Raw genomic sequence first — 58,976 nt, 5'->3', positions numbered from 1 at the left:
GCTCCGGCACACCTTTTAGATCGATCGAATTTCATGTAATCAGAATTCGTGTCCCTTTCTTTTTCATAAGATTTGCATAAATCGATCCCACTCTTTCGGACTCAAAATTGGATTGAACTAAATTAGACTAAGAAATTACTTAAGTAATTACTAGTAATTACTTAATTACTTATTCTTAGAAATTACTAAGAAGAGTGCAAAAGAGTAGGATAGTCATATACAAAACTTTTAAGAAAGAAAGGGATGTGAATTTTGATTTTATGAAATTTTCCTGATCCAAAAGGTTTGTCGGAGCAATAAGAAATATTATTTAAAATTTACGCCATGAAAAATGCATACATTTAGGGGCATTTCAAAAATTATTTTATAAATAGTAGGCAATTCATATCAAATTCTTTTAATCCGTTTTCACATAAGCCACTGAGAAAAAAGAGGGTGCGATTAACTTTTTTTCCTAATAAATTTAACACTTTTTAGGTGTAAAAATATATCAACATTTTTTAATGTTAATTTTACACCCTTTTAAAGGTAAAACTAACATGAGAAAGGGTAACTTTAACCCCTAATGCACCTAAAAAGGGTGATATTTACACCGATTTCGGATCAATACTACAGGGTAAAATTAACATTTCCAGAATGTTGTTTTAACTTTTTCGGATTTCTCTCAGTGGCCGAATGCCAAAACTCCCTGTATTTTTAATTTGAGAACTTTGAGAACAGTTTTGGAAACTCACCCACAATTTTGCTGTTTTGAATTGTACTGCCGTTAATTCGCCATGTTTCCCATGGAAGAAAATTGACGCATTTAGAAAACAATGTTTTCCAACGAGTTAAAATGTTGCATTTATATTGAAAATCTTTAATCTCGGTATGTATACAATAATACATGTATGTATAATTTAGAGATTAATTACAATAGTTTTGTTTTTTTTTGATACAAGAGTTTTTGCTGCATTATGCTCTATATGTTTTAATCTTTGACCCGAAATAAAATTATAAATTTCACAAAATATTTTCTGTACATTTTTTTTAGTTCATTTCGGAGTTGTATTTTTTCTCCTGTTAAATGCATTTTACTCCAATTTTTCGGTCTAAAATAAAAAAAAATCGGAAGAAGGGTCTCTTTGAGAAAAGGGAGAAATTTATAAATTTAAATTATTGGTATTATTCTCACAGTATTTACACATTATTTCAAAATTAATCCACTATAAGTAGGTTGTAATCTCTATAAAGATTCCAATGCATTCTCAGTGATCCTGAATGCATGTTGCGCCTTTGACTCTCTTTGAAAGCCTCCTTCCCAGGGAAGTGGCTTGTCTTTGAGCACTCTCTGAATGCCTTAGGGGCTGCCCTGCATACTGTCATCGCTCTCCAGATACGTAACGTACGAATCTGTGCTGTCCGGATGATGGCTTCCATCCATTGGAGGTCCATTCATCTGTGGCGGTGGACCTTGAGCCGTAGGCATTCCGCCAATATCATAGCCGTGCATCTGAAAGACCCAATGAAGCCATTAAGTCGAACTCTGCTTTAGCTAAATTATCAGAGAACTCACCTGATTCACGAGATGCTGGAAAGCGGGCGTGTGGGGATTCACGGCACCGTTGTTGTCGAGATCCGCGTGTAAGGCAAAGTCCGAAAGGGCCTTCCACGGAGGCTGGTACGCCGTCACTTCCAATCCGTGCAAATTGAGCGGGGAATCATGACGAACCGGAGAACTCGCCACCATCGGAATTCCTTGCATAGCTCCGTAGCCCATTTTACGGCCATCCTATGGAAAAATACTTCTCCAATTAAAATTTTGCCAGGTAGGTCTATTTTGCAATATCTCTAACGGCGTTATCACATTTGCACATTAAAATTTTAATGTGATTCACATTAATTGTCGCTTGTGAGCGTCCAAATATGTTATTTGTGTCTTTGAGTCACTTAATATTTGGGGTTTTTCTATTTATTGATAAAGAAGTAGACTTGGCCTGCAAAAATAAGTTTAAATTTATCTAAAGCATAAATATTTTTCACATTAAAAAATTAAAGAGAAAATCGCATTAATGCTATAAATCAATTTATATCAAATTTTGCGGGCCAAGTCTACCTTCTTATCAACAAATAGATCAAATTTTGAATATAAAATGATTAAAACACATTAATTACACATTTGGACTCTCACCAGCGACAATTAATGTGAATCATATTAAAATTTTAATGTGCAAGTGTGATAACACAGTAAAGCTTATCAAAATATATCTTTTATCTTATATTTTCTTTCTTCTTTTGTAAACTTGATACAGTTTTTAAATTTTCTAATATATGATGTCTTGTTTGAAAAAATTAAATGGCATAACAATTATTTCATAAAACAGTTTTTTACGTTTTTGTAGTGAGTTCTAAAAAAATTATAGGGTAATTTCGGGTAAAATACAACCAGATGAAAATTTAAAAATTCATTATCTTCTTTATATGCAAAAGACTGATTTAAATTTCATTTTAACCAGATAGCTTTCATGAATTTCTTTAAACTTATAAAATTTCAATATATTTGAAATACTGGAAAATAAAAGCAAATATTGAAACTGGAGGTATTTTTTTAAAATTATTTTCTATACGCGGGAGATATCAATTTTGCCAAATATATTTTCCAAAATTTATTCTTTACTGAATCTCAAGTAATCACTCAGGGTAAAAAGTAAAAGTTACGGAAGGTAAAAGATAAAATAGGGCAAGAAATTATTACTGAATTTGGCTTCGTTCCTGTTCGACTTTCTTGGCTTATTTGCTTTTCTTTAAACCCATGTAGAGACTTTTATTGCCAAAATCAAGATTTTAAAAATTACTTAAAAATAGCATGTTCTATTAAAATAAAGAAAAATGGTCTGCGACAAAATTGAACAGGTGAATTTCATATTAGAATGTGCTATTTAGAAACTTTTCAGGCACATAAAGGGTTTATAAAAAATTCCATTTTGACAAAATTGCTATACGTTCTTCTGTTTAATTTTTTTTTCATCAACAATGCTTTCGAAGTACAGTTTCGTTTAACTGAGATCCCGTGTAGTTTTCAGCGTCCACCGCCGTCTTAGCGTTGGTGACCAACCTCCAGAGCAATACGTTTTTTTGTTTTAGTGCCTGTCTGTTTCAATAAGATTTTTGAATCTAACAGATATGGGACTTTCATTGAGGATATTCAAAATATCAGAAAATGGCCACGAGAAATAAATGAGGTTTAATATCAGCTGGACAATCTTAAAGAATCAAAGAAAAACAATTTTTAAAAATTGCAGAAACTATTTTTGAGATAAAGAGGAGAGTGGAACAATTTCATTTTGGAATTAAATTTTGATCTTCTAAAAGATTTTTCAATTTTATATCATAAAACCCGTTTTTTAAAATAACAATTTATTACAAGGTTTCATGACAGAATTCTTAAATCTAGAATTCTTAAAAAAACCAAATGAAAGTGTACGTTTTCAGAATAAAATCATTATTATAAAAATAAATTATTATCGTCTCATTTACACAGGATGGTAACCACATTCATTTTTCCATACATTTTTACAGAAATAAAATGAACCTAATGACAAGTATTTCCCAAAGATAATTTTGACTTATCATTTTGATATATTTCAAAATTTTGCATTACAAGTTATTCTAAAATACATAATTTATAATCCCCAAGAAGAATTACGAGCAAATTGTTTGATTTTTGGTGCAAAATATACAAAATATTAACAAGGTTAAGTAAAAAAATAGCTTCACTTTTTATTAAATTAGCTACTCCCCTGCATTTACAATAAAAAAAAAAATTTTTTTGACGTCAAGCTGTTAGTACTTCAGTCCGTCCGTTCGACCGTTTCCATGCCTAAAGCCCAAATGGTTAGAGATATAGATTTGGGACCTTCGAGTGACCCCCGGCCCACATAAGTCGATCCTAGAATGATTAGCATGCCCTTCATTCGCCCCCGCTACTCCCTTCTAATCCAAATCTATGTCGCGCGATTTTTTTCCCTCTTTGGATATCTTTTATGGCCTTTACACAGTAAAGAAAGTTATGTCCATATTGAAGCAAATTGCCTACGCTTTGGTAGGGAAAACTGTCAAATATGGACGTAAATTTCTGTAGTGCGTAAAGGTCATTAGAGATTATCTAGGCATTTATTTTGCGCATAGGGTAAAGTGGTACAAGTTGGACAGTGGTACAAGTTGGACAATTTGGACAGGGTTTTTTGTCTTGATAAATTTATTACTTCATTTTTATTTGTATTTTTAATGTTTTAGTTTTATAATTTGGTTCCTTGTGCTTAAAAACAATTTTTGTACTGTATTTATCAAGAAAAAAGCCATGTCCAACTTGTACCGGCGAATTGTCCAACTTGTAACACTAATTCCAAATTATATCACTCTACCCTATACGAAAACTCCGTTGAATCGTTCCTTTATAAAGATTTTTCAAGGTCAAAGCTTTAATAGGCCCTAGAGAGCATATTTCTCAACCGAATGCTGTCACGATTGGGCTCTTTGAAAAGGCCTTGGAATTCCTGTACAACCCTAAACCTATAACTATTTTTTATCCGAAATTTAATTATATTATATTACTCCTCAGGTATTTAGGGGCAACGATTTGAGTGATTTATAAATCGATTGAAATCAGTTGTCAACCGTAAACCGGTAATGTACCGGTTATGAAGCCAAAATCAGTTCTATTACTCCTAAAACTATTTTAGGCTAGGGGATCTTTTGAGTGATTTATGAATCGGTTCAAATCAGTTTAGAATCGATAAATGGTAAAAGATGCGAAAGTGCTTTTGAGGTAAAGTCAAGAGTACGAGTACTTCGCAAAGCCTGGGACGCTCTGCCACCCCTTTTTATTATAATAACCGTCTTAGGATTTACCCAATGCTAAATGGACTTTATTAACATGAAACTATTTAAAACTATTGCAATTATGTTATGTCACCCCAAATGCGAAACGTTGTGAAGCTAATACTTTTTTTTTTTAAAGTAAAATAGGATTTAGTTATTACCTATTGCTTAGTAATAAGGGTTATAGCTTAGGCCGTTTCTTTCAAATGGATAGGAAGAAGGTTAAAAAATTAATTTCTTGAAACTGTCTTAACTTTTCCTAATACAAAATATGTTTTGAGATAGGAAATGGTAAGAGTTATACAGTAGACTCTCTTAAATTCGGGCATTTGGGATCGAAATATCACCTGAATTAGAGAGAAATTCGGGCTTCAAACTATTTGAAATACAACGATTTTTTGTTCTGCATATTCATATTAAGTTTACATACTCATATTTATGGTAAATTTCATGAAAACCTCTTAACAATACAAAATCAAATCATTCCTGAGACAAACCATGGTAAATGTGATCATATATTTGCTTCATTCGAAAACTTAAAAAAATGTCGATAAACTTTTTTAAAATTCAACTGCTGCTAGAATAAAAAAGTGGTCCGATCGTAAAAGAGCCGAATTAACGAGAGTCTACTGTAGTAAAAAAGTGTCCTTAGGGTATGTATAGACATTACGAGTAGTCATCGAAGACTGCAAGTGGATATCTCTAACCGTTAGGTTGAAATAGAAAAACCGGGAAGCAAATGTAATTTTCCTGAAATAATTGGACTTTCAAAGTTTCATCAAAATATATGATTGTTGACCAAACTCGGAAAATTTATTGAATATAATTCCTCTTTTTGAGATTGAGAAAACAAAGTATTAAAATTAAGTATTATTATTACCTATCACGATTTTTTTTAAATAAATCATAGAAGGGAATTGAGAAATTGTTTTGAAAAAAGTTATTCAATTTTTGTTCATGAAAGCTTTTTCAACATTCTGGGAATGTGAATTTGGTTTATCGGGTATATCGTTTATCGCTTTTAAATTGATAACAAGATAGTGAAAATGAATATTGACACCGTATTAACCTTTATAGGTAATTCCCTAAAGTGCATTTACGATAGTTTTCAACTGATGTAACAGATTTATAAATGCTGCTGTTAATTCATCACTTTTGGCTATTTTAGTAATGTTTTGGTCATTCAGTCAGAGAGGACAGAGATAAATCTACATTAGAAGAATGTATTGTGTTTTTTTTTATTTTAATGTTTTTCAGTTAATTTAAGTTCTATAGAATAAAAATACCATCCCATAAGATATATGCCATGCAAGAGTGATAAATTCTAAAGTAAATTACCTTCTCTTGCTGCATTTGTAGTTTCATCTGCATCGTTTTCTTCTTATCTTTGCAGCGTTTATTTTGAAACCACACACGAATAACACGAGGTGAGAGTCCTGTCATCTCCACCAGTTGCTCCTTCATCAGGGCATCAGGTCGTGGATTGGCATTGTAGCATGTTCTATTGACGACAAAGAAGGTGAAAGAAGAGGTAAGTGTGCGTCAATTTGGGGTATGAAAGTACGCGCCATGGCGCCTGGAGTCAAATGACGCCAAGTCGCGAATTAGAGGCCAGGAAGGAGACACAATAGCACAATTTACACTTGGCTTCTTTTCTTTGACGCACTGAAGAGATTCTCTTGTAATTTGTGAGGAAGAAGATGATAAACAAATCTCTTGGGCATTTTTTTTCCTCAATTCCATAGATCACAATTTGAAGAGAAAATTAACGTAATGAATGCCTTAATTTGGGTACCAGGTTATTTCATGCGTCTGCTCCTTTCTTTGCGTATATTTGGATAGAAAAAAAAAACTTCAATTTGGAACGTTTCACCAAAGAAAGAAAATCTCAGTGTAATAGATGACAATTATGTTTGAGGAAAAAAGTGGTAATTTTCACCGGTATTGAAGTTAAGAAAGGCGAATAAGATTGGTAAAAAGAGGAGTCTTTGGCCTGAGAAATTGTGAAAGTACCCAGGGAAAAAGATAAGTTAATATTACCTGAGTGTATGGAGTTGCTTTTCATTGAGAACGGTTCGAACTCTTGTAGGCTTTCCATCACCCGATGGACCACTTGGTCTCTTTTCTCGGATACTCTTATGGGAGCCAGATTCACTTCCAGAGTCTGTAAATATCATAAAATATTTTATTATTAGAAGAAGGCACATTTAAATTAATTTATTAAGATTTTACACTACAAATAGCTTCTTTAGTTATAGTCTCATAATTCAACGCAATAATCTCATAAAGTCATCAAAGAATTTATCCCGAAATTAGAAGAACTTTTAAAGAACAGTCTTACGGTGGGAATATTTCACATGACCTCTTTGTGGAGAAAAAGTGAAAATTGTTAATTAAATTAGCAAATTTGTAAGAATACTAAAATTAATTTCAAGTTATCATGTATGAGGTGTGAACAATATATCTTATGTAAAAGGGCAAAATGGTTATGTGTGTTTTAACGGGATTTTTCAATATTAATTACAGAAGGCAATCTTGCAAAGTTACAGTGAAGATAAATATTTTCTAATTATTCTTTATGCTTATTAGCATTAATTTATTTCGAAATTATTGCCAAAATTATAACAATTCAAAGAGTAATTCACCTTGATTGAATGATTTGGCGCATTTTCAGGAGATAGGAAAGTTGAATAATAAAAGATTTAATTTTTCAAACACTCACTTTTTCAAATACTGGTTTTTCTTAATCTTGAATGCGAGTATTTTCACATTTTTTTTCTAATTTATTAGATTTATACAAGGATTTACACGATGACCATAAAGATATGACTTATATGACAGAATTCAATTGCTCTATTAAAAACCTGAAAAAACTGTAGAAATACCATGAAAAAATAGTATAAATAAAAAATTGCTAATAATAAAATTAAAAAGTAAAAACTTCAGTCTGATTTTGGATGCAAAATCTATCTCTAATTGAAATTTTATGATTTTGTTGCTCGATGTCTACTCTAGGGAGCGAGCATTGTAAGTATAATCGATGATTTTTTTTTTAAATTTCGAATTTACTCTCGTCCTTAGATATTCGTCTCTTCGTTTGTCCATTACTAGAAGAGGTCAAACGATTAGAAATAGTAACATGATGCTTTTAGGAGAATGAGTATTTCGGATTTCGATTGATTGAAACGACCCGCTATAAAGTTCCCTAAAGAACATTCTTAAATAATTGCAAAATTGAAAACTATTTATTACAATTTTTTTATTATTTATAATTAATATAAATAATTTAACTATTTATTATTTACAAACTCAGTTAATTTAATTGTTTAATATATTATATTTTCATTTGAAATTCTATCAAGTTTTTGGAAATTGTAGTGGAAAACTTAATCAAAAATATGTCTTCAAAAAGAAATAAACGTTGGTGAAAATTAAATAAGAGTTCTCCATGTAAAATCAATGAAATTAGTTTTCACATTATAATTATATCTTGATTTTGTATCAAAAATTATTCTAATTGCATTTTGACAATTTTTAAAGAAAGCTGACCAATATTTTATAGCAACTTGTGAAAAATTTGCTTGTGATCAAAGGGACACGGCAGTTTGAATTTAATTAAAACATATTTTCGATGAATGTGCAATGCAAGGTTGTTTAGGACGACATTTCGTCTATATGCGAAAATACCGTTGAATCATTCCTAATAACGATTTTTCAAGGACAAAGGTTAAAAAGGCTCTAGAGCGCGCATTTATCAAAACGAATGGTATCACATTTAGGCTAGTTGGAAAGGTCTTGGAATTTCTGACAAGTCTGAGCCGCTTCCAATCGGTTCAAATCGGATTTGAACCGATAATTATACACTGGTAAAAATAAATGGATCATCAAGGATCATTTGAAAAGAATCACTTTTTTTTAACTAAATAATAAATGAGTACAGTAGACTCTCGCTAATTCGGCTCTTTTAAAATAGGGCTACTTTTTAATTCGGACAGCAGTTAAATTTGAAAAAAGTTTGTTGACATTTTTTCAAGTTTGATTATGGATTATCAAATAAAGAAAATATGCTCAAATTTGCCATGATTTGATGTAGTTTTGATGTGATTTTGCATTATTAAGGAATTTTCATGATATTTACAATATATTTGAGTACGTAAATTTAATACATATGTGTATGCAGATGAAGAAAAAATCGTTGCATTTCAAAAAGTTTGTCGCCCGAATTTCTATCTAATTCGGGTGACAATTCGGTCCTAAATGCCTGAATTTGAGAGAGTCTACTGTAATAACATTGAAAAGTAATCTTTGGTGTTCACTCTGATGAGAGAAATATTTTGTGAGTAATAGGTTATGTTAAAACATGTTCTATTATGATAAATGTGTATTCTAAGTTTGAAATTTGATCCATCCTTTGCAATAAGATCAAATTTGGATCAATTTGATCCTTTTATATCTACCAGTATAATTTCAATCCTGTAGTGGGATTTTTTAAAGTGATTTATGAATCGGTTCAAAACAGTTGAGAATCGGTAAACGGTAAATGATGCAAATGTATTTTTGAGGTAGCATAACGAGCTCGAGCACTTCACAAAACCTAAGATGCCTTGCCACCCCTTTTATAGCGTTATTTTTATCAAGTGATAAGGCCACCACTTTTTTTATTTCTTATCTCTGGATTTGACTAACGTAATTATGGTGTTGAAGGTGTTAAGACATTCTTCCTAACAGTTCTTCGTTTATCAAAAGCTTAAAAGTTTTCTGAAACCCGGAATCATGCAATCATTACAAAGCATTTGCATAGGTACTACCTATAGGGGAAAGTACTCTCCTTTCGAACGTTCATGCCTTCGAATAATGTGAATTTTCTTGTATTTTCCTAAGAGACTTAAGGTCTCTACACACTAGGAGAAATTTCTTTAAAAAATGCATTTTTAAAGAAAATTTTCTATATCCTTGTACAGGCAACATAATAATTTTTAAAAAAGGGCAATTTTTTACGAAAATTGCTTCTAGTGTGTAGCCACCATTACACTTAAATATCACATAATTAGCAGTAATTGATAATAAGCTAACTAATATTTTATAGAAATCCGTAAGTCTATTCGGAAATATAAAAGAAAATTCACATTATTCGAAGGCATGAACGTTCGAAGGGAGAGTACTTTCCCCTACAATGATTTAAAATCGTTGCAAAATTATAATTCAGAAATCTTCTAAATTCTAATTTTATTTATTTTACGGCGAATTTTGAGAATTTGAAATTTAATGTAAGACTATTTTTTTTTTTAAATTAACATCTGTCGTGTTTTTAAGTTAACGTTCAACGAAGAAAGTGAATTCTGTTCTATTTTCTCACGTATGTGTGCACAAATCAATTGAATTTGGATGAAGTCGGTGCTCTGATTAAAATCAACAATTAACTGGGGAAATTAGTTGTTTGCACTCATGTTCCTTGTAATCTTTTGTAATTTCAAGCCATTTTTTACATTGTGGCTGTATTGATAGAAGCCTCTTGAGGTGATGAAAGGAAAACAAATGGGGAGTTTCGAGGGGTGTTGGTGAAATGAATTTTCTTGAAGTTGTTTGACAGTGTCGGCAAATTGCCTTTATGAAGAAGTCCGATGGGATCACAGGTGCGGGAGCTGGAGAAGGGGTTGCGGTGTGTTTCTCTAGCGATATGACACTGATTCTTTTTTTCTTCTTCCTCCTTTTTTTTGCCATTTTCAATGGGATGTTTGATTTTCTTCAGGTGATAAGGCACTTGTTGAGCCACATGGTTTCGATTGCCGATAAGAGTCAAAACATATCGAATTTGTCTTGTTTCAGCCGCTCTCTTTGGAGCAATTTTCAAAAGAAACATGAGAAGGTGTTAGTTTGGGCAGAAAAGATGATCGATTGCGTGTGCTCCAACTATATATACTAATTCTTACAAAAAACAAAAACAAAATTCTATTGTTTTATATATGGACAAATGTATACGGTTTTGAGTTAATGTGGTTGGGATATGTCTATCGGTATGGCGAAAAATTAGCCTCTTCTTACATGTCCTCTGCCCCTTTGATGTTAAACCGACGATTTTTCTAAAACAAATATTTCGATTGAATGACAAGAAAAAAATGTTTCTCTTCCCCCCAAACTCTTTCAGCCAATTCACCCGCAATCGATAATAGATAAAATTATATAAATTTCTGTGTTGTCAATTCGTGTTTCTCGTCACTGATTGTTGTATTAGATTTCCTATTCTATTCTCCTATATATGAATAAACAAAAAAAAACTTTGTTTGCTATCGAGATTGCGAAGAAGCCGACAATTGAAGTTTAATTAGCTCATAATTTTTTCTGTTTTTAGGTGTGGCTTAAAAATTGCGCAAGACTTGGTGTGTCTCATGAAGGTGAGATAAATTTTCAAAGTATTTTTTTTGTAACATATCTCCACAATGATTCACATTTTTCTTGAAAAAAATTGGATAACATAGGGGAGACTGGGGCAAAAATCACAAAGTGAAAATTTGAAAATTCAATATCTTCCAAGATAAAAGAGATAGCGGTTTAAAATTTTTTCCATAGACCTTCTTCAAAGTCGTAAGTTTCTTAGAATTCGAACAAAGATTTCAGAAAATAAAAAATATTGAAATTTTTAGCCCAATTTTTAAAATGTTTTCCTTACAGCAGATATCAATTTTGGCCTACTTATTTTCCAAAATAGATGTACTGGTAAATATTACCTAAATGATTTGGACTCTTTGAATACGAAACCACTAACTATTTTAGAATTTTACAAAGATTCTTTTCTCCAGAAATCCTTTTATTAAAAATGACCACTTGGGGTAAAAAGTAACAAAAGGTATGGAGCAAAAAGTAACAAAGACCGAAGGAATTTCTGACGGCGAGAAGAAACGCAATTTCCGCGTCTCGCCGCTTTTTGTGTGCATTGGTCAAACGATTAGCAGTCTCTTGTGTGTTTTTTTCTAAAGTAGCTTGAAAAGTGTAGAGGAATAAATTTTCTATAAAAATATGTCACCTAGTTTTTTTTTAAATTTACGGAAGCCCGTAATAAAGCAAATAAACATATGATAATATCCCATATCTGGTACTATTTGCCCCAGCATTTTTGAGAATGGTCACAAAATTACCTTTTAGAAAACAGCTCGATAAATGTATTTCCTTACAAAATAGAGGAAAATGACTTTCACAAAGTCATAGAGCAGTAAATTTCCTATAAGACTGCTCTAATTAGAAATTTCTGGGGCGCTAGGGTAGCTTGTAAAAAAAATAAAATATCCGTTTTGTGACTTTTTGCCCCAGTCTCCCCTATACATTGCTTAGTTTGCTTAATTTGAAATTATTTAATACCTATAATTAATATTAAAATAAATTATAAAAAAAATTATATTAATAGTAATTTATCTCTCCACAGTTTACAGAGTCTTATAATACGAAAAACTTTTCTCTTTTAAGATAAAGTGTAAGAAAATTAAAGAGGATACTTTTAGATCCTTTGACCTCTTTCAAATTCGAATTTCAGTAAATCGGAAGAGAAGCACTTTTATATAGTCCAGGAGATTTAAGAGAATGAAAAGATCTATTTTGATGGTACTTATGAGAAGTTAGGGAAGTAAGTTATAATAAAATTGCCATAGGGGAAGTGGGGTACCTTTGAATGTGGGGCAGTTTTGAAATTGGGAATTTTTCTCCTATTTTTAAATAAAATTGAGCCTTATCATTATATAATTTAGCTCCACAAACAGATTGAGAAGTTAATAACATTAAGATATGGCCGATATGGCTCAATTCCATTTAAAACAGGAGATAAATCCCAATTTCAAATCTGCCCCACATTCAATGCTTCCCCCTATAACTGATTGGATTTGCTTAGCAATCTTGCTCTCTTTTTTGACTGGTCTAGTCTAGACCCATTGAAATATTATATAAAACATTTATTGTAAAACCGAAACATAAAAGCTACAAAAAGGATATTTCCACCGTTTGGTCCTGAAGGTAAGAAGCAACGGTGAGACGGCAGTAGACGTATGGGGGGTGGTAAAGATTAAGAATGAGATGAAAATGAATTCAATTCAATTTTAGAAGAGGAAAGTGAATGACTAATAGAATAATAGACTCAGTGTGATTTTCTAGAATATTTGGCTCGTAAAATTTAACTGTAAAATATAAGGTTAACCCTTTAACGACGAGACACTTTTTACGGACCGAAAATCGGCAATAAAAATTAAACCGATAAACAAAATCAATGAACCGTCTTATATCTGACTTTGGAAAATCCAAAAAATTCTGATTCGATGCATTTTTTACTTCTACGAGCGATAGGGACGAAAATAGCCCAAAAATTTAAGTAATTTTTCTGACAATACCAATGATTAATAATTTTCAGTCTAATGAAAAATATTACGTATAAGTATTGTAGTTTCTTTTTCCAAAACGGTTTGGCTTGAAAAAAATTAGAAGTATAAAAAATAATTAAAATCATTTTTCAATATGAGAATTTAAAAATCCGTCATTTTTAAGGTTGGAGATAATTGGAGATTTTCAAAAAATATCCTAGGTTCCTTCAACCTTCTACTTTGCAATTAGGTACAAATATAAGAAAAAAATAATTTCAGGTAGTCAGGAAAAATTATTTTCCTTATGGGACATCGGTGTTCCAATCGTCCTTAAAGGGTTAAGGAAATTTATGCAAAGAACCTCTGGTTAATTGTCCTAAATTTCAGTGCATGACATTACGGTCTGGTCCTTTAACAGTCTATGTGATGTTTTTTTTTTAGATGCAATGTCTCACAGAAGAACAATTTTATTTTTTTCCATTTCAGCACTTTTATTTACTGTATTTAGTTAAAATTTAGTATAAAATATGTGAAAATGTGTATAATATTCCCCTATATCGCCTGATTGGGTTATTTTGGATAACGAGTTAAAATTGTTTTTGCTGTGTTCAACCGTCTGAGCAAAATCGATTTTATTCAAATTTAGAACTTTTTCTAGAATAAACTAAAATTTAAATTGCAAAAATAAACTAAATTATTACTTATTTTTTATTAATTTTAACTGGAAAAAAATTTTAAGCTGTAAAAAATGACTGTAATATATAGGGGGAAGTGGGGCACTTTTGAAATTGAGATTTCTCTCCTATGTTTAAGTGGAACTGAGCCATATCATAATGTAATTTAGCTTCTCAATCTATTTGTGCAGCTAAATTATATCACGATAAGGCAAAATTTTATTTAAAAATAGGTGAAAAATTCCAATTTGAAAGGTACCCCACTTTCAAAGGTGCCTCACTTCCCCCTAGTCAAGCACCTAAATATTTACAGAAATTAGTGTTCCAAAACTCATGATGACTTTACTGCTGTCAATGTTCTAAATTTAAGTACTCAATTCTATTTTTTTAAACATTTTATTGACTAATTTTGTTTTCATTTTAAAGAACAGATTTAAAGAAATATTGATCAATTTATAGTAGAATGTAAATTTAAAGCTCTTCCTTACCTACAAGTTCTATTCTATTTGTACATGAAATTGAACTAAAATTAACTAGAACATCTTACTATTCTTTCATTTAATACCAAAATTTAGATCTTATTATCTTTGTCGTTATTTAAAAGAAGATCACTGTTATCCTTCTTTTTGGATCTGGCGTAATGTCAATAGTAAAGAAAACGTAACATGGAGTTAATTAACATTTGCAGTGTGCATGAAAATTGCCATTCATTATCAAATGGCGGTTTGTTTATGATATGTATATATCTGTTCTTCAAATACACCTAGAGAGTGTCTGGATCTGAAGATGAGGAGGTGGCGGAAGAAGGCGAGGGTAGATTGTGGACTCGTGTGATTATCTGAATTAGCTTGGTGTCCACTGCAGTGAGAGTGGGTGGCCTTCGTGTCGTCGCGGACGACGATGCGTAACAATAGATTACGAATTCAGATAAAGACGCGCGCGTAACTCAAACTCTTCGCACGTTCATGACTTCTTTTTTTTTTTACTAATTCACCCAACTTCTTAGTGCAACAAATGCATCTGTGTTTATTTTATTTAATTATCTCGTTAGATGTATCGAGAAGAGGCCCCAGTCTATAAGAAATAAATCCCGTAACATTGGAATGATGAGGTTACAAAAGAGACAGGCGAAAAAAATATTTGTATTGAACATTAGGTGGATGTTGGTAAAAATTGTTCAAATATTACTAGCGAAAATTGAAGCTCACTGATTTAAGTATATAATAAGGGGAGAGACAGATTTACTGCCTTTTGTCCATACAACATGAGAATTTTTTTCACTTATACTTTGTATCATATTCTGTGTTGGACGTAAATGAGACATTTTCATATCTTTTGATAGACTTTGCGATAAAATGCAAATTTGCAATTAATTCAAGATTTGTTGATATAGATATTGCAATATTATTCTGCAGTGGCATATATTCATGAGATTCACACTGTTGGACACATTCAGGAATTCAATTAAGTATGTTTCATTCAATCAAAGCAAATTCTCAATAAGATAAGGTAGATCCTGTTAAGAAAGTTGATAGATTTTGGATTAATATGTTATAGGTTATTTATCTTCGATTGTGAATTCATGGATTTATTATCTTTTAATTGTGTTTTAGTGTCGCTACGTCTATTAAATAGTTAAATTAATTAATAAATTGAAATAGATTAAAAAAGGGTTTCTTTCTTACAATTATATAGAAATTGGGAAAAAAGAATAGGGGAAACTGGGGCACCACCAAACACGGGGTACCACCAAACACTAATTTTTATTTCTAAACTACTTGGACTATCTCCACCATTCCTTCAGTGGACAAACATCCCTATAGTACCTATTAATTCCTATAGGTCTTATCCTCTGAAGTCGAATATCCGATTAAAAAATTACAGTGTTTGGTGGTACCCCGTGTTTGGTGATGCCCCAGTTTCCCCTAACTAACTCTTTCGCATCTTTTGGGACTACCCACAGAAAAATATGGATATTCTGGGAAATCAATTGTTTTTGGATTATTTAGAACCTTTAGGACTGATAAAATCGAGTTCTTGTGGATGTCCAAAACTAGAACATTTTTTTTAAAATAAAATCTAGATTATTCCTGGGTCAACTAGTCACCGTTCTGGAGCTTAACTTAAACAGTAAGAGATATCGACTTCGATGACCCCCAATAAAAATACTATATCTCTATCTAGACGTTTTTTCCCATCCTCCTCTATACCTTCCAAACCCATGTTTTTTTTTTTGGTTTTTCTCAAAATTGGCCCAAGCTTTTTCAATGATTTTCGGATATGTTTTAGAGGTAGTCCAGGCGAACATTTCATCCAAACATACCTATGCCCGGAAAATTTGCCATTTTAAATTATTGAAGGTCAAAGGTCAACCACTTTGGAGGGCCCAGGGCCCATTTTTCAATCGATTTGCTTAAATTTTGATTTTTTGGAAAGATATTAAAATTTTGAACCCTTCTGCATCGGTCTTCAACGATAATGAACCGATAAAGTACCGATTTTTTTTATTTTCAAATATTTTTGTGATTTATGATTCAATTTGATCTCTAGTAGACCAGTAAGCACCAAAAGATCATGCAAAAAACTAATTCATGGTGGATTATATCTCATGAGTTCGAGCATTTCGCAAAGCTGGGACGCTTTGCCACCTATTGTTGTTAAAAAAAAACGTGAAATATGTTGAGCCCGGAAAGCAAGTGTTCATCACGTTCAATTTCAAGTTTAACTGAGATTTTAATGAGACTTACGACGCTTACGACGAAGGAAGAAAAAAAAATAAAAATTGTAAAGATCTTACCTGACATTGAACCGAGCTCACTGGAATGATTGTTATTGCTTAAATTTGTATTATTATTGTTGTTATTATTACTTTCTAACGATGGGGGTACGGTACTTTGGGCGCTCTTTTCTATCACGTCATGATCCTCTTTGCAGTACAGAGAACCGCCATCTCTTAAAGCAAATTCATCTCCTGTGATGATTAAAAATGAAAAAAATTATTAGAGTAATGTTGATTAAAAATTAACATAAATTAAGATAATTTGTATTTACCTGGTATTAATTGTCGGGCACATGCTGAACAGCGAAAACATTCAATATGATAAATTTTTGTCTTTGCCCTCATTACAAAGTCATTTTTACTAAAAGAACTACCACATTTATCACATTTTGTTCCAAATAACCTGAAAATAGAAGGAGAGAAATGGTAAAAAAAGGGTGTTTAGGAATGATGTAAAATAAGTCAGTGTTGATTGTGTGGTGTTAGTCATACCTAACGTAATCTCTCTTGCAGTATGTTTTGCCTTCGCGGACGAAACACGTGCAATTTTCATCTAGAAATTGGCGACATTCCTGGCATTTGAGACATGCCGCATGCCATTCGAGATCTGGTGCAACACGCAGAATATGACGATCGTGAATTTGACCACCACATCCCACGCATAGGGATAATCGTTGTTTCTCTGCAGAAAGAAGACAAAGGAATATGTTGAAAGAGCCAATATCAGTTTTGGTGAGTTACTGGAAATTGCTAATGCAGTCAAAATGAATAAATAAACATGTGTCATTTTATATCTTCAAGGGGGGCGAGATGTTGATATAAGAAAATAAAAAAAAAGAAGAACAATTCCCCTGGTCGACAGAGAAAACCGGCATTGACAGACAAAATGATAAAAATACTATTGGAATTGGCAAACTTGCCGCGTGGTTGCGATGTGTGTGAATTATTCATTAGGGCGGAGCGCTATTTCTTGTATATGTGAAACAGAAACACCGCTGATCCCGCCTAGAAGTAACATTTTTCCCACTCTGTCGTCGAAAATCTTAGTGTCTTCGCGATACACAAAATTCAGTCGACATCTATTCGACATGGAATGGATGGCATGATAAGAAAATTGTGGCACATAATTGTTCATCAGTTCGATACAGGTGAGTGGTGATTTTGTACTTTGTCTCATGAGATGATGCTGAGTGATTTTCTGTGATGTTGTGCATTATTAATGAAAATGGTTCTATAAAAGACATTTTTGCATTGTTGATTTTAGAGGCACTCAATAAATTAAAGCTGTAGGGCACGCGCTCTAAGGGCCTTAACAGACTTGAGGATTAGCCGAGAGGCGACTTAGCGTAATTGTATTCGAAATAATGGTAAAACCGTATTTCTATCATTTTCCACTAAGCCGTCTCTCGGCTTAAGTCGTAAGTATGTCTAGGGCATAACATGCAGTTATTCCGGGTTTGATTCTCTGATCAAACACTTTTTGACATTAAATTCAATGGAATTTAATGCAGCGAACTTGACTGCACTTACTTCCACATGGCATAAGAGTCAGTTAGAAAGTAAGCAAATCCCGAACTCCTCTATAAAATGTGCTGTAAAATTATTATTATTGTTGATAATGTAAAAAATTATCAAAATTGGTTTTGAAAACAATCTGAGAAAATATGCAAAAGTTTGCTGCTCCATTAATTTATCTAATCTTGAAATCCCATTGCTAATTTATAATTTTGACAATTTTCAAAGGATCATTTTGTAGGGGGGAGTGGGGCACTTTTGAAAGCGGGGCACCTTTGAAATTGGTGTTTTTCACCTATATTTTAGTGGAACTGAGCCATATCATAATGTAATTTAGCTTCTCAATCTGTTTATGCAGCTAAATTATATTACGATAAGGCTAAATTTTATTTAAAAATAGGTGAAAAATCCCAATTTCAAAGGTGCCCCACTTTTAAAGGTGCCCCACTTCCCCCTACTTCGGATTAAGGCTCCTGAAATACTGAAATACAATATACACTGAGAAGGAATTTTCCTTCAATAATATTACATTTACAATTTAAAATATTCGTTTTATTGAATTTACCGACCATATTAATTTTTTATTGCCCATTTTTATCAAAATACTACCCAACCTGGTACAGCCTTAAAGGCCCAATTATAGACTCAGACTGATCCTCGAGAATATTTATCCTATAATATTTGGCAGTAAAGTATTAGGTAAAGGATATTTTTGCAAAGGACCTCTAAAATCGATAATTCTAAGTCCTCGATGTGTGATATCTTGAGATAAATCTTTAGTACCAAATTTTACAGGCTAAATATATTCGAAGATCAGCCTGAATCTTTTTCGGCCCTAATTCTGTATAGCTTAAGTATAAATTTAAGTATACTGCTCTTTTGAATAGTAGGGGAGATTGGGGGAGACTTATGATCTCTACACACTTGAGAAATTTATGTCCATATTGAAGAGTTTTTCCTACACAAGCGTAGGAAATTTGCTCCAATATGAGCATAAATTTGTCTAGTGTGTAGAGAGAGGGAGGCTATTAGCCAGCAAAGGAAATTTTTCATCGCATATATAATTTATTAAAAAAAAATGTTTGTATCAGGCTAATAAATATTTAAATGAATAGGAAGGGAGGTGTTTACTTCGAATAAATAGTGGTTTCTTCAATATTCGTTCTAAAGCAAATTATGACATGCCAGTCTAAGTCTACCTGTGAATAAGTACGCCCCGGGCACTATAATACTTTCAAAAGTATAAACCCTGAAAGTTTGGATGAGTAATGTGATTCTTTAAAGAAAGATTTTACAAAAGGATCCCTGAACTTTTTATTTTACTAGATGAATGGATAGATAGATTTTATTTCCTCTTAAACCATCTGCGGCTGCCACCGGCTTTACAGCCGACTTCAACGGGAAAGGCGGCAAAAAATCCCGAATCACTGGTCGTATAGGCCAGTGTTATTTTCACAATTCATGGTTAGTTTGTAATCTAATCTACGCTCATTGAGCATTCTTGCATTAAACTGGGCTTATACTATTTTTTAATTGCATAGGAAATTATTAAATGATTTTCATTAAAAATTACACATGACGTTCACTATACTATTGCTATAGCATCAGAATAAGAATGCCAAATTGATTATAAAAAATTCTATGATCACTAGTTATTATTAGCTCTATAACAGCCAGATGGAAGAACAAAATACAGTTTGAAATACAAAAATTAAATAATTTATAAAATTTTCTGATTCATTTCTGGTTTTAATTTTATAGAAATTTTAAAAATTTCGAAAGAACTCAATCTTGGACAAATTTATTGAAAAATCATGCCTCTTGGCGTAAATAGGATAACGCATAAAAATCTCTCAAAAATATATTTGCAATTATAAAAAAAAATTATAAGAACCGGATTTGGTATAATCGATAGACGTGATTTTAAAGGGGTAAGAGAACGGCGAAGATGACACAAATAATGTCTCTGAAGAAGGACAGGGGACGTAAAGTTATGGTGGGAGTCACTGAATACCAGATGTAACTCACGAGCGTGATCAGATAAGTTTTTGACCGGTTACTGGTTAATATATTTTATAAAAATAATATTGTTTGACTGCTTAACACTAAACCTACCGACCATTTTCGGTCGTTTTTCGGTCGTTTTTCGGTCAAACGACAAACCACGGTAGGGTAGGATACTCAAAAAATTTGTCTTGGAAAAGAGCAAAAAATTAAAATTTAAGCACTGAAAAATATATTACATGCATATTTTAAGAAATTCATAAAGTTTGATAGTGACATTGTACCGTTTAAATATGTGTTAATTTTAAACCGGTCAATTTGACCGGGTCTTGGTGGGTTTAGTGTTAAAAGAAGGGAAAGTGTTTCGGATTAATATGAAATGGAGTGTTGTACGCGATAATTAATTTTGGTCATGGCTAAATTTTCGATTAACCGAGCAAACGAAAAAAGAAATAGACAATAACCAGTAATTAATAGTGACTGGTTATTTTCAAAAATTTGACCTCAGAAGTTGATATCTCTCACGGTTTGTCCTCTAGAAAAGTTTAAAAAATATAGATAAAAGCATAGTTACATTTTTTTCAAAACTTCAGATCGCAGAAATGTTACTAAAATTTATTGATTAATTAATTACTTGAGAGGTGAGAAGTCAGTATCAGTATACGTGCTTCTATAAAAATTGATAGATTGTGATTGCTCTTCCCATAAAATTCAGTCTAAAACTATTTGCTTTACCTATTTTGAAAAAGCATTAAAGAAGCAACATTTTATTATTGTATTTTTTAATATCATTAACGATATTATTTTTTATCTCAAATAGGGGAAACATTTAAAATAAAAGAAATACAATATCACGTTTAAAGATCTAAGTTTATTAATGTAAATCCTAGTTTGTGCATGAAAAAAAAACTGTGGTAGCATAGTGTATATACAGTGTTGCAGATTTATAAATGCAATAAAAGTTATTTGTTCACATTTTGTGATCACATTATAAATCAAGTGCATATCTCTGAAAAGATAAAACATCTAAATTTAATTCGTAATTTTCAGTAGGTTTCTGCATTAATCCAAAGCAACGCCGAGCAAATAAAGCATCGTTATACAAAATGTATTATCAAATATTTATGGTCAATTAACCGACATAATAAATTCGTGTGAGAGGAAAAATTATTGTATTAGCTCTAATTCTATAAATCTGTTTTTATTGGCAAAAGTGGGTAAAATGGGCAAAGAGACTTTGTACATAAAGTTCCTATTCTAATTTATTTGTTCAATGTTTTATTCAGTATGGCTTTGGTTGGAGTTATGTTTTCAACAATGTATTGGCGAAGAAATATTTTGATTATTCCCTCAATGGCGGGAAGGTAAACTCCTTTTAGAGTCATCCAGTTGCTGGATGTAGCGAATTGAGGGAAGAGAAACTGAAAGAAGCGACAAAGTAGAAATATTTCGCAATCGACCAATACAATAATAATAATTCAGCTTGAATGAGAGAATTCTTCTTCTCTCGTTCTATCTTTGTTTTAAGCCCATCTTTGGGTGTCAATGGTGGAAGAAACCTTTAAAGGGTGTACCAGATAGATTCTATTATTTTTCTTTATTTGTAGAGAATCTTATGTACATAACTATTGATAAGTATTTGGAATTGAATGAAACTGGTTTAAGTTTAATATCAATTTACGTTTGAGGTAAATGTTTTATGCGTTACCAATTTTCAGAGAAAAAATTCTTTTAAAATAAATATTTTAGAACGCATTGGTTTTTTTTTAAATATTATTTTTCTTTTGATATGTTAAACTAGATCTAGGGGATAGCGCACTACCCTCGGACGACTCAAGCTTCAATCAACTCTTTTCTCCATATTCCTAATGTATTAAATCTATGGCTTTTTTCAGGAAATCTGAAGCACTGCATAAATTATTAAAATATAATATTATAATGGGTCATACTCATTAAAAACTTATCAAAAAGAATGAATTGTTCGAAGTTTGAGTCGCCCGATGGTAGAACGCCTTCCCCTACGTAGATCTTCGTCCTATACCTCATATATATCTGCGAGTCAAATTAAATTTAGTATAATCTTTTTTATGTTCACTCTTGGCCTGTTTGGGTCTATAAAATCAAAATGGTAAAGAATAAAAGAATTTTGCAGTTGAATAAAAAAGGCTAAATAATAAAAAAATAAAAGGCAAAAATAAATAAAAGTTATCTGGTGGTAATTTTCTGTCTGAACTTGCGTGTAACCCGCTCTCAATCCATATGCAAATCTCTTGGCGCGTTTTCTCATATATGTACATATTACAGCGGTAAAGAAGTCCGTGGATGGATGCGTGTGTTGGTTTGGTGTTATTCTGGGCTTAAATATAAAACTTGACTGACCCTTATCGTGGCGGTAATCTGTAAAGGAAGGCTTTGCTCCTTTTTGCCATGAGATAAAATACATTAGCCATGCAGCGCATTTAATAACTACTGTATTATTTTATTATAGGTATTACACTTTGAAAACTCTCTGTGGATGTACGTACATATATGTATATAATTGGACATTGAACATTGCGAGATAGAAAAGAAAGAATATATTGTAGCTTCTTTTTCATTTTCATTATTATTCATAAATTTTTGCATTATGTTCCAATTATTTTATGAAAATCGATGAAGAAGTTCAATATATAAATATATATAAATGTATAAGCAGATGAATTAACGTTCTTACCAAACTACAATAACTGAATTTTGTTTTTTTTTTCTTTTTTAATACTTGAGAATAAGACAAATCAATAAAAAGTGTTAATGGTTCTTTGGATTCATTAACTTTCTGGAATAATTAAACCTCCTTGTGAATATCATATATTGAATTAATCCCTTCAGTTTAAGATTGAGTTTTGAAATTCAAATAAAACGATATTCACCAATAAACAAGTTCAACTTTCTTAGAGACAAGTGCAAGGTTCTCTTTTTCATGTCTGTTTAAAATTATTCTTTGTTGAAAAATTCATAATATGAAATGTCTTTTCATATTTTTTTTTTCGTTACACACCTAAACTTGTCGAGAATGCATTAAAGTTACAAAAGCTAAAAGGTACATAAAATACAAAATTTACAATAAAACGTAAGGAGAAGTGAAACAAAAAAAATATGGTAGAGGTTTAATTAGCAGGTAAATGCAATTTTGTAATGAATTCAATTGGTTAGATGTATATTAAAGTTGGAAGGAAATATCATAAGTATGTAAAAAAAAAATAATTTCTTGCAATTGTCTTCAATGTGTTAATAAGAAAACAAGAAAAAATAATTATTGCAATTAATATTTAGTTGATTTATGTGGCGGAATAAATTTTTAAGCATTTATTTATTCATAATTTTCACTCGAGTGATTTTCATCGCTCATGACAAAGAGTAGATGCAATTTTGTAGAGAATCTAATAAGACAATGAATAGTTTTAAATCATACATCTAATTTCCAATGCAACATTCCATGACTACATTGTTGAGGTCTTTTGCACATCGAGCAGTGGAGGAGCCATTGCTTTGTGCACTCGTATGATTTTATTCTATAGAATAATAATAATAATAATTCAATAGATTTTGAGTACTATTTTCAATAAATCAATAGATTTTTTATTCAATTTTATCAATCAGAGAAGTTTAAAAATTAAAAATGTAGAATAGCTTCAACCAGATCCATTAGCGAAAAAAAGCAGTGCCCTCGGAAGAAAAGTTACCCAATGTTAGTCAATTCTAAGTAATTTTTTATGTATAGATTTTTTTTTTGAAAATTTGAAGAGGCTTTTGTATAGGGTGTTATCTTTACTTATGGCCTCATTGTAATTTTTGTCACAAAATGATTTCAAAGAACTACAAAATTGTGATGTGCTAAATTTTGATCTTCTACAAATTCATTTTGTTACAAAAATTGAAGATTTTGCCTGTAAGTAATGCCTTAATCGGGTCCTGATCAAAATCCCAAAATCCAAAATCCCTAATGCTAAAATCCTAAACGCCACAATCCCGAAAGCCAAAATCCTGAATTCTTAAAAGTGTCATTTGTCATTTTTGGGAGTTTGGCCTTTTCGGGATTTTGGCCCTTTTGGGAGTTTGGCCTTTTCAGGATTTTGGCCCTTTTGGGATTTTGGCTTTCGGGATTTTGGCTTTCAGGATTTTGGCTTTTGGGATTTTGGCTGCTTCCGGCCTGAACCTTATGTGGTATTTTATTTGTTTCCGTAAGAATGAAATCTTGATCAAGTTCTAAATTATCGAATTAATCGTGAGTAAATTTAAATATTCATTTGTGCCACTGGCACACCTTTTAGCTCGGTATAATTTCATGAAATCAAAATTCGCGTCCTTTTCTTCCTCAAAAGATTTACGTAAGTCTATCTCACTCTTTCGGTCTTAAAATTAGGTTGAACTAAATTGAATTTGCTATGACGTTCAAAAGAATAAGAAGAGTCCGAAAGAGTAGGATAGACATATGCAAATCGGAAAGAAAAGGATGTCAACTTCATGAAATTTTCCTGATCTAATCTAAAAGGTGTACCAGAGTCATTAAAAATAAATTTATATTTTCCTACACTGTGAATTACATTGAAAAACAAAAATCACAAAAAATTAAAAGAGGATAAAGAAAAAGATTGTGCTTAAACTGAGATTTTGTTTAGATAATAATGCCTGCGGGAAGATCAGTAAATTCTTCACATCAGAAAATTTTCATGAAATTGTAATTTCTACTCCTATCTTTCTCAATAATTTTGCATATGTTCATTCCACTCTTTGGTATGTCTTCTTTTGAGCATCATTCCCAATTCAATTTAGATTGATTTATGAAAAATTTAGGCTTTACATAATGCAAAACGTTTGAGAAAGAAAAGAACGTGAATTTTGATTTCATGAAATTTTCCCAATGCAATCTTGTATCTACAATTTCAGAATATATGAACTAAAAAGTAATGTATTTAACTCTAGAGATTGTAAATTTCTTTTGTCAAACTACTCCACTATACTGCGCCATGTTGACAATGATAAACCTAATTTGCAACTCTGTAGACATTTTTATATTGACATCGTGGAATATTTTGTAGTTTTAAATAAAATATGATCTCTTTAGCAGTTCATTTAAATTTTTAAATTACAGTTCTTTGTGTCTCTTAAATAATAAGAACATTCCAATATGTGTCATGTGTAGCTTGAATAGAGATATCTAATTTTACAGTGAATGAGTGAGGTTAGTAAAAGACGGAATCCCATAATTGAAAAACAATAATTTCCATGTAAAGACATTAAGGTAAAAAATACGCAATGTTTATGCATTTTGATTTCTTCCTCTTTGTTCGACATTTCAATGTAAATTATCAACTTCTCTCTGGGCATATCCAATATTCCCAAGCTAAATATCTCAAAGAGTAGTATTTCTTCCAATAAATAATGATCTTAAGATAAAAGGAGGCATTTAAAGAGCCTCCATCTTTCGACGATACTCTAATTTTCCACCCAAGTAATGGCTCTTTCAGCTCTCTGTGGTGAATTTTGCATCTTTTGCTATGACAGCAATTACTCAATAAATTTTCCTTCTCCTTAGCCGCTCTTTTCCGACTCCATGGTCTCTGTATCCCGCCAGTGTTCATGTTACCTGGTAATTTTATTGAAACACCTCCTCATGGTGATCAAATGAATGTCGTGTTCAATAAATTGTTGCAAAATGCTCTGCAACTTCACTCTATATAACAAAGTTTGCAACAACGAGAGGAGTGACACTTGAACATCACAAAATCGAAACGTATGATTTCGTACAACATTTTTTGACCTCAAATCTCAATTATTATGATCCAAAACTATCATTTAATCTCACCTCCTGTATCAACTTTCGGTGTCATTTGAGGGATCTTTATTAATTCTTCCTTTTTTCTACTTGAGACATCCTCCACCTTGTTGTGGTATTATAGAAAAAAATAAATAAATTTGACCGGTTTTGGCGCCTCATTTTTTTCTTCTTCCTCACATTCCCTCCGGTTTCACTGTTGTCTTGTCTGTCCTCCTCGTTTTTCTCATAATATTTTTAATCTTATTCATCAGCCACAGAAGAGACAAATGTTGGTGTTAAACAGAAAAAGGGATTTTGCCGCCAAGTTGAAGAAATGTTGATCACCACACAAATATTTGAATGAGTAAAAATGAGTTCGGCTCCAATGAAAAAGACATATAGGTCTGTGCGTATATATGCATAATTTACATCTTACAATTTTTTTTACAATTGACTTTTAATTTCTGCTAATAAAATTTCCAGCAGACACATATACATATAAATCTAGAATATGTTCTTTAGAATGGGTGGAAACTTTGTTAAATCATCTTTCGAAAATATTCTCTCCATATTCCCATATTCCACAAATCACAATTCTCTCATTTCTTTCTTCCATCCTTCTGCCTCATTTGGATATCTTTTTTGAATGGGATGCCATAGAGGGATTTCTTGGAAAATGTTATAAAATTCCTAGAAGTAACCTATGCAGGAAATCCCTGTGAATATCTTTCTTTTACACCATTTATTTCTTCGTCAAGAAAATAATGATTTTTTTTTAAATTACTCTTTTTTTTAATTATGAAATAAAACTTCATCCAACTTTCTTGGGGGTTACAATGAGAGTAACAAGCGAATCGAGATAATTATTTTGGTTTAATTATTATATAAACCGGAGAAAGAAAAGAACTTTGTCTAAAATGTCCTTATTGAAATGATTGGAACAAAATATAGCTTTTGAAACCTGCCTAAGAAATATGAGCTTCATCGGCTTTTGTCTTTGACAAACTTTACACGCTAACTCTTTCTTAAGTGGGACCTTCCTGTAGTTGCATACAATACTAAATTTATATAAAAAAAAAGATATACGGAAAACTTAAAATCTGTAAGGTAAAATAATAGAAATTAAGATGACAAAAAATCCCTCAATTTAGAGATGAAAAGATATTAAATACTGATTATTATATTTTGTTTTTAAATAAAAGATTTCAAATTCATAAATAAAGCCTTATAATATTGAAATCTTGCCTAATATTTTAATTTTAATTTTATAAAGTTTCAAAGGTCAGCTCATTTCAACTAAATTCTTAAGAAATCTGTTCTTGTGCTTAAATTCCTATAAAATTTTGAAGGTTTAAAACTAAACGTTTTTATCAAAGAATGAGCTTTCAGATGTCGATTTACAAGAGATTTATTGTATGTTGGAGAAACAGATTTTGTTGCTTTCCATAAATAATTTGTGTTTTCTCACATTTTTAATCAAATAATTTCTCATTTTTATGCATTAATGGATTCAAATAAGACTGCGAAACCGTATAATCGGTTAAAAACCAGTTTTAAAAGAGTTGATTAGAATAGATTTTGGAGAAAAATTCTCAATGCTTAAACTTTTATGTATAAGATTTAACATAAAAATATTTTTTCTCAAAGGAATGCTTTAAAATTTTATTTTATTTAGTTTAGGAATATGAGGACTATGAGTAGGAATATGAGTTGATTCTGTTCCACATTTTAGCGGAGATTCAGGATGAGTTGCTAAACCCCTTCACAGAATCAACGCTAGTGGGAAAAATGAAAAAGGTATTTCATAAAAACTTTATAAACAAAAACCAGAAAATTTAACTTCATTATCTAAAAAATCCAAGGACTGGGTAAAATTCGTTTAATATGTTTCAAGAACGTTTTAACTTCAGAAAAACTGAATTATCGACGCGTTGTTGGAATCACTGTTACAAAAATTAAAAATTTATAGAAAAAATATTCGATCAATTCCTGGATTGTTCTGGTAATTACATAATCCCGATTTTTTGTATATCTTAAGACTTAGTGGGAATCATAAATATGGCTTTTACCCAAATCTGTTTTTGAAAATGAAAGAGTTTAGTTCTTTAAAGAACTATCTTTATAAATTGTTACAAGCATGACTGCAGATTTTGAGACTAAAAGACTTAGAATAAACTTATTCATTTATTTACTTTTTTGTATTTAAAAGAATAGGAAAATCGTATTAGAGTAAATCTCAATTTAATAGATGTAATATAAATTTTTATGATTTTAAATATTACGACCCCTACTCAATCAATACTTTTGATTAATATTGCGTATTATAAATATTTGGGTCACTGTTTCGTTTACATATTTATTTTCAATTTAGTGGTGGTTTTTACGATCTTTTTATTTTCTTTACGTAAAAAAGAATTAATTTCGAACATATTTTTCAAAAGCCTGGTTGTGTGGAGGTGAGAACCGAGCCAGACGAAATGAGCTAAAATATCAATTGCCATTAAACATTAAGTATAACAAATGATCTTGAATAATAATTGCAAAATTTCACTATAATGTGCCAATAATACTGCCAAAGAGTTCGAGTTAAATTGAAATGCCCACTTAACAACATGCTTTTTTCATTGATGTTATTATCTTCCAATTAATAAAAAAAAATATGGAGTAATTTTTATGAGACTCATTCTGAACTTTTGCACCTTCTCGAATTCATTTGTGTCACATCTTGCATTCTAATTGTATACTTAAGAAGGTGAGGTGAAAACGACCACAGACGGGACAGAAAGCATTCAAGACACTGTGATGCGCGGGATTCTCAAAAAAAAATAAGAGAAGGACGATGGTAATAGAAGAATAAATGTAAAAAAAGAAAAAATACAAAAAAGAAGCGGTTTATGGTTGAAATGAGAATTAATTTTACCCCCTTTATATCTAAAGATAAAACAAAAAGGAATATATATATATATCTATATACATATATGTATATATATAGACAAATATGTATATATATAAATGTGTGTAGTGTAGTTAAAATAAAAAGAAGTGATTAAAAAAGCATAAAAACAACTTGCGGCTTCTCTTGTGGTCAAAAAGCTGAAGAATCCACAGCATCGAACAATTCCGAAATGAAAAAAAATTGTTTGTGTAGCTGTTGTATTTGAATATCTTCACCAATGAACGGGTTATTTTATTATCTCGCCAGAGACGAATTTCACGATAACTTCCACTTTCTTTCTTCGCTTTTATTTGGCAGATTTTCTAGGCAAAAAAAATTTTAGTGTAGCAAAATTGCAAATTGTGGCTGTTAAATTTGCAAAAGAATTCTTAAAACAAAAAAAAATTATCAATTAAATTAAATGCGATTTGTGTGATAAAAAATCCCCAAATGCGAGCCTCAACTTCAATGTTCTTAGCCGTTGCCATATAAAACCATTTAGCGGTATGCTAAATAAAAAGTACACACGGAAAAGAAGGCAACCCATAGTATGTGCTTTATATATGTATATAAGCAGGAGAAGAAGATATGTATATTTCAATATTTGAAATAAATGTACACAAAATCTATGACACAAGAAGAGAAGAGCCAACAACTATGAAGAATTCTCCCAAGAGGCTACTAGTTGAGAATGGATTATGGAGACATGCAAAAGAAGGAGAGGCATATGAAAGATTTTTTTTGTGGACAAAACGCACATGATTCACTCTCTCGTGAACATTATGGGATTGTATTTTTTCGTGCTTCAAGAAAAAAATCGTTCAATTCTTTTTTTTTCAATTTTTTTTGGTGAATAAATTTCACTCTTTTGGGTGGGTGATTTCTCAGAGATGTCTCACACTTTGTACGAAAAGAATCATAAATTGCAAACAATATTTCTTGGCTATTTACACAAAACATTCCACTTGAGTATATTCACATATTGAATATGTATATTCTCAGGCTCAAATGGCACATATATTTTGTGAGGACTTTCAAATTTAAGGCAGTCAGAGATTGAAGCGATTTGATATTTTTCAAAAATAATAATTCAAAACAAACAATGGTAAAGGAAAGTGCTAAGTGCTCGAACTCGCTTCCTTAATCTTTTTTGGGTACTTATCGGTTAATAATCGGTTTGAAGCGGTAAAAGATAGATAGATAGATAGATATTTATTTCATCATCAATTACTTAAAAGCGCAGTAAATATTTTGTATTTGATTTGTAATTCTGCGGCCACCGCCGTCTTAGCGTTGATAACCAACCAACTCCGGAATAAAACGCTGGAAAAACTCCATCTCAGGTTGTGTATGCCAGAGAGGTATTTTAGATATTTTAGATATTTTAATTAGTACGAAAGTAAGACAACTGACTTTGTTTGAAAATCAATTACCAGATTTTTAAAATTAGTATATCGGTTCGGACCGGTTATAATTATCGACAATATTTTTAGGGTCTTTACGGTCTTTACGATTAAAATGTATACAATAATGTTTTAACTAGTACTGGAAAGATCTAAAATTAGTAGGTGAAGTTATGAACAATTTCACCTAATACAAATGCAAACGTGGAATATTAAAAACAAATTAAAAAATTAAAAATTAATATTCCGCGACACAGAATATGTATTTATTTCATACTATATATGTCATTGAATTTATACTTCATATAGTTTTTGTTTTGCTTTTAAGCGGTCTGAAAAGTTTACTGGAATTTTTTATTAAATAAATTAAATTAAAAATTTCTTCACGCCATTAAACCTTAAAAATTCTCATAAAAAATTAAACATTTTAAAAGAAAACTACCAAAGCATTTTTAAATATTGAAATACGACGAAATTATTGTTGTCTAACATCTTAAAAATCTATTCAATTTTTATCCACAAATTTTCTTCTGCTAGGATACTCACAATATTGCCATCAATGTTAGAGGCCGTTTACAATGGATCCGATGTTTCGAAGAATAAATCCCTATTTTGGAATTTTCTAAGATATCTTTTAATCATTTTAGTCCCCGGCGAGTGGTCTTCAAATTTGAAGCCAATTTCTACTTTCACATACAAATGCGTATGGGATTTTTTCTGCACTCGTGATCGTTATGCTAAATATTTAAAAAGTGAGAAGTTTGTCAGTATTATAAGATACCTTTCCGTATGGAAGGATAAACATACTAAATTTTTGTTTAAATAATTTTTTTCCTTGGAACACTGTGAGCTGAGTCCGAGATCAATTTAGGAATTGGCTTCAAATAGCTCCATATAAAAAGGCCAACTTGCCAGACGCTTGATTTTAAGAGTAAGAACATAATCTAAATAAACGCCTAAAATGCTTTTCTGTGGAAGTCCATCACTTGAACCTTTCCAAAATTCGCCTAACATTAAATGCTGCAAACAAACCTGATTGTTCTACATTTTGGAAAAGTCCTTCAAAGGACATATCGACTTATTTAAAGGATACTTGACATTATAGGGACGGAAGACATTATAATCTTTCCAATACAAGCTAAAAAGTAAACATGAATGGTGGAGCGAACACTGAGAGAAATCCGAAAAATTACATTTTGGAAATGTTAATTTTACCCTGCAGTATTGATCCGAAATCGGTGTAAATATTATGCTTTTTAGGTGTATTAGGGGTTAAAGTTACCCTTTTTCATGTTATTTTTACCCTCAAAAAGGTGTAAAATTAACATTAAAAAGTGTTGATATATTTTTACACCTAAAAAGTGTTAAAGTTATGAGGAAAAGAAGTTAATCGCACTCCCGATTTTTTCTCAGTGAAGCTACGGGATACCACTTAACGACCTGCGTGAAAAAGTCCTATGAACTTATGCAATCATCCAATATTTCAATGAATCTGACCTATTTTTTGTCAGGAAATGTGTGACTTAAAGACTAGGTATTAAAATGGGCCATAGATAGGTCAGATTAACTAAAGGAATATGGGAAAAATGTGAAATGTTCGAAGCCAAAGTCTATGTGAAGCTTAAAAGCCTTAAGTATTAAGTATTACGTCCTCGCTCAGTATTTTTTCAAAGAAAAACTATAGAAAATCACATCGTCTAGTTCGACTCCTGGCCAATTATTCCCGGTTTTCCTTAATGAACTCGCAAGGATCCTTGTAGGCTTTAAAGGCTAAAGATTAATTTCAAATTGTGGCGAATAATTTCCTGAACATTGATGGATTTAATAAACATATTTTATGAAATATTCAATGATGGATTAGTATTTAATAAGAGCATTATTTCACTATTTTCATGATTTACTTGAGTTAGATTTTCTCTATATAAGTTCAACTTTCTGTCAGAATGTGGACTAGATGATGAAATATGGAATCACATACCATATTTTTTTGTGTTTGTGCAGAGAGCTTTATTTGTTAATGTCAAATAAGTGCTGCTCATCAAACAAAGTCCAAAGTTTAAAGAAGGAGGATGAGCTTTATGAAAATTATGTATATTCACTGATGCCTTTTAATTTAAAGTGTAAATTTTTAAGAAGAATTAGTATTTTGAACTTTTTTTTTAATTTGAAAGGGATTGTATTGCAGCGAATATTTGTGAATATACGGATTACTATTCTTCAAAAAAAAATGTGAAACATGCAATATGTTCATATGTTGTCTCGTGTCTTAATCTCCTGTTAAATATGACTGTGAAGCTTGAGATGAAAAGGCAAAACAACGAAAAAAAGGAAAAGAAGTGCGAGGTCATGAAATACCTTTAAACAAGAGTCTCTATGATAAAATCAAAGATTGAATGACCAAGAGATGAAGGTGTCGAATGTGATGGCGCCTCTGAAAAATCTTTATCTTGACGCGACATTTTTTCTCTCTCACTTCCTTATGTCTTTCCAACTTTGACCGCATCCAAAAATATCACCAATTTACTATTAATTTGTCTAAATAAGTTACTCTCCTCCAATTTTATCTTCCACCAAAGTTCAATCGATGGGCACTGACGGTGAGAATAATTAATTTACACTAAATTGACGATTATTGAGGTAAAAAGCACGAGAAATTGACTTGGTATGGTTTGTTCCTCAAATTACTTCCAACTCTCATGGGTGTTTTTCCTCTGACAAATTGGACGGAAGAGGCACAGGTAACAGAAATACCTGAACAATCCTCTGAAAAATCGTCACATTTTTGGTCAGTTTTTTTTGTTGTTGTTGTTATGCCTCAAAACTTCCAAGGAAAAAAAACATTCTTCATGGCATGTTTAATGTTAAGATAAGAATATTAAATAATTGCCTTGGAACTGAGGGTGTTTTCTGGGAGAATACCTGACTTTATTGCAATCTCTCGTGACAAAATACTCTTTAAATTTGTGGTCAATTGCACATGTGGTGCCATAAATCTGTCTTGAGAACTGAGATTTTCAGGAATCTGGCACATTAAGTAATTATGAATTATAAGAACATTCAGGAACCTTTTTTGTTTACTAAAATTTTTATCAAGATATCAAGTAATATTTCTGTAAAGCCATAAAAGTTCGCCTAATTAGGAAATCTCAATAATTCTTTATAGTGGCGGCGTTCAGTTTATTTTTTTTTATTCGATTTTAATTATAAAGAACTTTTATTTTATGAAAATCTTAGAATTGAATTGCGGACTTATTTTAATTGTTTTGTATAATTTTATTAAGAAAAAAAAAAACATCTTTATATGCTTGGTGTATATACTCATTATGAGCTATTAAGATAGTGTGAAAAACATATGAAAAACTCAGTATTAAATTTATTGCCAATGTGAAGAACCATCTAAATGACCGGAAGTATTAATCATTTCTAATGTCTGTCATATTTCTTTTTTTTTGGACTCTTGCAGAAGGTGTTTCATGTGTCTTACACGGCGCCCTTTTTGGGTTACTACTATCGTCAGTGCAATGGGCAAGAAATGTCTTCTCAGAATGAAATCGAAAGGTATGGATTTCCCAATATGTTTGTCGAAAGTTTTTCTTTGAAATTTTTCACGATACAATGGCACCAATTTTTGCAAACACAAAGAAATTGTCTGAAATTTACATTGTTTTACGGCTTTGTGAGTATGTAAAAATTCCATAATAATTCAAAAAAGTACCGTATTTAATTTAAAATTAGATTATGTTTCAATATTACATACTACTTCATGAATATACTGTGCCTCTTTGGTCAGTAAAAAAATCAATGATAAACAGCTTAAAAAGCTGGAACTTTTTGAACTAAACCAGTGTATTTAAATCCATTTGTGTCATCTATTTAAAAGTCTGCAATCTTTTGTTTTAATAAATATCATAAAAATTTTAAGTAAAAAATAGGGTGTCACTTGTACAGCAAAATTGGTCGGAAAATATTCTAAATGATTTATTCTTTATTCTTTGCGAGTAGTATAGTAATTACATTTGATCGGTAAAAATGTATATTTTGATAACTTAAAAATTCATGAAAAATTGCCTCCGATTACATTATTAATATTAGGAAAATATCATTAACCCTTTAAGGACGACTGGAATACCGGTGTCCCATAAAGAAAATAATTTTTCCTGACTACCTACATAAAGTTATTTTTATCTAATGTTTGTACGTAATTGCAAAGCAGAATGTCGAACTTTTAAATTCTCATATTTAAAATTGATTTTAATTATTTTTTATACTTCCAGTTTCTTTTAAGCAAAACCATTTTTGTAAAAGTAACTACTGTAGAGCGTGTGGCCTATTCGAAACATGTCAACCCAGTCGACGGCCACAACCCACCAATCCTAATCCTTTATTCCTTTGACACGCCCAACCCCTACCATCCTCATGGGTGCTGAAAGGTTGCTTTGGGGCTCTTACTGTTAGGTAAATGTCCTCAGTCTTCAGTGAGTGAGCATCAGTCGCCGTGGACGGTTCACTCTCATGAAGTGAAAAATGGGTGGCACCTTCAGTTCTCCAATTTCCCTCTAAGTTTGTATTCTTCTATTTAGGTGAGCCCCATCTGGGCTTACACTACAATATTTTTCATTGGAGTAAAAATTATCAGTAATTGGTATCGTTAGAAAAATTACTTAAATTTTTGGGCTATTTCTGTCCCTATCGTTCATAGAGACAAAAAATACACAAAATCAGACTTTTTTAGATTTTTTAAGATTAGATGTAAGAGCTTTCACTGATTTTGTTCATCGGCTTTGTTTTTATTGTTAATTTTCGGTCAACAAAAACTGTATCGTCGTTAAAAGGTTAAATCACAAATTTTTACCTTTACTTTCTCCAACATATTGTGTTCGCACTAAAATCCTAAATAAATTTGTTGTATTTTTCACAAAAAGAAAATGAGTGCTAAAGAGCGGGATAGTTGTATGCAAGGCGTATTGGAAAATAAAGAGATGAAAATTAGATTCTACGAAAAATTGGTTTAAAAAGAGTATCAAAAGCATAGAGATTAAATGTCATCTATAGTTTAAAAACTTTTAAAATAAAAACACGTCAGTCATTATATAAATTTGGTCATGGGAACATTTTTTTTTAAAAAATATTTCAGACTACGTTAATTGTAATAAAGTGAATTCATTTTTTAAATTTTTTTACTGGTGAAATATTGAATTTATTACACCTTCAGCCATCACGGTTTAATATAATATTTATCATAATTATATATGTACATTGTTGCACTCAAAATTTGATTGAACTAAATTGAAATTGTGGTGTTCAAAAGGACAGGAAGAGTACAAAAAAGTGGATAAGACATAATTAAAATCGTTTAAGAAAGTAAGGGATGTGAATTCTGTTTCCGTGAACATTTCCTGATCTAAAAAGGGGTTCCAGAGCCATCACTGACCAAATCTAAAAATAAAAATACTGACCTAAACGATTTTAACTTTGATGAAGAAGAAATTCAAGTTTTTATTTATTTTTAAAAAGAAATAGAATAATAAAATAAAATAGTTTGCATATAAATTACAACTCACTTAAAGTTAGAGGAATGAGTTGAAAGAAAAAGGTGAAAATTGACGATTAAAAGCTGAAACATCTGCTTGTACACAACATTTCTCAATTTTATAATTTCCTCATTTGCGGAGAAATTGCCACACCATATTAAATTGAGACATGACTTCCCTATTAATTGCTCCAATTATTCACTATTGAAGTTAGATTTTCCATAAAATTCTCCCTCCTTTTTAAAGCCTCTCAAGCATTCTTCTCATTCTATTTACACTAAACGTTTTAATGCCACTAACTCCCAGCACTTTTTGCTCTCGCAGCGCGTCCAGAAAAAGAAGAACACATGATGAGAAAGGCATGAAGAATACAAGACAAGGAGGAAGATTTTAAAAGGCATCTAATGTGTAAAATAATTTTAGCCAAACATTTTAAGAAGATGTTTAAGTAGTGAAATATAGTGAAAGGAAAGAGAGGAGATTCAATAAATATATGTATAGGGAAAATGGGTTCCTGTAACACCATTTGCGACCAAAAGACGTATGGAATAGCAACTGCAAAAGGATAAGGAGTTGATAAAAAATCATTTCCTATACATAGAATCACTTTGGGTTATTTACAACAGCACTCATCAGTGACATTCGAGTGTCGTCTGTGAGGGGAAAAGTTTGATCCGCAGGGTATTTCCGTGACCTCGAAAAGTTTTACTCCAGCACACGCTCGTCATATTTATGATTAAATTAACTCATCAATAATTAAATTACCATTAGAGAGGCATATCGCAATGTGTTCCTAGGGAATCACATAGTGTGACGAATTTCAGGCGTGATTAGTCAATTTTTGCTTAAGATCAAATGAAAGTGAGAATTGGGATGCTCCAAATATTTTTTTTTAATTTTATAAAGTCACGTGTGATATATAATACGTCGAATTGTCAGATTATAAGTCGAATAAGTTGATTTCTTTTTTTGCAAAATTCGTTTCTTCGGCTTTTAGGGAACTCCATGACACCTTCTACCTTCTTTGTGAATATTATGCCGGAAAGTTAATTATTTTCAAACTTACTACATATAAAGGTTTCAAATCTTAAAAATCCTTCAGCATGAAAAATTTCAGCTTGAAATCGCTCTCCTGTAAAACTGTTCATTCACGACTTAAGACAGAATCACATTGACAATAAATTCTCGCCGTAGCCTCACCGTATTTCGTTAATTTACGCATTTTCATTGCAATTCTTACTCAAATTTTCCATTACCGTATTACCTTATCTCATACTCGGTGGCACTGGGTGAAAATAATATAAGAAACTTGAAGAAATAAAACGAAAATTTGATAAATGGTGAGCCAAAAAAACTGTAAGAGAAATTAATCGTACAGTTTTTTTGCTCACTGTTTATCGATTTTTTGTTTTATTTCTTCAATTTTCTTATATTATTTTCACCTAGTGCCACCGAGTATGAGATAAGGTAATACGGTGATCGAGATTTGCGTAAGAATTGCAATAAAAATGGGTAAATTAACAAAATACGGTGAGCATTTTAATGCCAATGTGATTCTGTCCTTATTCGTTTTAAATTCTGAACTGTCGGTTTGTTTTTCTAAATTTATTTTTTTTTCTTTCTAGATTGGGGGGATTTTGTGAACTTTAATCATAAGTCGACTCTCGACATGTCTCCTGGTCATTTAAAATACCTTAGGTGGCAAATAAATAATCCTAAAATATGTAGAAATGCACTGGTATTGTGACACTTTGAGTAATTTATCTTATTTGTAATTTCCAGATGAAAATCTAAATGACCAAAAAATGCGAAATATTAAAATTTTTGGATTTTTTTTATATTTGGTTTAATTTTTCATGTATAGTGCATTTAATTTGTGGACATATGCATGCCTATAATTATCCATGAATATATATAGCTTTTATCCTCTGGAGTCTTAAGATTAATGAGAAAATTGCAGTGTTTAGAACTACCTCTGTTTACTATTACCCCAGTTCCTTTAAAGTATGATTTTTTGGTGAAGTTTGCAAACTTATGGCCGCTTTATGTGTGGCGCTTTTAAAAATAACTCTAAATACACTGAGAAAAAAACGGGGGTGTGATTAACTTTTTTTCCTCAGAACTTTAACACTTTTTAGGTGTAAAAATATATCAACAATTTTTAATGTTAATTATACACCTTTTCAAGGGTAAAATTAACATGAAAAAGGGTAACTTTGACTCCTAATACACTGAAAGGGGTAATATTTACACAGATTTTGGATCAATATTGCAGGGTAAAATTAACATTTCCAGAATGTTATTTTAAGTTTTCCGGATTTCTCTCAGTGTATTATAGAAGTTAATTGTGAATCTTTCTGTGAGTTATTCTTAATGATAATGAATGTGTATGTTCAGAAAATTTGTGAATGATTGTAAAAATTTTATATAAGACTTTAATTGTGTGCTGGTGCCAAAAACAAAAAAAAACAAAATACTGATTCTAAATGGTTTACTTTTCTTATTAGTAACAAACCTAAACATTATTTTCATTTTTCAAATGAAATTAAAAATTGGTTATTAATGCTTAAAAAATAGTAGGGGAAAGCTTTCAGGCTTCGCACATACTCTAACTTTGAACACTTCATATTTTTCCCATAAGGTTAGATTCACAGAAAGAATATTGGAAAAAATGAAGTGTTTGAAGCGTTTGAAGCCACAGTGTGTGCGAACCCTGAAGCATTTTTCCTAGAAATGCTATGTTAAGTGTTAAACACTTTCTATTAACACTAAACCTACCGAGCGTTTTTGATCGTTTTTCGGTCAAATGACAAACCGCGGTAGGGTAAGATACTCAACAAATTTGTCTTGGAAAAGAGTAAAAAATTAAAATTCAAAATCTGAAAAATGTATACTACATGCATATTTTAATAAATTCATAAAGTTTGATAGTGACATTGTACCGTTTAAATATGTGTTAATTTTAAACCGGTCAATTTGACCGGGCCTTGGTAGGTTTAGTGTTAAATACACTTCAAGAAAAGTGTATTTCATTCGATGAAACCAAGTATATAATTAATTTTATGAGTTTTTTTTTAATTTTTATTTGAGCATGTGCTTTTGGAAGAAAATGATGAAAGGCATATGTACAGAAATATTTTTTTGGATTGTAGCGTCCACTGCCGTCTTAATGTGGGCGATCAACTACCAGTTCAAAACGGCGCGCCGTAAAAGTTAATTAAAATTACTAAAACATTAAAATTTCTATATATGATAATTTCTATGTTAATGTGTTTTGTATATTTTTTTGTGCTTTACATGTCCAGGTCACAGTAATGAGTTAGTTGTCATCCTTCTGGCGTTAATCCCACCAAATTGACGGGTCAAAACAAATAAAACTCTGCAAAAATTCTTTCAAAAAATACAAGACAGGGACTTCCTGTTTGTGTCCATAGACACGGAACGAACATCTCCCTCACTTTTACTTTTTTGACCATTTTTCTTCTTCTTCTGACTCAGACCAGAAAGATTCACACTGACCAAAAAGTGGTTTAATTCCAAAAAATCTCCTCGCGTGTAAACAGAAAAGAGAACGAAAATTCCCAGCGGCACATTTTTCAAATTCCACCAATTCCATCATAGCGCAAATGCTTTTTATCCTACAATAAACCATATTATAAATAACTAAAATACTTGATAGCCGTCGCTCTTATTGAAATACTACATTTTATGATTCTCCTCCTTCTTGATCGCCATCATCGTTGGAGTTGAGGCCCTTTCTGGGTAGTGGTCCCCCTTTCTTATTGTGCTTCCATCTAATCGACACACACCATCTTCGCGAGACCTTCTGGGCCTTCGTTGCCACTAAAAACAGCCATCCACAACACCGCAAATGCCTCAAAACACAACCCATGGTAATTTTACGCATAAGATGGTTGTAATATTGTTACATGAATTGCTAGACTTTTTTTTAAAGATCTCTTAAAGTTTAGAGCTTTTTCTTATGAGGAGGTTTAAAGACAAAAATCAGTATTGGGAAATTAATGTTTGTGGCCAACAGAGAATTAAGCCTGGAATTAAGAGAAAAAAAAATCGATGAAACAAGAAAAAAAACAAACTATTTAGGTGTCGGTATTCTTTAAATATTTCGCCTTTTTTGTCATTTCACTTTGTTTCATTTGTAATTTATTTCACTGAATGTCTCATCTCCTTCGCGCTAACCACTCACCCGAGTTGTCCATCCCTGTTTCACCATCATGGGGAAAAGCTATGTGATTTTATTTGTTGGTGTTATGTTGTGAGTAACGTCGGCATGAGAGTTTAGATGCTAATTTGTGAAAATAAAACTTCTACCACGAAGAATTAAAGGCGAGAGAGTGAGAGAGTGAGCAAGAGAGGAGGTAAAAAAAAGAGTCACAATAAATTATTATAACACAACACATTTCAGACATTCGATTGAATACAACGCGGACATAATAAAATTTAATAGTATTAAACCGCGTGTCGGCGCATTTTATAAGATGCTCTCTCGGCAATTGAGAAAAAGCGACAAGGGTATGCTGGAAGAAGAAAGAATTTGTACCGCAATATTGATTTCTTTTGCTCGCCTTTTCTGTATCCTTTCCTTCTTCGGACAAAACCTATATAGCTTTTTCACACTTTGCACTACCCAAGTTCAAGATGCTTTCCAACATTTATTTCGCGAGGATTTACACCATCTGAGGAGAAACACCCTCCTTTCCCTTCCCTGTACCATTTCTACCTTCAGTAATAAATACAAGAGCTAGATCCAAATTTTTTTTTACAAAAACCCTCCGAGAAAAAAAACATTATGTAAATATAATATTTGCCTGGTATTGAAACATTATTCTTTTATTGATTAAACCTTTTGCTAATTAATATAAATGCCAGCAGAAAAATGGCATAAAATTTTGATAATGAAGAGATATTGTATTTATTATTCACGAAAGGAATTGTACCTTTATTCAGCTAATGAGATACAACCGTTAAAATTTTTAATATAATCGTATCGATCATTAATGCTGAATGTTTTGGAGTTATCCCATTCTCTGAAAGCATTTATTGATATTCGGGGCTATAAACTGATGGCAATTTCAAGGCATATTCAGAAAATATTTTTAGAGTAATTCTTACAGCACATTTAGTGCAATGAAAAGTGTTATGAAACAAGATTGGATACTTTTACAACCTCAAATTAAGCTCATTAAAGTTGTTCGCACTCCAAAAAATCATTTTGTTTTGTTTTCACAGGAAAAGCTTCTTGTAATCATATATTTTTATAATTTTTAACATCACTAGAGAGAGCAATATAGTGACTTAAATAAATTGTGTAAATTTTGCTAAGGTTTACAATATTTCAATATACGAATCCATACAGTGGCAACAATTTAAGTAGGGACAGTGACACTGAATCTTTTATAGGCAACGAAAATTACATTTGTTATATAGGGGAAACTAGGGTACCACCGAACACGGGGTAGCACCAAACATTAATTTTTATTTCTAAACTACTTGGACTATTCCGACCATTTCTTCAGTGGACAAGCATCCCTATAGCGCCTTTAAATTTCTATAAGTCTTGTCCTTTGAAGTCGATTATGTGATTAAAAAATCGCAGTGTTTGGTGCTGCTCCGTGTTTGATGGTGCCCCAGTTTCCCCTAGATATATTTTAATCACTATAACAGAAGATGAAGACACTAATAATGATTTAATTAAGCTTAAAATCGTTTTTTCAAAATTTTTAATTTTCTGTGTATCAATATTTTTCTAAACATCACTATCACTTACGCTCAACTTAAGTAGGGACTCTGGGAATTTTGATAAAGAAAATAAGGAAAACTCAAAATTTATAGGTATAAAGTAGCACTTAGTTTCTCAGTGATGAATTCACGGTTAATCCGGCAACAAGTATAATTTTGGTAAGATACGAACATGGGAAAATGTTCTGCTAGAGGCTTTATTCCATTTTTGAGTTTCTGGGAGCTTTAAATTTTCCTGAAGGTCAAAGGTTACCCTGCAAAATTGTCTAAATTAATATGGCGACAAAACTGAACCGGTTTTTTAAATTGAATTATATTACTCCTAAGGTATTTTGGGAAATGTTTTGAGTGATTTATAAATCAGTTATGAACTGGTTTTGAACCGATAAGTAATTTTTGTCCGAAAATCAATTTTATTATTCTTTAAACTATTTTGTGGAATCGTTTGAGTGTATGATCACTTTATATCGGTCGTGAACCAGTAAAAGGGTAAATGATGCAAAAGAACTTTTGAAGTAAAGCGTATAAGTAACGAGTTCAAGCACTTCGTAAAGCTTGGGACGTTTTGCCACCCTTTTTTTTAGGAATATTAGAAAATTGTGATAAATATGTATTTATTTGAAAGGTCTTTGAACTTTAGAAATATTTCAAATTATTTCAATACATTAAAGAAGCGGCAGAAAATTATTAAAATGATTTCACTGGGACTATACAGAAGACTAATAAAAAATTAAGTTTTGTCCGCAAAAATCGTAAATTGATCAGCATTCAATTTTGAACTTTAAAAGCAGTGAAATTTTTAATGAAATTTTTGGAACATGCATAAAAAAGAGATTTTTATTTTACTCGCAATTATCATGTTATTTGTAATAAATTAGTCCCTCCTTTGTATAGTTTTACGTTTTTCACTGACCAAAATTTAATATAATAATGAAACCTTGTGAATAGCTCGATACTATTATTTCCAGACGGGTTTCTTGCCAATTTTGAACTATCGTTTGAAATATTGGAATAAGCTCCTCTTTGGGTATTTTAGTGGTTTATTTCTACACTCTAAAACACTATAATTTACTACTCTTTCTTTAAGAATTCTGCGTAGAAAGTTTTTAGATTCTTTGAATAGTCACACAAGATATCGCATTATTATAATATCGATTGAGTTGTTTATTAAAAAAAACTTCAATATATATATCTAGTCTGAAGCCGTGTATTTTCGACTTTAGACTGGAGGTTTAGCCCAGTTCCCGAATGTCTCAAAAATGAATAACAAGCAATTTTATTGATTTTTCAAAACCTAATGGATCATTTGCCCTTAATTCTTTTTGCTTTTTTTGTTGCCAAAAATTGCCCAATCCTAAACAACAAATTCCTAAAAAATCGTGCCTGATAGGGAATTAAAGGAATTAATCCAGATGGCTAAGCCTTATGTCCGAAGCCCGTATAACACAAGACTAGAAAATCGTCAGTATATAATTTTAGATCAGTAAAAAGTGATTCTATTTATATATTTTTTGCCAAGACATATGAAACAGTTCTTTGATAATAGTAAGTGATAGGATATACTGAACTTTATAGCCCGAACAGACTTGTGGACTAGCCAAGATACAATTTAGCGATAAACAAAATGCTGTTTTATTGCACTAAACCTTCTCTCAGTTTATTCTTTGATCTGTACAAACTCTTATACGGGCTTCAGATATAATGGCTTTTTTGTTTCAATTGCTTAACTAGTAAATTTTTTTTTTGGAAAATTTTTACGTTTCGGATGATAATATTAAGAAAATTTAATCTAATAGTGCAAGTGTTAGTTGTTCAGATATTTGAAGCCTTCGGAAACTGGCGTAAACCTGTAGACTGAAGACTTCTTAACTTAACTTTATTAAATTGTATTATTAAAGTATTAGAAAACTATTTTTTATACTACAATATATGCAAGAATAGAAAGAAAATATGCAAGAATTCTACTCTGGAAAAAAAAGGTTTTGTTAGGCGAAGAAATGGATCTTGTTAAAATTTTGTCAAAATGATATTGTTGGTCAATTTGACAAAACTTTTAAATATTTTGTATGAAAGATCATCCTTTTGACAAACTTTTCTTGTTAATTTGACAAGTTTTTTTTAGAATATTTAATATATAAAGAATATTTATCTTGCAAAGAAATTTAGGAAAAAGCCTCACTGTCTCTTAAGCTCTATCTTTTTGTATTATATTTTTGTGACTTGAAAACCCCTTGGAGTAAAGATAATTTGAGTTGGTGGAAAAGAAACGACCGAATGATCATCAGTGCGTTGATATACTAATTTGCAATTTCATACACCTCCACCGTGGTACGGGAAGAACACAATGTGGCAGAACTTATTAATGTTCTAAGGTGAAAATAAATATTCTATACACAATATCATTGTTAGAATAACTGAAATGCGCGCAATACTATTGGGTGAAAATTGCATTGGAAATTGAGAGAATTTTAAGTGATGCTACTGCTGAAGAACAAAAAAAAAGATCCATGGGAGACGATGCAAAAAAGACCAACTAAAAAAAATACACAGATTGTTGGTTTGAAAAGAAAAAAAAATATGTACGAGAAAAACGCGATTCATTATAAATTATTCATTTTGCATTCGGCGCACTTTGAGAGCACAGATCCGGCGACTGGAGAATCTGTGTATAGAGATGGTAATGCGAAGGGGGGAGTAATTAAGGCTTCGGCAGGTCACAAAGTTGCCTATATAGATTCTCTTCATCTTATGCCACACAAGAAAATGAATGTCCAGAGAGAAACTGGTCAAGGGGCTTGAGATGAAGAAGAGACTCTTTCCAACAGATCCACAACACATCCAATGCTGTGAAGGAGATTTTCTATGTGCAAGCAATTAACATATATGAGAAGGGGATCAGAAAGATGAAGAAGCTTCTGGTTTCCGCACACGGACAGTCACTTTGATCAAATGAAGGTTGGTGTGACAGAGTGAATTTAGGATTGTGCCTCTCATGAGAGTCATCTAGCAGAGGAGAAATTCTCTCGGTTTTGAGACGCTAAGAATGCCAATTATTTAATTATTTTATTGCCACAAGTGGAATTTCTAAAGAGAACTTGGAACTTGGGACTAATTAAGTAAATAGCAAAATCATAGACTATATTTCGTTAAAAATTGTTATTTTTTTGCGCAGATTATCAGAATTAACTATTAGAAAACAGCCTCAATCTAAAATTATTTTAAATGTTTTATAAAAATCACAGCTTTAGCAATTTAAATAAAACAGTGTATGAAAAAGGACCTACGGAAGTAAACGGGGTTGATTAATAAATGCAGTGAAACGACGGTGTTGGATGCTTCTTATGGCCTCTACACAGTAGGAACAATTTCTTTAAAAAATGCCTTTTTAAAGAAAATTTCCCTTATACGGTCTTCAGACCTAAGGCTTAGCTATCTGGCTTAACGCCTGTAATTCTTTATCAGGCACAATTTTTTAGGAAATTCTTGTTTAGAATTTTATATCAAGGGCAAATGATCCAATAGATTTTGAAAAATCAATAAAATTACTTGTTATTTAGATTTTTGAGACCTTCGAGAACTGGGCTAAACCTCCAGTCTGAAACCGGCATTATGGTGTCTACACACTAGAAGCAATTTTTGTAAAAAAAAAATGCTTTTTTTTAAATCTGACGTTTTTGTCTACAAGGATAGGGAAAATTTTCTTTAAAAATGCATTTTTAAAGAAATTTCTCCTAGTGTGTAGAGGCCTTTATCCTTGTAGGCAGAAACGTCAGAATTTTTTTGAAAAAGGCAATTTTTGATGAAAATTGCTTCTAGTGTGTAGACACCATTACGGTGTAGAAATTAAAATTAAAAGAAGCAATACAATAAAAAATTAATAGAAAAAAAGAAATTTATCTATACTATCAATCAAATCAATATTTTTTTGACTGAAAAAAAAATTTTTGAAATATTATTTTTTGTCAAAATATATGTAGCTAAAGATTTGCATGGAATTAGAGTCATCCAAATTAATAGTTCATCAATGATTTTTTTAGAGAAAATGTAAGTTTTACTGTTCTTCCTTCATTTAAAAAATTCCATGTCAATTTTACATTTTATAAATTAGTAAATATATTTTATTGCTTATTTTTTTACTGCTTAAATTAAATCTGTACTCAAGTTCAGTAAACTACTACAGTAGACTCTTCGATATCCAGCACTTCGATATCCGGGTGACAGCTGCCAAACACTGGCGGTTGATATATTCAAAATTATTTTCACTAAACATGAAGTTTGTCCAGAGTGAATTAAAGTATTATTAACATTGTATCGAAGTTTTTAATACATAATTGTGATAAAAAATGAAACATAAGCACACCATGAAGAAAATTCTCTTGTTCTTTGTCAGACAGAAAATAAATTCACAATGCACAAAATAGAAAAAACGTTGATCATTCAAAAAATCTAAATGTCATTTTGTCCCCCAGTCAGCCGGATATCGAAGAGTCTACTGTACTTTAATAAATCATCAATTTAAAAATAAACCAGAAACAAACGAATAATTTTCAATTTCAATTACATTGAATTTAATTCATTTTTTCTAAATTAAAGATTGGTATCACCAATTAATTCTCACTCAATTATTTTTTGTTCTATTTTCTTCATTTTTAATTTAAAAGCAGGGCAATAATCCCTAGAAACTTCAAGTCTGAAGTATTTAGATTAACTATGTTGTTATCCTCTTTTTGTCTCTCTGTCCGTCAATTCCCTAGTTAGAGGTCAAAATGTCAAGGACATTGACGTTTCCATCATTTAGTGCTGTATAAGTATTTTGACAGCTTCTGAGGTGAAAAATATTTTAGGTTTAGGAGCTTTTCCGACCATTTGTTAGCATTAAATTTTCTAAATATATTTTGAAGCGATTTAAAATGGTAGGGTCGAAGGAACATCAAAATTAGTCACAAGGACCAAACAAGGGTCGAAAGGCCTATTGGCACCCTATTTTGTATCATTTGAAATAGGAAATTTAAACACCCATTCTTATACGAAAACATAGTTTAATGAAAAAATGTCATATTACTTGAATTTTATGATATACATTAAATAAATTTCAATATTTTGACGAGATTGTCAATAGGGTAAATGTACCAAATTTCGGAATAGTGGGATGTAAGCTCCAAAGTCTTAGGATTGAAGTATAATATTTTTAATACAAATTGCAATTTTTTGTTACTTTTTTCAGGAGTGTTTTTTGGGAATCTTATAGATCTTTTATCGTTTTTGTTTTCTTTAAAATTATACTTAATACATTTTAAAAAGAAATACATTGCTTTGGGGAATATTTTGGCCATCTTGATTCTGGCCTTGCCCTTTCGGAATTCTACTAAAGTCTTTCTCCATCATCTCGTTTGTCGAAAGGACATAAAAAAACTAAAAAATCATGGAAATTTGAGGAACAAAAGAAGGGGCCAATATTCCATCTGGCCGAAATTTGGTACAGTTACCCGAAGAAGTGTTCCCTGTCGAATCGGTATTCCTTCGATCCTATATAGAGTGTAACAAGATAAAGATAATACTAACATAAAAAGCGTATTATATATAAAAGTTTTAACCTTATGGCCCTTACAAACTACAGAAAACTGTGTCCATATTTGGTAGTTTTTCCTATACAAGCGTGAACAATTTGCATCAATATGGACATAAATTTCTCTAGTGTGTAGAGACCAGTATGTGGAAAGGTACGTTAAGATTTTTTTTTCAAATCTTTCAAATGGTCAGATTTTTAATTTATTAATTTAACATTGCATTGATAATTTTGTTCCCAATATAGTTTTATCAATGATTAACATTCTGAATTATAACACAATATTAAATTCGAGTAATTAAGTTTTCTTTTATTTCATAGGCATAAAAAGAATATTTAATAAAAAATCGCATCCTTGTAAAACAAAATTTGAAAAATCACCAAAATGTTCGTACGACATTTACTGATGGAGGCGACTATATCGGATTAAGTTCTTCAGTTATGAATAAAAATCGTAAAATATTCTTTACATCTCGTGTGTACCTTCACTGAGAGAAATCCGAAAAAGTTAAAATAACATTCCGGAAATCTTAATTTTACCCTGCAGTATTGATCCAAAATCGGTGTAAATATTACCCTTTTTAGGTGTATTAGGTGTTAAAGGTACCCTTTTTCATGTTAATTTTACCCTTAAAAAGGTGTAATATTAACATTAAAAAATGTTGATATATTTTTACATCTAAAAAGTGTTAAAGTTATGAGGAAAAAAAGTTAATCGCACCCTCTTTTTTTTCTCAGTGTTGATATACCCGAGAGTGATCTTTGGTCAATTTTACCTAGTTTATTGACTAAATTGAAATATATTTTACCATTTAATTTTTCCACACAACTTTTTTTCACTGACTAGACTGTTAATTTATTGACAATATTTATTTCATTAGACAGCGATAAATTTCAGGCATTAAGACAACATAAAAGTGACATCTTGAAGCATAATTTAAGTGAAAATTGATTTCCCCGAAAGTAAAATGAGAATTTTTTCTGCAAACTATCGTAATATCTCCGTTTTAAATTTCACTGGTTTCAGAGTAATTCTGGATTGTCAACTGACTAGAATAAATATTATAGGTAAAATTCGGAATTTCAGGAAAATTAATTAAGAGTTGGGACAACACTCTTAAAATCTGATTAAAAAATCAATTGAATAGCCTTCAGAGTACTATATAATTGCATTAATACCAGATTATCAAAGTCTGAACTTTAAAATTGGTTTGTCAGGAGTTCTGGTTTGTCCTCTTAACTTTGAAATGATAATATTGATTATATTGTTCACTATTGTGGCACCTTTGAATTGGTGCACTTTTATAAAAAAAAGTTTCTTTCTCCTACCTTTAAATGAAAATAGAAATGAGCCTTATCATAAAGTAATTCAGCTTCACAATTGGATAGTGGATATAAAACACATATAGGGTAAGTGTACCAAATTTCGGCATAGTTGCATGCAATCGTCAAAGTCTTATGTTTGAAATGTAATATTTTTAATACAAATTGAATTTATTTGTTACTGTTTTTATAAGGAGTGTTCCTTGGAACCTTGTAGGCAGTCTATAGTCTTTATTATTTCTAAATTCACTCTTAATACATTCTAAAATGTATAAAAATGTACACATTACATTTGTAGCCTATTTCGGCCACCTTCAGTTTCACAGTTCCTTGCCTTTCTGGAATTCTTCTAATGACTTTTTTAGATCATCTTGTTCGTCGAAGCCACATTTTTTGTTATTTTTTTCATTGTATTATTTCTAGAGTATGCAAAAACTAAAAATTCAATGAAATTCGAGGAACAAAAAATGTGGCCGAAATTACAAGCTGGCCGGAATTTGGCACACTTATCCTATCATTTTAAGGTCTAGCCCCATTTAAAAATAGAAGACAAAAGCTCTATTGCAAAGGTACCCCAATTCGAAGGTGCTCCTCTCTCTTCTATATTCACCATTTTTGCCACAAGAAATCTTACAATTCAATAAATTAAGAATATCTTATTAGGAGACATTTGTTTCATATGAAATATTTAAAAGCTGTTGGTAAAAATCAAAATCACAGCTGTTTTTAATGTTTGTAGCTTTATTGTGATTTTTTTCCATAACTGCCGCATGTTGAAAGTCACATGGGAAAAACACGAAAATATTTGTAATTATTTTGAGAAAACAATTCACCAATGTCCGTTCGTATATCCACTCTGGGTGGCCCAATAGATACAAATGCAATAAATTTCGTACAGAGAATTTACATATTGTAGAATAAAATTACGAAAATGTTAATCAACGGCAAAGAGAGATAAGGTGACTGGACAGAAAAAAAAGTTAGATAAGCCTTTTGACCAATCACAGCATTAATTGGACCAATATTAAATTTTAATTTGTATAAATTTGCATTGGTAAAAAATGTTCAGATTTATCCGTTTTTCATATGGGAAAAGAGTAGTTTTGTCTTTTGCTAAAAGGTTCAATATTGATCAGCATATTTGAGAAAGTCGAAGAATTTTTTTTCTCCTTTCTCGAGCAATTTGAAGTAAATTAACGTGTCTCATTTGGAAAAAAAATGTTCTCAAGTTCTTTTTTTTTGTGAAATATTCTTTCAAGGAACATTTCTCACAATCAAACTATCTATTCACGGGAAAAATATTCCCGTGCATCAGAAATTAACACTTTTTTTTAACTCACTTATAAAATATCACATAACATTCTAAGACACATGTCAGAAAAATAAAGGGAGGTATGAAAAAATTCTTTCACGATTTGAATTTTATGAATGGAAAAGGTGAAATGGATGAATGAACTTCAGCAGTCATAAATGTTAATAACATTTCATGAAGAAGTTAGAACAAAAACAGCAAGTCATAGAAATGGATTCGTGAAAATGGAGGCCGAATATTCATTTAGATGAATGATTTCTTAGACAGTGGCACTCCACAAAATTATTTCTAATACTTTTGTTAAGTGGATCAATAGATGCCACCGTATCAATAGATCTTATTTTTCATTTGTAGAATATGACATGAACTAAACTTTTCAAGGTCAATTCGGAAATTGTTTCCCGAAGATTATTATGGATTTGTTGTTTGTGAAATTCTCTAAGAACTAAGCTCGAATTAATTCTGAAATAATGAATTAAGTGACTACAAAGGTAGAATAAAAATTCTATGCACAAAATTTTTGGAATCACTAGAATAGCGAGGATTTCTAAAGAGGTACCATTTAAACATAATCACTTCTAGGGTTGAGTGAACACCTCTTCGACAATGAACCCTTATTGACACTTTGTCAAAATGATGAAATTTATTTAATGTAAGGTAAGAGCACCAGCGATCGGCAGTGTTCCTCGGATCGTCAGGTTTTCACCATACTTTTGCACCAATTCAAATGATTTTTTTAAAAAATTTATTAGCTATTTTTTGCTATTTAATTGTCACAAAAATTCAGTGGATTAGTTCAGATTTAATTTATAAAACCAATTTTTCGTGAGACACCTTATTAAATTCGTGACGATCCGAGGTACAGTGTACATAGTTACGATTACCTCTGTTTTTTTTTTTATTAATTTATTGAAAAAGTTTAAAATTTAAAAGCACAGATATAGTTAAATGGATCACTAATATACCGATTAGCACACACAAAAATACGAAATAGTAAATTGAGACTTATATTTTCATCTAAATGTCGAGCATGTCTCTTAACATTCCGATCCGGGGTACTCTTCCCTTATCTAATAAAATGTAAGTAATATGGCGTTTTTTCATTAATATACGTTTTTCGATAAGGATAAGTGTTGAAATTTCGTATTCCAAATGGTACAGAGTACGGTGTCAATAGGTCCTGACATGAGTTCTTAAAGTGTCAATATAGGTGTTCCTTTCACCCTATATCAAATTAAAATAAACTTAATTTTAACATTCTGGTTTCTTTTCAAATCTAATTAGAAATTTGAATCTTTCTTCAAATTTCCCATAAACCCTAATTAAATTATGCTTCAACAATATTTAAGTAATCATTCTGATAAATATTTTGATAAATAATTATTTATTTTATTGCTTGTATTCCTTGTTATTTAAGACTATTTAGAGACAATTAATGTTGTTTATAAATCACTAGTTATATCTTCATTTGCACTCCGTACTTTTAAGAACCCCCTTTTATTCGATTTTTTTCTGCATCTAGTAGAATTATTTGAAATGTTTGTTGCACACTAGCAAATTTTATTACTTAGATTTTATTACTTAATTTGCAATTTTATACATGCATATATAGAAATATAATTCACAATAAAACGATATTTTATTTGAAGTTGTTACTAAATTACTTGCGGTAATCAAAATCGTCAATTTAATTCTAATGCTTTCGCTGCAGCAAAATGCTTGAAAGAAGATGAATTTGTTAAATGCTTCGTTAACTTTTGATTTAAGTTCGTTGTCTTAAAGAATTTTTCATTTCAGAAAATAATTAAAAAAAATTAAGAAAGATTAATATTAATTTATGAATTTTTCCAGCTACAAAACTTTATTGCTTTTTTATCACTGTTTTTGGGAATGTTTTTATTTTTGAATTTATTTTGCTAATTATATATATTTAATTATGATGCTTTAAGTCACTTTAGTTAAAGTAATTAGAAATATATTATAGATATTTTTTATGTACAAAACACTTCAATCATAATGTGAGACAACCACATGACGAATTGTTCTTCTTTTTGAGTAACCACCAGAAATGGATTTGCGAGGATGCGATTAATAACTTTGCACAAGAAATGTCGCAAATATGAGACAGATGTCTTGGGTAGAAAGGGGGATTAAACTCACTGGGATTAATGTCATGCCCATGACAATCCAGATCCAAGTGATGGTTCATCACCAATGATGGTTGCACGAGTCCACCACGATGATTATGCAAGGGAAGCTGGTGAGCCAGAGGGCCACCGATCTCTGCCATTACCATATATGGGGAATATTGTGTGTCTGGCGAGGACGTTTTGGCTTTATTTCTAATCCACTCTCACTTCGGCGAAGGATTCACTTCACCAACACTTTGCTGTTATTAAAAAAAAAATAACCGAGGAACCAGAATACCGAATTTAGCTCTCCAGACACATAATCACTGTTTTTATTTTTCAAAAATTCCTTTTGTCTTTCAACAAAATACGGGTTTTAAGGATTCCGATCTCCTTGCGAAGTGTAAATATGTCAGAGAATTTTCATGGTTTCACCGGGATTTGGTCACATTTATTGGAAAAAAAGAAGTTTCTATGGGGGTTGAAAGCCGACGCCCAAAAATTCTCAAATTAATTCAAACTTAATCCAGACCAGGGTATCCTTGATAGGTCCTTAATAGAAAAGTTCCTTGTTTCTTAGGTTTGGGATAGGTTCTTATTTTTAGGGATAATCTCTCTCCTAATCACTTTTCTTTTAGTTTGCTGGCAACTTCCTTGAAAAAAAAAGAGTAATAACAAGGATGCGCACAAATGATCCGCGATTCCGGTAAAACGCGCACAGCGGAACGTTCAGAGGTGGTCTGAGCGGCAGTGTTCCCACTTTGAGAGTCAGCACACAACTGCTCGAAGCGACGGCGAATTGTGTTGGGTTTGTGTGCAACTTGTCGTACGGAGTTCGGTGTGGCCTGGAGTTGTGCGCCGCTTCCACCACACAAATCCGGAATGCCTCGCCCAGAAGTGGCGGCATTGATTGGTTGCTAGGGTGGACTGGGAGCCGGTGTTCTCGTCGAATACCCATCCTCCTGCACCCATACAAAATGGTCGATGTTTCCCTCACACAGTCTCAGACTGTCTTCCCTTTTGCACCAGGCACTTCAACGAGGATAAGGATCACCAGAACGGCACATCAAGAACACCAAGGACCTAAGTGAGAGTGAGACGAGCATAAGAAAATTTTCAGGTAGTAAGGGTCTTTTTTTCCAGCCTGTTCCTGATGACACTATTGTCTCACTCCACCACTCTGAGCCTTTTTTTTTGTGCTCCCAAAGTTGTTCCCAAAGAGGGAAGAATTTGGAAAGTTTGGAGGACAAAAAAGTTTTCATGTTTCCACCAATAGAACTACAATTGTTGATTGAAAGTAAAACAAGTTTCAAGACGACATGAAAAAAGATCTCCGCAATTCAGCTGGCTGTCTGGAAAAATGTTTCTTTCATCAAAAGTCTATACAGAGAAGAATCTTGCATTTTTGCTGTTTCTAAAAACAAAAAGTTACAAAAGAAGAATTGGAATTGATTTAAATGTTTAATATATACTTTAGGTATTTTCTAGAATTCAAATTGCTTTAATGTAATAATTATAGAAATGTAATTTCAAGGGAACTTTTGGTAAATTAACAAAACTTCTGTTATATCAAAAAAGATATTTTAAGACCAATATCACGAAAAAAATTATTATATTTATATTTATCTTTTTTCTCTCTAGTTCCAATGAGTTTAAGCAAAGATTACAAGTTTCTATATCGACCACTCAGAATAAGAAACGAATAACTCGCAGTAAGCAAATTTTACAGGAGAGCGATTTAAAACTGAGATTTTACATGCAGAGTATAGGATTTTTGAGATATAAAATCTCTATAACGTTGAAAATAATTATCTTTCTAGTATAATATTCACAGAAAAGTTATAGGGTATAAGAAGTATTCAAAGAGCGAATAAAACGATTTTTTTGTAAAAAGTCGAGTTGTTTGACTTATATTCTGAGTGGTAGATCACAATTTACTTTAGTACATGCACGTGTTAAAGTCTTGACTCATGTAGAATAGATCAGTTATTGCCTTCTAAATTCTAAAAAAATAGTAAAATATATTAAATTTGCTTAGTAAAAAAAGGCGTGGCGAAATGCTTGAACTCGTAACTTAGATGTTATACTTCAAAAGTATTTTCGCATCATTTACCGTTCACCGGTATACTCAACAACTCAACCGATTTGAATCGATTCGTAAATAAAAAGTAATAAAAATTATATTCGAACAAAAATTACTTTTCGGTAAATAACCGGTTCATTACCGCTTCACAACCGATTTGAACCGACTTATAAATCACTCAAAATATTTCCCAAAATACACCTCAGGAGCAATGTAATTGAATTTCTTATAAAAATTATTTATCGGTTATGAACCGGTTCATTACCGATTCAAAACCGATTGCAACCGGTTCAGTTTTATAGGAAATTCCAATACCTTTCCAACGAGCCCAAACATGACCCCATTCGCTTGATAAAATTCGCCCTCTATTGTTCTTTTACCCTTTGACCTTGAAAAACCGTTACTAGAAATGATTCAACTGTATTGTCGTCTAAGGGCGAAATATCCGCCTGGGTAATCTCTAAAACATATCCACAAATGAAAAAAAATCGCACAACGTGTTTTCGAGCAATCCCAAAAAACATGGTTTTGTACGGGAAGGGGAGGGGTGGGAGGAAATTGAGGGGCATGTTAACGATCCTTGGGTAGACTTATGGGGGGTCCCCTAAAGGTCCCAAGTCGCTATCTCTTACCGTTTGGCCTCTAGAGCTGACGACAGCCGGACGGACAGAAGGACAGACGGACAAACAGCGTGACATTTCTCAGAAATCGTTTGAAACGTGAAGATTTGTAGACAAAAGTAGTCTCCGGGGGCTGGAAGGTGGAAATTTTGGGGAGTGAAAAATCGAGGGCTCCGTTGAGTTCGAGCAGTAAAATTCAACAAGCAAAAAATCAAACTAGGTCAATAAAAAAGCTAAATCTTTAAAACAGTGGGTTTGATTCGGGTCAAAAGACTGAAAAATGGTTCAATTATAGGTACTTCATCGATGCATTACCGGTGAAGATTGATGCAGCTGGGTTCAAAATTTCAATACCTGTCCAAAAAATCTAAGTTTAAGCAAATCGGTTGAAAACTGATCCCTCCAAAGTGGTTGAACTTTGGCCTTCAATAATTCAAAATGGCGATTTTTTCAGTCATATATAAATGTTCACCTGATACGTCGAATACATATTGGAAAATCATTGAAAAAGCTCTGTCCAATTTAGAGAGAAACCAAGAAGCATGCTTTTCGAGGGGTTGGAGGGGACGTCTGGGACGTCACCAAGATCGGAAGTTGATATCTTTTACCGTTTAAACTCTTTACCGTTTGAGATTTGTGTTCGAGCAGCAAAATAGATTCTGAAAATTATAATTTTTTCTCACCTGCCCATACCAAAAAGGATAATGAAGAATGCATGATGGTTTGGGATTTATTAAACCATAATTAGAGTAAAGAAAACTTATCTCATTACTTTTATTTGCATATTAAAAAGTTGACTACTAACATTTAAAATCGTTGCAAGTAAAATGAAAAACTCTCTATTCCTTTCGCCAAAAATTACGTAATGATTTCGTTGCTTTTAAAGTGAAATTGAATTTTGCTTTCCTAATTTGAATATAACTCAAATTTGATTTTTTGTAATAAAATATTAATTTTTTATTGTTATTTTAACATTTTACAGGAATGATGTATAAAATTCTAAATTGAAATTATAATATACTATTGACGAATCTCGTTAGAAATGAAATGGAATGTGTTCGTGTTATTATTATTATTATTATTTTAATTTTTAAATATAAATAAAAAATTCTAAATATCAATTAGTTTATTTTCTAGGACAGTAAAATATCTAATTTGTTAATTTATAATTTAAAATGAAATATACAAATGGAAAAGTTTATATAATAAATTTATTATAAAAATTAGTGTTTCAGAGAATATGGAGAGGTTTATAAAGGATTTTAGATTTATATTTTACACTTTTAACATCGAATGAAAATCTTAGAATTGTGCTATATTAGCATTAATGCGATTTATACACATTAAAAATAAGGAATTTTGAAAATTTTAAAATCTAAAATATGTAAATGTTTGGCTCTAAATGAGCAAAATACATTGGTTTAGTATATTTACCAATCGGTGTAAAAAATCGGTGTAAATATTATGCTTTTTAGGTGTATTAGGAGTTAAAGTTACCCTTTTTCGTGTTAATTTTACCCTTAAAAAGGTGTAAAATTAACATTAAAAAATGTTGATATATTTTTACACCTAAAAAGCGTTAAAGTTATGAGGAAAAAAGTTAATCGCACCCCCGTTTTTTCTCAGTGTAATAATGACTAAGAAATGCTAATAATTACGGAAAAACGTTTGCGCGTGATACAAAAAGAAATACGGAACAAGTGTGTTTCTGGTAAGATTTTTGGCTTTATTTGGTTACACTTTAAACCTCTTATAAGAAAAACGTGTTTGAAAAGTATATATAAATTAAATTAAACTATAATTTTTAAAATAATTATAAGAATTTATTCGTTCAGTATTCAATTTGGAATTGGAAATTACATTTTAATTAAAATAAAAATTTAAAAAGTAAAATTTGAAATTTTGAATCTGTTGTCCAAGAGGTTTCGTTGTTAGAATTAGATACGCTGTAACGCCTGGATAAAAAAATTTCGTGCTCAGACGACTATCTCAAATCTTAATTTTTAAGAAAAAATAAATAATCCTTGAAATATCCACTATATTGAAGTAATAATATTGAGTAAATTATAAAATTATAACTAGATTATAAAAGTTTAGTCTGGTCTGAACTTCTCAATTGGCTTATCCGGAATTCCCAATGTTACCCCCTTTTAGAAATCTCGGAAGCACCTTTTGCGGTATTCCGAATTATTGACAGGCGACACATTAATTAAAAAGTCTAATTAAATACAATATCTGAATTGACGTACAATGACTAGACGCACACACAATCTGAAGAATGTTAATCAACATTCTTAAGAGACACCACTTGGGCAGAAAACATCCATTGGGTTGTCTTGAGGTTTGGATATTTCCTCGCGTCAAGAACACTTCGTTCTCTAAATGGCGCCATTTACTCAACTTCCTGTCCCTGAACACCGCAAAAACATGCCCTGTGGAAATTCCTCTGTGGTCATCTGGTGGAAATTCCATTCATTGCCTTATCACCCAGTGTGTCTGCCATAAAAATAGGAGGGCTCTACACAGGTAGTGAGGCAACCGTTTTGCGTAAATTTGTTTATTTAGGACCAATTGCCCTTGCGACAGAAAGAAGGTGCAGATTCTTTTTTTTTCATGCTGTTTCTCTAAATATATTTATATGACTTTTCTTTCCTCGTTGATTTGGGGCTTCTATCCGGGTCAAATTTCCTACTTTTGCGGTACAAAAAAGCATAAACAAACTTTATGTTTCTTATGCCCTTTTCTCTTAAGGACTTAATAAACATATGTGGTTCTTTAATAAACTCTATCAGTAATAGAGTATAAAAATACTCTGTGAATATGAAAAATGGGCTCAATTTTATATTTTCCGGGAACTTAACCCCTTTAAGGCATGTGCGAGTCCATATAACAACCATAGGGGTTTTTTTTATCGTGTTTAATTAAATATTCTTTTCTTTGCACGTAAATGGGCTAGCAAGTTAAGTAAAAATATCTAGTATGCTAAAAAGCCTTTTAGAAATCATAACTTTTGTACAAATTGTAAATAACTTAAAATATATATATATTATATTTTTTTAAGCTTCTTGACACGATAATAATAATATTGGAATTAAATAGAAAAAATATGGTGACGCATTTCCCTAACATATCCTATCTTCCTTGTGTTTAACAAATGAGACCAAGGTGAATTTTGCGGCACTGAAAGAAACAAACGCTGAAGGGACATTGATGGCGTAAAAAAAAAGAGTAAAAAGAAAGGAAGAGAAATTGTATTTATGAATATAATGTCTGAAGTTGTAATCGAAGGAAAAACACCACGCAACAGTCCTCCTATATGGAACAACACAAACACATTTATTTTTAATTTTCCTAATGGATATCGATTTTTGTGCGCATGGAAATATATCTCTTTCACTTCTCTAGGTACAATATATTTACCAAAGATAACAATTCAAAATCCCTTCCAACCCTTTTTCCGTTGCCTGTACCATTGAGAAAAAGGCCCCCCAATCAAAACCATTTTTACAGTCCGGGTTCTTTTTTTTTGCTGAAGATCGCAAAGGTATATCATATATTTTCCACAATATAAGACCACTTTTGCGGAGAAAAGTTCAATCTAACATCGAAGGGATGAATAAAATTACCATTAATGCTGCATGAGCTTTTTCCCGCCAGCATTAAAGAGGAACACTCAATGAAAAGTTCTACAGGTTTGCTCAATAATTTTTACAAAACACAAATTTTCATTGAAGATGTTTTGGTATATAAAATAAGGGAATAAACCCTTTACTGATGAAACTTTTCAACAAAGATAGCAAAAAAAACTTTTAAACGAAAAATTATGGACGTGTGTTTCATTTTCAGGGAAAATATTTGGTATTGAAAAAAAAAATTCCAAAAAGTTCCTCAACTGAAGTTCGAAGGACAGAAAGTTTCTGGTAAAATATTTTCACGAGATGGTGTTTCATCCCTGTCGAATTGCTACCCTCCCCAAAAAGTCCTTTGGCAGGAGTTAAAGGGATTCAATGGCGCATGCACCAAGGACCCTCCATGGAAAGTGTCACCCTGAGTCAATGGCACCAGCCAGAACTCACGAAAATGAAAGCCCCCCACGGAAGGCATTGACTGATAAATTTTTCATTGCGTGCATCATGAGAATTTTAACCCACAGTTGTTAATCCTTCACGGAGATTTACTTACTTGCAAACCTACATAATCTGTAGTACTTTAATAATATTATACATTGAGAATCATGTGTGTTCACTTATAGTACTACAAAAGTTTCTTTCTATTGCTCCATTGAGATCATACACTGAGAGAAATCCGAAAAAGTTAAAATAACATTCCCGAAATGTTTATTTTAC

General features: G+C 31.4%; 1 protein-coding gene across 1 annotated transcript; it reads right to left on the bottom strand.

Annotated features, from left to right (window-relative positions):
* Window positions 1-843: 843 nt before the first annotated feature.
* On the bottom strand, window positions 844-52,811 carry LOC129801259 (insulin gene enhancer protein isl-1). Its single transcript, XM_055846145.1, has 8 exons — window positions 51,959-52,811; window positions 17,145-17,334; window positions 16,925-17,055; window positions 16,671-16,844; window positions 6,901-7,024; window positions 6,199-6,361; window positions 1,556-1,771; window positions 844-1,492 (listed from the first exon to the last, which is right to left on the bottom strand). Exons 1-8 carry the CDS (start codon window positions 52,092-52,094, stop codon window positions 1,340-1,342), a joined length of 1,287 nt encoding a protein of 428 aa, XP_055702120.1. The 5' UTR covers window positions 52,095-52,811; the 3' UTR covers window positions 844-1,339.
* Between the last annotated feature and the right edge of the window lie 6,165 nt (window positions 52,812-58,976).

The sequence above is a fragment of the Phlebotomus papatasi genome, chromosome 2 (assembly GCF_024763615.1).
Source record: "Phlebotomus papatasi isolate M1 chromosome 2, Ppap_2.1, whole genome shotgun sequence".
In the NCBI taxonomy this organism is placed as follows: domain Eukaryota; kingdom Metazoa; phylum Arthropoda; class Insecta; order Diptera; family Psychodidae; genus Phlebotomus; species Phlebotomus papatasi.
The sequence above is the reverse complement of the archived record's forward strand: the minus strand, read 5'-3'. Positions and strand labels throughout refer to the sequence as shown.

Excerpts from the sequence above, each read along its gene's own strand:
- LOC129801259 (XM_055846145.1), bottom strand. The coding sequence starts at position 52,094 with ATGGTAATGGCAGAGATCGGTGGCCCTCTGGCTCACCAGCTTCCCTTG. Across the intron at positions 16,845-16,924 it reads TGCCCGACAATTAATACCAG|GAGATGAATTTGCTTTAAGA; the intron begins GTAAATACAAAT and ends TAATCATCACAG. Across the intron at positions 1,772-6,198 it reads TACAAATGCAGCAAGAGAAG|GATGGCCGTAAAATGGGCTA; the intron begins GTAATTTACTTT and ends ATTTTTCCATAG.